Source organism: Phyllobates terribilis, unplaced genomic scaffold (genome assembly GCF_046119375.1).
Source record: "Phyllobates terribilis strain yellow unplaced genomic scaffold, ASM4611937v1 Scaffold_4786__1_contigs__length_57189, whole genome shotgun sequence".
Lineage (NCBI taxonomy): Eukaryota > Metazoa > Chordata > Amphibia > Anura > Dendrobatidae > Phyllobates > Phyllobates terribilis.
The window spans coordinates 1-57,190 of record NW_027367535.1 but is presented as its reverse complement, the minus strand read 5'-3'; the positions used below and the strand labels follow the sequence as shown (position 1 = coordinate 57,190).

The following is a 57,190-nucleotide window of genomic DNA, read 5'->3' as shown; positions in this document are numbered from 1 at the left end:
AGCAGTGAGCAAAGGGTCAGAGCAGAGCGAGCTGCCGGAGCAGTGAGCCAAAGGGTCAGAGCAGAGCGAGGCTCCCGGAGCAGTGAGCAAAGGGTCAGAGCAGAGCGAGGCTGCCGGAGCAGTGAGTAAAGGGTCAGAGCAGAGCGAGGCTGCCGGAGCAGTGAGCAAAGGGTCAGAGCAGAGCGAGACTGCCGGAGCAGTGAGCAAAGGGTCAGAGCAGAGCGAGGCTGCCGGAGCAGTGAGCAAAGGGTCAGAGCAGAGCGAGACTGCCGGAGCAGTGAGCAAAGGGTCAGAGCAGAGCGAGACTGCCGGAGCAGTGAGCAAAGGGTCAGAGCAGAGCGAGACTGCCGGAGCAGTGAGCAAAGGGTCAGAGTATTTTTTAGAGCGAGACTGCCGGAGCAGTGAGCAAAGGGTCAGAGCAGAGCGAGACTGCCGGAGCAGTGAGCAAAGGGTCAGAGCAGAGCGAGACTGCCGGAGCAGTGAGCAAAGGGTCAGAGCAGAGCGAGACTGCCGGAGCAGTGAGCAAAGGGTCAGAGCAGAGCGAGACCTGCCGGAGCAGTGAGTAAAGGGTCAGAGCAGAGCGAGACTGCCGGAGCAGTGAGCAAAGGGTCAGAGCAGAGCGAGACCTCCGGAGCAGTGAGCAAAGGGTCAGAGCAGAGCGAGACTGCCGGAGCAGTGAGCAAAGGGTCAGAGCAGAGCGAGACTGCCGGAGCAGTGAGCAAAGGGTCAGAGCAGAGCGAGACTTCCGGAGCAGTGAGCAAAGGGTCAGAGCAGAGCGAGACTGCCGGAGCAGTGAGCAAAGGGTCAGAGCAGAGCGAGACTGCCGGAGCAGTGAGCAAAGGGTCAGAGCAGAGCGAGACTGCCGGAGCAGTGAGCAAAGGGTCAGAGCAGAGCGAGACTGCCGGAGCAGTGAGCAAAGGGTCAGAGCAGAGCGAGACTGCCGGAGCAGTGAGCAAAGGGTCAGAGCAGAGCGAGACCGCCTGGAGCGGTGAGCAAAGGCAGAGCAGGCAAGAGCTGCCGGAGCGGTGAACAAGGCAGAGCAGGCAGAAACCGCCGGAGTGGCAAGCAAGGCAGGGCACAGGGGACAGGGCTCTGTCCACACGGAACCGACAGGGAGGGAAAGGCAGAAACGGATAACCACAGGGTACTTGCAGTGAAGTAGCGAGTGGACCGCAAACTCACAAACGGAAGTACAGTGACAACGAGCAGGAGTTAGGTACGAGTTCAGACTCTGCAGAAAAAGGGAAGATATGGGCATAGAGAGAGACAGGAAACAGGCTGGAAGATAGTTAGGGCAGAAACAGACACTGGGAAAAGACACAGACAACAGATCTAGGTATGCGGCCCCTAGAGGGCAGAAGGAACAGGCTAAGAGCGTGTTCACACGGGCCTGGAAATACAGCCTCCAGGAAAGGCAGAAAGACAGTTGGCTAGAGTACACAGACAGGACACAGTTCAGACACGGGAACTGATACCGCAAGGCAGGAAACATAGACAGGACCTGGCACATCAGTGACTAGAAGCCAACTGACAGAACAAGATGCTCAGGCAAGGATTGCAAGGAGGAGCTGGTTTAAATACCAGGTGACAGACAGCAATAGGCTGATGACACATTAGGGGTGTGTCTGCAGCAGCTACAAGAAACAGGAAGTTCGGCGGGCGTCGCCCTAAGCAGCCAGAGCAGAGCAGACAGTATGGAAAGAAGCCAGAGTGGCAGTCTGGACTGGAAATCAAGTGCGCGCTCTTGCACAGTGGGAGGTGGACCACTATGCAAGGACGCCGCCAGGTATGTTACACCAGGTTTGTTTACAGTCCCATCAAAATTTTTATCCTTTTAATATACATCAGAAGAATTAGTTCAGTAGAAAGGCAAAATGAGCAATTGTAGGTACAGTGTCATATAATATGATGATTGAAATAAATTAAAAGGGTAAAAATTTTGATGGAAAGAGTGCTTCTTTAAAGGGAATCTGTCACCTCATGTGACCTATCTAAACTATTAATATCGGCATACAGCTTATAGACTGCTGAGGAGAGTGATTCCTGTATGCCTCATATCAGATGCCTTGTTGTGGATAAATCATCTTTTATCACTTTATGTAAATGACCTATTCCAGACTCTGGGGAGGACACTGCCTGGAAGATAACTCTGCCTCCAGAGATTATTTTACATGAAGGGGGAGTTACCAGTGTGATGTGTGATGGCCGCTCTCTGCTCTCCTGATCTCACTGCAGAGTTGTGTGTGATTATACCTGACACATCTGCAGGTTCCTCTCAGCTTCCAGGTCACAGGCAGACAGGGCTGTAATATTGTTACAATACAACAGAGCTCAGAGAGAAGCAGAAAATGTGTTTTCAAGAAGTTCTACTGTCTGGTGTTAGTTACTTGTCTCACACTGGTAACTCCCCCTTCATGTAAAATAATCTCTAGAGGCAGTCTATAAACTGTATGCCCATATTAATAGTTTACATAGTTCAAATGTGGTGACATTTTAAGATTCTCTGATATTGAAAAACAAGGGAGTAAAATACTGTGTTTGCATGGATGACCTGTGCTGTCTGTTTCTTTCCATGGGAAAGCCAGGAGTCAGGGGTCAATAGACACTAGAAGACATCTCTACTGGCACTATATCAGTGGTGTGACTTAGCAGTCAAAATATACTAAATTATATGTGATTACAGTGTATAATAACCTCTAATTTTGACATATTATTTATTAGGGCCAGTACTTTTGGCAGCAGTAGGAGACACCTTCGAGGTCACATTTAAAAACAATGCGAGTCGCCCATATAGCATCCAAGCTCATGGGGTGAGCTATCAAAAAGCCATGGAAGGCGCTCTCTATAACACGGGCGACACTGCTGAAGGTGAATATAACATGCATAAGTATTGTTAGGAATCATTTCTGTGTCTCTTCCACTTTTCTTAGTTATGGTGAGCTTTGCCTAAAGTGAATAAAAAGCATGTAGATATTAATTTTCATTGATGAAATAACAATGATAGATATTGCAATTGTTTGACTATTTCACTGCTTTCACACTTATCTGGGTCACTGAAAAGCAGTGATTTCCAACTTAAAGGAAACATGTCAGCAGGATTATTGATGTTAAACTAAAGGTATGGGCAGTATATCGCTATTATACTGATTTAATACAAACCTTTAGGCCATGGCCCCACTATCAGTATTTGGTCAGTATTCGGTCAGTATTTTTTCTCAGGAGTAGGATCCAAAACCAGGAGTGGGTGATAAATGCAGAATTGGTGACTTGTTTCTATTATACCTTTTCTCGGATTGTTGCTCCTCACCTGGTTTTGTCTCCCACTCCTGAGAAAAAATACTGACCGAATACTGACCAAATACTGATAGTGGGGCCATGGCCTTAGTGTAAAAATCTGCAGCCTGGTTTTCCTTAAATTAGAATGAGAAATGTTGGTCTCCTCCATGCTTCGTGCTTTGGGGCGGGATTTGTGGGCAGGACTGTGGGTAGGGTTTTCAACTCAGGGGGCTCAGCCACGGCCCCGCCGCTGCCTCTGTTGCATTCATTTAAATTTAGGGCCAGTGCCGTGTTAGCTATGGGTGTCACTTTTGCAGGTGGTGGTCTTCATGAAAATGGCGCCGCTACATGTGCAGATCAACCTCCAGCAGTCTTCAGGAAAATGGCGCCGGAGGTGTCACATGCGCAGAATGAGATCTTGGCTCCATGACTTAAAGTGGTGGTCCAAAGTTCAAAGTAATTTTCATTCTAAAGCCCTATCTATTTATTGCCATAATCTAAACTATTTTCTAATATACTTGAATTAAAATGTCCCTACTGTTCCTTAACTACAGTATCTAACGGCCTTTTTTGCCTACTTCCTTCTTGATCATGCTTTGTTTGAGAATCCCAGTGCATGCTAGGATACTCAAATGAGGCATGGTCAGGGGGAAGAGACTGCGGTCACTGCTGCAGCCCCTGCTTTGAAATGAAGAGTCATCAGTGACACATGTTTCAGGGGCTGGGCTAGTCCCTGCATAATATGCACTGTGCGATGAGCACAATGACAGCACACTCTCTGCTGTTAGCTTAGGTCAGCAGTAATGAGTTCACAGGAGAGCGCATTGTCAGAATACCCGGCATGCAGAGACCAGCACCGCACCTGCAAGTGACATTACTGGTCTCTGCACGTCGTGTATTCTGGAAACCTGCTCTGTTGCCGGCTCATTATTGCTGATCTGAGCTGGTAAGAGAGCGTGTGCTGTCATTGTGCACATTACACAGTGCACACTGAGCAGGGACTAGCCTAGCTCCTGAAACAAATGTCACTGATGACGCTTCGTTTCAGAGAGGGAGCAGGGACTGCAGCAGTGACCGCAGCCTTTGGCCCCAGATAACGCTTCCTTTGAGTATCCCAATTTAGATTATGGCACTAAATAGATAGTGATTTAGAATGAAAATTACTTTGAACTTTGGACCACCCCTTTAATATATTATCTATTCTTTTAGTTCATACAAAAAAAAATATTTTTCTCTAAGTACAATTATTTGAAAGAGAAATGTAGAAGTAAAAGTCACTGACTTGTATTTTTATTTTTGCAGTTATTAACACTGCAGAGTCTCAGGCTTCCCATGTAGCCCCTGGAGATACATTCACTTATAGGTGGGAAGTACCCGAGAGTGTGGGGTCAACTATCCATGATCTAAACTGCTTACCATGGCTGTACTACTCATCGGTTGATATGGTCAGAGACACAAATTCGGGACTGGTGGGTCCTCTGCTGGTGTGTAAGAGTTTAATTGATGGCAAACAGGTTAGTACTGGTTTCTTTGACATTTTTACATATCATACTTTCATTATAGTGTTAACATTATAGTATATAACTTTATTGACTTTACAATGTGTGTGACTATGATCTGCTTTACAATAGAAGAAATCATAATTTATATATTCTACAAACACACCAGCACAATATAAAAAAATTAATTATTTTTCAGACTATGAATCAACAAGTATATTTCAATGGGGATATGCTCTGTTTGGTCATATAAGCTGGCTTGAGAGCCACTATAAGAAGCAGCTCTGGTGCACTTCTGATTTTCCTATGGTAACTGATTATCAGGGGTTAGGTAAGGTCAGATCAGACAGTGAAAGTTTAATTGAAGTATTACTAAATAAAGTTGGCATATAGTAGATCAAAATCAGTGGGATCTAGATACAAATTTCTGTGTAGAGCCTTTATATCCAGGGATGTCAAACTCAAACACACAGTAGGCCAAAATTAAAAACTTGAACATGAACTTTATTGAAAAAGTCGCTATAAGGGAGAAAAATAAAGTTATCGGAAAGTGCTGTACAATATATTTAAATATACATATATATATAATAAATAATAATGACAAAAAGGATAAATTCCAGTAAATGTGATGAAGACATGTAAAGTAGTAACATTAATCGCGACAGAGGAAATAAAGGGGTGAGGGAGAAAATGGGTTGGGGGACTGCCTAGGGTAGGGAGAACCCCAATACTGGAGGAGAAGTTAGGGTTGTGGGGATGGTAGATAGCAGTATATAGGGGAATGCAAAGGATGCAGTGACTCTCAAATAGAAGGAAATATAGGGACGTATAGAACATCAGAAGTACATAAACAGCACGGAAACAATAATGTTCGCAGAGTCAAGATGGTAGGGAGTGAACAAAAGGGGTAAGATCTCAATACAAAGGGAAAGGATAACAATGTACAAAAAAGAAACTGTAGAATACATGACCAAACAGAGCAATAAAATTAATCATGGCATTAGCGCAGCGGCTCCATGGCATACCTGCTCCCACCTTGTGGAGGAGATAGAGGGTAGCAGGCGCTATGAGATGTATGGAGAGCATAAGGGGAGCGCTCGCTGATGAAAGAAGAGGAGGGAACTTCCGGCTCAGGTGAATGCCGGTCGAGAAGTGCATAATAGCTGGGGACCACGTTCCTATGGGGCGTGTTGTAAACAGCCTTGTAGTAACCAAAGAGCATGCCGGACCAGAAACACGGGATTTGTAGTATTAGCCTGTGCTGTCTACCGGCAGGCCAGCTCTAGTAGACATTTGGTATCTTCTCACGGGCCAAATATAATTACATTGATTTGTGCTGTGGGCCTGAGTTTGACACCTATGCTCTACCACAATCAACATAAATGAGCACATGGTCGGAACATTGAGGGATGGTCCATGCAAAGTTACAGAGTGGAGTGACTAAGTGAACTGCATAAAAGTTGCTAACCCTCTGACTCAATAAAAGCAGAGTGCAATCCTTTTCTGACATTAACATCAGCACAAAAACTGCACTAGGAAAGTCATGGCTGAGTAATGGCATGCAAGCCTTACATCACCAAGCACAATGCTAAGTGTCAGATAGAGTGGTGTGAAGTACGATACCTCTGGACACTGGAGCAGTGGAAACGTGTTCTGTGCAGTGATGAATCACACTTCTCCATCGATCTGATGGATGCGTTTGGGTTTGGCAAATGTGAGGAGAACTTTACCTGCCTAATTTCTTTGTGCCAATTGTAAAGTTTGGTGGTGGAGGAGGGATAATGATGTCGAGTTAGTTTTCAGGGGTAGGCCAAGCCTTATAGTCCCATTTGGGTTTCTGATTTCTTCTAGCACCCCAGTACATTACTATTTTGTAAAATAATTTTAGATTTTGTTCAGATGTGATTGTAAAGAAGTCCATGTGATTGCAGAGAGGAGTGGCTCACAATTACTTCGTTATGCCTAATGTATTTGATGAAAATAAGAGCTGGTATCTGGAAGAGAACATTGAGCATTTCACAAGCAGCCCTCGTAGTGTGGACCAGGAAGATCCAGATTTTCAGGAATCTAATATGATGCACTGTGAGTGTTTACTAAGCGTTATTATTAACCTGCTTTATATCAACTCATTTTTCGGAAGATCTGATAAGAGAAGTGGACATTTTTTAGGTCTGAAGAGAAATTTATGTTTTTTTTCTATTTATAATTTTTAATATCTTACAACTGTCATAATAACATGCGAACTCTTTAAGGCTACTGTCACACTACGTTAGTGCCTCTTTTGCTGTCTCCGTCAGGGAGTTCTGTCTGAAGCCCAGAAAAACGAGATTCAGATGAATCCCCGATGGAGCCATTGAGTATATGAGGCAAACAGAGTCTAATGTCAGCAATATTTGACTTATATTCCACCAGTATCCATCTTTTATGCCGGATATAATGGTGTAGCAGACTGTGTTTTAGTGTCCGGCAAAAACTTTGGACTCTGCCTCATTATACTCAATTGTTTTTCCACATACCGTCTGGATACTGTTTTTCTTAGCTTTAGAAAAAAGACTCAGACGAAGACAGCAAAAAATGCATTAAGATACTGTGAAACTAGCCTCACAATAAAGCCACGGCCCCACTATCATTATTTGGTCAGTATTCGGTCAGTATTTTTTCTCAGGAGTGGAAGCCAAAACCAGGTGAGGAACAATCAGAGAAAAGGTATAATAGAAACAAGTCACCAATTCTGCATTTATCACCCACTCCTGGTTTTGGATCCCACTCCTGAGAAAAAATACTGACCTAATACTGACCAAATACTGATAGTGGGGTCATGGCCTTATATTTGTTCCAGTTCAAAAGTTAACACCTCACCCAAAATAACATCCATGATAAATGAATAAATGAGACTGCCGCACTAATAGATTGGATAGGAGCTGAAAATAAGGAAGAGGCGCACACAATATAGAAATTAGTATACGTAGCAATTCTCTGTATAGTAGGGAATGCACTTGGACAGTAAAATTATTCTTCCTATAGAGACAAATTATATATACACAAGAGGGTTAAAAGATATAGTGCTTCTCTATATAGTTGGAAGTCCGTATGAACAGTTAGATATACTGGAGCTACTAAACAGCCTTTGATATACCGCCAGGTAGTTCATAGTCTGTAAAATATTAATAAACGGTACTTTGTATAGAATATGAAATAAGGGGTTAATAGGCACCAGTCTTCACAGTATTGTTGCAGGCTGGTACTTTGTATAGACATGCAGTTAGTAGGGCAGTATCATTTATTCATGTATCATAGTTTTCCTCATTTATGGGCCATCACACAGCACAGGATCCGTGGATCTGCGCCAGCAGTTTATACTATCTTCTGCCCATCATCCCCTTGGGCACTCGTGTATTTTTTATACTTTATCTACTATCTTCCACCTCTAATGGTTATATTGTGCCTTGTGAATAGCAATCAATGGATACATGTATGGAAATCAGCCGGGGCTAGACATGTGTAAAGGAGACTCAATCCGTTGGCATATGCTGGGACTGGGCACAGAGGTCGACATGCATGGAATACACTTTACGGGAAATACCATTCGCCTCCATGATACCACAAGGGATGTTGCAAGCTTATTTCCACACATCTCATACTCAGTAATAATGACTCCGGACAATGAAGGTAAGTTACAAGGAATTATTGCATTAGTAAATCCATGGTATATGCTCCTCTGCTACAAATTGTAATTATATATTACAATTGATATTTTTTGATAATCTTGAAAATAATCATACCTGGAAATAATGCACTGGGAGGTCAAATGTCTAATAAGATAACAAGATTCCAAAAGGAAGATAATCACACAATCTATACATTGTATATTTCAGGTCTCATTCAGACAGCCATAATTTTTCACGCCTGCACAAAATGGTCCGAGTTTCACCAGTATTTGATCAGTATCAGTTTATACCATCAGTGTTTCATCTGTGATTTCCACGTGACTCACAACTTTCTGAATGAGGTCTTAGTTGACGTTTTTCTAAAGAAAGATGATATACAATAGATCAAAGTCAGCTATATCAGCCAACAAATTCCTGTATACAGCCACTTTATACATTGGCAGGGCTATGTTCACACAGGTTTTTCAGGAGATTTTTTTTTCCAGAATCCTCCTCAAAAAGTACCTCCAAAACACTTGAAAAACTATTCCTATTCATTATTTTGAAAAAAACATTTTTTGATATTAACATTAGGAGCTGATTGAGCTGTATTTTCCTGAAGAGGTTTTGTAAAATGCTTGGTGAAAAAAATGCATGCCATTTCTTTGAAATAACCTGAAATAAAATGTTTGCAAGCTACGCACTGTTAAAAAAGACTGCAAAGAATGCATCAGGAAAAACTCTTCAAAACTGCTTCAGGAAAATAAAAACTCTCCCCAGAAAGGAATGTTTCCTGACTCAATTTTTGCTTGAAAAACATGTTGGTTTTGAACACCTGAGTGGTGTGAGTCTGAGTGGTGACACCACCTTGAACTAATTTTACACTTTAGTTTTTTATTTCTTCGTACCCCAAAAAACCCAACCAATTTTCATCTTAGTAGTGGATAAGATTTTCATCCATTTTTTTGTCCTTGTGCCATAAGTTTTTCTCATATGATAAAAAAACTGATGAATAAGTCAGTGAAAATGGATAATACATTGATGCAACATAAATGGCATTTGTGTACTTTCCGAATTTTTTTTTTTTGCGCTGACCCGTTCACATGAATGGGCGAGTTTGGTCAACAAATAAGAACCATACTTGGACAAGTCTTTGTCAAATGAAAAGGCTCATAGACTAAAACAGGTCCATGCAACCTTTCGGGTTAGCTCACAGCACTCTTCAAAGGACAAAAGAGCAGATCAGGGCATTCTCCCGTATAAAGACGCAAGTTCCAAAATCCAAGGAACCCACTTGGATACAGCATGCGCAGGAAAATAGTAGATAGCGTCCAGCAGGTGATGAAGTTGAAAACGTGTTTACTCTGCTACACACGGGATGTGACGTTTCTACCTGTCAAGCTTGTGATATGTTGAAACGTTGCATCCGGTGTTTGGCAGAATAAAGATGTTTTGAACTTCATCACTTCCTGGACGCCGTCTACTATTTTCCTGAGCATAAAATAGGTGCATGTTCTATGTGCAAAAAAATGGAGGTCTAAGGTCTGCGTTGAAAAAAATGCAGTGTGAACTAGTCTAGCCCATTTTACAGTGTGCACTAGTCTCACTTTACAGACAAGATACTTGACAAGCAGTTTGCAGACGTCACCGGCAATTTGCAGACATAAGTGGCTGATAACTCCAATGGTCTTCTCAACCCGGCCTAATGTTGATTCTTCTAGAATATACGCCTATAGGCTACTCCGATGAGGTAGGAACTGAGGTCGACAATGCCATTTACCATGGATACAAATAATGTAGCTTATTTATTTTCCCATCATTTAAAGAGAACCCGTCAGCTGTTTCATGCTGCCCGAACCACAGGCCGCATGAATCGGAGACCGACTCTTTTTGCTCAGACATGTCACTCTGAAGTGCTGCGGTGTTTCAGAGAAGACAAACTATGAAAGGGTGACCGGAGACTATGAGACTAGGATGACTAGGCCAAAAGGCGCATCTGCAGTGGCTTTTTTCCTGCTCTGCTCCCCCTGATTTGAAAGGTCTCTACCTATACACATTCCGGGAAACAGGGTGGGGAGAAGCCACCCGGTACCTTCTTATTGGACTAGTCATCCAAGTCGCTTCGATCCCAGATAATATTTCATGGTATGTTTCCTATGTCACACTGCAGTATTTCAGAGTGAAATATACTTGGCTGCAATCAATCAGCCGCTCTCGGATTCATGCTGCCCCTGGTTCAAGCAGACAGTGTCAGCTGACTGGTTCCCTTAAGGACTCGTTTAGACGACCATATAATATGGATGTGCTCCACGGACCGCATGTGAAGAGTGCACGCACCTATTATAGCCAATGTGCCAGTGCACATGGCTGATTTTCCACATAGACCGACTATCTGTGTGGAAAGCAGCATGTTCTGATTTATGGACCAGACTAGGACACTTAAATGGCAGGCAGACATGGCACTCGTCCGATATGTGTAGAGAACTCAGAGCTGCACATCCGCAATTACTGGATACTGAGATTTAGAACAGCCGTCTGAACATGGCCTTAGGCCACAGCCCAACTATCAGTATTTAGTCAGTATTTTTCTCAGGACTGTGAGCCAAAACCAGGTGAGGAACAATCAGAGAAATGGTATAATAGAAACAAGTCACCAATTCTGCATTTATCACCCACTCCTGGTTTTGGCTCCCACTCCTGTGAATACTGACCAAATACTGATAGTGGGGTCATGGCCTTAATGTCACAATACACCTGCAAGAACTATACTTGTCTGTTTTTGTCTTCTCAGGTGTTTTTAATGTTGAGTGTATGACTACAGACCATTACACTGGAGGAATGAGACAGCGCTACAGGGTTCAGTCATGTGGCAAACAGGAGTCTTCAAAAGCCCTTTTCTATACACACACATATTACATTGCCGCAGAAGAGGTTGAATGGGACTATTCACCAAATCGGACCTGGGAACATGAGAGGCATGCGAACAATGAGGAGAGGTAATTGATTTCTACTTCCACAATCATGTTTTCTTTGCCAAACACCTAAATACTAGATAATAAAAAGCTACTGCATTAAAAGGAGCCTGTTTTGACCCATGAAGACAGCAGACAGTGCTCTACTGGGGATTGGAGAGCAGATGAAACATTTCTACATGCTTAGTCATGTAGGTTGTATGATTGATGACTCAAAGTTTCAATCCCTCCGACCCTGTGACCACAAATGCCCTGGTGCAACGTCCTTCATTCATTTTCAAATGCTCTCAACCCTTCTTCTCTGCCAGCTGTATCATCCAGAGATGGCTGCAACATCTAATTAGGAGACTGCTACAACCATCACTAATGATTAGAGGTGGAGAGATTAGGAGAGTGAATTAAAACTTTGACTCCTCAGTCATGCAGTCTACAGGACCATAGGACCATGCACATACAGTAGGCATGGTTCAACCTGAGGCGCACACAGAAATCATGAGGCCCCATAGCAAAAGTCCTAATTGGGCCCTCCCATCTCCAAAGCCATGGTATTCTTCAAGAGGTGCTACATTTAGTTTAAGGCCACGGCCCCATTATCAGTATTTGGTCAGTATCTTTTCTCAGGAGTGGGATCTGAAACCAGGAGTGGAACAATGATAGAAAAGGTATAATAGAAACAAGTCTCCAATTCAGCATTTATCACCCACTCCTGGTTTTGGCTCCCACGCCTGAGAAAAAATACTGACCGAATACAGACCAAATACTGATAGTGGGGCCATTGCCTAACTCCTTCACTCGAAGGCAATTTTTCAGTTTTTGCGCTTTTGCTTTTTTTCTCCATTTCATCCAAGAGCTATAATTAGTTTTGAATGACACCCTGCACTTTAGCATGTAATGTCCAGAAAAATAGGAAAATAATCCCAAGTTGGATGCAATGGCAAAAAAAATGCAATACTGCGATCGTTTTTAGGCATTCATCGTACGGCATTCATCGTACGGTAAAAATGACCTGGCCATAAGATTATTCACATTAGGCCACGTTCACATGTTCAGTATTTGGTCAGTATTTTACATCAGTATTTGTAACCAAAACCAGGAGAGGAACAATCAGAGGAAAAGTATTATAGAAACACGTCACCACTTCTGTATTTATCACCCACTCTGGGTTTTGGTTTACAAATACTGAGGTAAAATACTGAACATATGAACATAGCCTTAGTATGAATACAGCTGTATAAAACTTGAATAGTTTTTTTACATTTTATTAGTGATTAAAAAAAATTCTAAACTTTGTAAAAAAAAAAATTAAAAAAGGTAACTTTTTTATTTCTCTTCCAAAGAGCTGTATGAATGCTTCATTTTTGCGTGGCAAGCTGACATTTTTATATATACCATTTTGGAGTACATACATTGTTGTGTTCACTGTTTTTAGCATTTTTTTAGAGACTTGTGACCTTTAAATAGTTAACCAGCAACGATCGGAGCTAGCTCCGGTCACTGCTGTTGTAGACAGATGCCAGCTATGCTATGTAACACAAGCCGGTATCTGCCGCATGAGGCGTGAGTCCAGCTCTTGAGTCCACACCACACCTATGGACACAGCACTGATGTACACATACATCTTTGTGCGCCAAGGGGTTAAAGAGACCCTCGCAGTTCTAATGTCAGTGTTGGTTAATACTAGTATTGCCCATCAAGTAACAATTCTGGATCATCTTTTCTCAGAAACTCTATGTTGTGTCATTCCTCTATTATATAAATGTTAATATATAAATAGACAACTGGGTGTTACCAATCCCCTAGAAAAAAGGGGTGTGTCACTACTCATTGGACAAGGTCAGACTGTGCAGGGACACACCCTCAAGTGGTAAAATCTAGTTATTAATTTATTTATACATTTCAAGGAGGAATAACTGAGGAACAACACAAAACAGAGTTATAAGAAAATATATTCCAGAATTGCAAGGAGAGTGAATGGTCCTCTTTTATATTTTGTATAATTAAAAGTGTAACAAGTTACTAATATATTTTCTGTATCACTTTCTCATGCTTGTCGCCATTTCCATGTAAGCTGTATGGCTCGTTACAGTATCAGCACAGTCATCAAAGCCGTGTCTTGAAGCCGTACACCTGTGAAATCATCAGTTGAGCGGACCCATGGAAGTTCAGGTTCTGGTACCCAACCCAAACTTTATTCCAAAGTTTGGTTCAGGTACCAGACCTAAAACCAGATTCCGAACGTCATTGTAAACAATGAGGACACAAACTTTTGAACTGAAAAATTCTCTCTCACTCTCCCTCTCTCTCCTTCTCTCTCCCTCTCTTTCTCGCAACCTCTCTCTCTCTTTCTCTCTCACTCTCCTTCTCTCTCCCTCTCTCTCTCCTTCTCTCTCCCTCTCTTTCTCTTAACCTCTCTCTTTCTTTCTCTCTCACTCTCCCTCTCCTTCTCTCTCCTCCACCCGGACTTTCCCCAGAACTCCAAATATTGCACACAATGAAGTCCCATAGTGACTACAAGCAGAGATCTTGAAAATCTAGAGTGACTTCAAGCAAAAATTGAAAACTGCTAAAAATGTATCTAGAAAATATTTTAAAAATTGTATAACTTTATTATGTGATCTGTACCCCTTATTTCTTACAGCTGTAGTAGCTCCTTAGTATAACTATAAAGGGTTATATTTACTAAACCTGTCTAATGTGTAGGCATCATAAACCTGTGACAGATTTATCATAGTAGTTCATGCCAGGTGATAAATTTGGCAAGTCTTTAGTTGATTATGTCTAACTTTACACCTTCTTTTGGTTGGCCCAGTTTAAGGCAATATTGTTGAATTTTATTCATGACCCTTTCCGGCAAAGCAATGGCCTCTTCCTGCACTCTATCTAAGGGCTCCTTGAGACGTCCCGAGCGGGATAGCTTCATATATTTCTATGAGGCTGTCACGCTCGGAGTCAGGAGACGCGCGGCCAGTCCGTGCATTGCGATCTGAGATCGGACCAATGATCACATGGCATCTGTGAGCCCTAATACTCGTAATAAAGGTGACGTAAGCTTTTACACAAAATGAGGCCAAATGGTGCAAATTAGGCAAATACTCTGGAGCTTTTATCTTAGTAAATCTCTATGTATTTCGACATGTGTGGGAAATTGAAGGTTTGGGGGGCTCAGATCTCATAGTAAGGCCACGGCCCCACTATCAGTATTTGGTCAGTATTCGGTCAGTATTTTTTCTCAGGAGTGGGAGCCAAAATCAGGTGAGGAACAATCAGGGAAAAGGTATAATAGAAACAAGTCACCAATTCTGCATTTATCACCCACTCCTGGTTTTGGGTCCCACTCCTGAGAAAAAATACTGACCGAATACTGACCAAATACTGGTAGTGGGGCCGTGGCCTAAATGTTGAAAGCTAAAGATCCATCTATGTCTTTCACTAATAACCAAGGTGGTTGTTGGTGGCGTTCCCTTCACTTTCTCGGCTACATTTGACTTTGATTTGTTGGGCGTACGCAGTAACCAGTATATATCATCTAATCTCTTGGTTTCCCTAAAGCCCAGGCGATGTATTTTTAAATAAATCCAGAACTTCTATTGGTTCCAAGTACAAAAAAGCTGTATACCGGGAATACACAGACAAGACCTTTACGGTACAAAAGGAAAGAACAGGAGCCCAAGAGCATTTTGCTATCCTCGGTAAGTAATATGCCTTTGGTTTTAAAGTAGATCTTTATTGCTTCATTATTCGAGTGAGAATCTCTACACCTGTCATAATATAATAAAGTATGGATGAAATCTGGCAACAATATGATCCAGCAAACCAATACTGGTAATGAATCCTGGGTAACAATGAAAACACATCTCATTATATGGTTTAGCACGTTCTCCAAGTGACTTTTGTCTAATAGTAAATCAATACGGTCAGTTGGCTCAGATTGGTGGTACTGTATCAATAGGATGGGGACAAGGTGTGAGTCCGTATGATGTCAAGTCGCCCTGCTTACCTGCAATGCCTATTAATTAATTCTGAGTTAACAGACAGGATGCATCTGACCCTCATTTAGCAGCTACAAAACAGAGCCATGGAGGACCTAGTATATACTTGTGTTAGACAATCTGACCCTTGATTTCAGTGAGAGCTGTGTAACACTTGTTTCTCTTTATGGTGGTCTTGCAAGAAAACTGGACACTTTTTCCAAGTTCTTCCACAGATTACAACTCATTGCTGAAGGTCTCAACAGGAGAACACCCTATGATCAGCTTATAGTAGGGCAATTCCATACAGAGAAGTGCCAGAGCATAAAGAAGTGTGGAAGACACTTGAAAATCCTAGGATACATATTTTTAATATATAGACATTGACATGGTCATCACACTGTTTTTTAAGTGTAAGGCTGCATTCACACATCCATGTGTCGCGGTCCGTGATGCATTGACCATACGTGGTTCTCCTGACCGGAAATCAACAGGCTCACAACACGACTCACAGATGTATGAATCTGGTCTAAGCTGAATGCAACAAATAACCACTATTCTATAGTTTATTATACTATACTAACTAATAAAGTCTGTGGTCAAATACCAACAATATCTACGTCAATTTTTTTATTTAACAGGTCCACTAATAAAAGCAAATGTTGGTGATAGAATTAAAATAATATTCAAGAACAAGGCAAGTAGACCGTATTCAATATATGCACATGGTGTTAAACTGGAAAATAATGAAGTAAAGGCGACAGAACCTGGTAAGATTACTTGTCACAATGTGGGTATGAATGTGTATAATATAAACATTAATATATATATTAATTTGCCATGTGTGCAAAAAAGCAACGTTTAAGCTCCAAAGAGCCTTTGTCAAGCCAAAATACTGTCTTTTTGCACACATGGCAAATTAAACGTTTGTCAACTTTTTTTTATATTACTACTGTGCTACCTGCTGTTTTTGCATTTATTATTAGGATATTGGACTACAACCTGCAGGCTGGCACCTATCAACTGCATTTTGTCTTAGCCTTTGCTGCCTCATTGTTTATATATTATATACAGTGCATTGTGAAAGTATTTGACTCCCTTGAACTTTTCTACCTTTTGCCACATTTCTGGCTTCAAACATAAAGATATAAAATTCAAATTTTTTTGGGTCTAATCAACAACAAGTGGCACACAATCGTGAACTGGAACGAAATTTATTGGATATTTTAAACTTTTTTAACAAATTAAAAACTGAAAAGTGGGGCGTGCAATATTATTCGGCCCTCTTGAGTTAATACTTTGTAGCGCCACCTTTTGCTGCGATTACAGCTGCAAGTCGCTTGGGGTATGTCTATCTGTTTTGCACATCGAGAGGCTGAAAACCTTGCCCATTCTTCCTTGCAAAACAGCTCGAGCTCAGTGAGGTTGGATGGAGAGCATTTATCAACAGCAGTTTTCAGCTCTTTCCACAGATTCTCGATTGGATTCAGGTCTGGACTTTGACTTGGCCATTCTAACACCTGGATACGTTTATTTTTGAACCATTCCATTGTAGATTTTACTTTCTGTTTGGGATCATTGTCTTGTTGGAAGATAAATTTCCATCCCAGTCTCAGGTCTTTTGCAGACTCCAACAGGTTATCTTCCAGAATGGTCCTGTATTTGGCTCCATACATCTTACCATCAATTTTAACCATCTTCCCTGTCCCTGCTGAAGAAAAGCAGGCCCAAACCATGATGCTGCCACCACCATGTTTGACAGTGGGGATGGTGTTGAGCTGTGTTGCTTTTACGCCAAACATATCGTTTTGCAAAAAGTTTGATTTTGTTTTCATCTGACCAGAACACCTTATTCCACATGTTTGGTGTGTCTCCTAGGTGGCTTGTGGCAAACTTCAAACGAGACTTTTTATGGATATCTTTGAGAAATGGCTTTCTTCTTGCCACGCTTACATAAAGGCCAGATTTGTGCAGTGTACGACTGATTGTTGTCCTATGGACGGACTCTCTCACCTGAGCTGTAGATCTCTGCAGTTCATCCAAAGTGATCATGGGCCTTTTGGCTGCATCTCTGATCAGTCTTCTCCTTGTTCGAGATGAAAGTTTAGAGGCACGGCCGGGTCCTGGTATATTTGCAGTGATCTGATACTCCTTCCATTTCAATATGATCACTTGCCCAGTGCTCCTTGAGAAGTTTAAAACTTGGGAAATCTTTTTGTATCCAAATCTGGCTTTAAACTTCGCCACAACAGTATCTTGGACCAGCCTGGTGTGTTCCTTGGTCTTCATGATGCTCTCTGCACTTGAAACAGAACCCTGAGACTATCACAGAGCAGGTGCATTTATGCGGAGACTTGATCACACACAGGTGGATTCTATTTATCATTACCAGTCATTTTGGACAACATTGGATCATTCAGAGATCCTCACTGAACTTCTGGAGTGAGTTTGCTGCACTGAAAGTAAAGGGGCCGAATAATATTGCACGCCCCACTTTTCAGTTTTTAATTTGTTAAAAAAGTTTAAAATATCCAATAAATTTCGTTCCACTTCACGATTGTGCCCCCCTTGTTGTTGATTCTTCCCCCAAAAATTTGAATTTTATCTTTAGGTTTGAAGCCAGAAATGTGGCAAAAGGTAGAAAAGTTCAAGGGGGCCAAATACTTTCACAATGCACTGTATATACAGTACAGACCAAAAGTTTGGACACACCTTCTCATTTAAAGATTTTTCTGTATTTTCATGACTATGAAAATTGTACATTCACACTGAAGGCATCAAAACTATGAATTAACACATGTGGAATTATATACTTAACAAAAATGTGTGAAACAACTGAAAATATGTCTTATATTCTAGGTTCTTCAAAGTAGCCACCTTTTGCTTTGATGACTGCTTTGCACACTCTTGGCATTCTCTTAATGAGCTTCAAGAGGTAGTCACCGGATATGGTTTTCACTTCACAGGTGTGCCCTGTCAGGTTTAATAAGTGGGATTTCTTGCTTTATAAATGGGGTTGGGACCATCAGTTGTGTTGTGCAGAAGTCAGGTGGATACACAGCTGATAGTCCTACTGAATAGACTGTTAGCTGCTTTTTTCTTGCCATAATACAAATTCTAAGTAAAGAAAAACGAGTGGCCATCATTACTTTAAGAAATGAAGGTCAGTCAGTCCGAAAAATTGGGCAAACTTTGAAAGTGTCCCTAAGTGCAGTTGCAAAAACCATCAAGCATTACAAAGAAACTGGCTCACATGAGAACCGCCCCAGGAAAGGAAGACCAAGAGTCACCTCTGCTTCTGAGGATAAGTTTATCCGAGTCACCAGCCTCAGAAATCGCGGGTTAACAGCAGCTCAGATTAGAGACCAGGTCAATGCCACACAGAGTTCTAGCAGCAGACACATCTCTTCAACAACGGTTAAGAGGAGACTTTGTGCAGCAGGCCTTCATGGTAAAATAGCTGCTAGGAAACCACTGCTAAGGACAGGCAACAAGCAGAAGAGACTTGTTTGGGCAAACGAACACAAGGAATGGACATTAGACCAGTGGAAATCTGTGCTTTGGTCTGATGAGTCCAAATTTGAGATCTTTGGTTCCAACCACCGTGTCTTTGTGCGACGCAGAAAAGGTGAACGGATGGACTCTACATGCCTGGTTCCCACTGTGAAGCATGGAGGAGGAGGTGTGATGGTGTGGGAGAGCTTTGCTGGTGACACTGTTGGGGATTTATTCAAAATTGAAGGCATACTGAACCAGCATGGCTACCGCAGCATCTTGCACCGGCATGCTATTCCATCCGGTTTGCGTTTAGTTGGACCATCATTTATTTTTCAACAGGACAATGACCCCAAACACACCTCCAGGCTGTGTAAGGGCTATTTGACCAAGGAGGAGAGTGATTGGGTGCTACGCCAGATGACCTGGCCTCCACAGTCACCAGACCTGAACCCAATAGTGATGGTTTGGGGTGAGCTTGACCGCAGAGTGAAGGCAAAAGGGCCAACAAGTGCTAAGCATCTCTGGGAACTCCTTCAAGATTGTTGGAGGAGCATTTCCCGTGACTACCTCTTGAAGCTCATCAAGAGAATGCCAAGAGTGTGCAAAGCAGTCATCAAAGCAAAAGGTGGCTACTTTGAAGAACCTAGAATATAAGACATATTTTCAGTTGTTTCACACTTTTTTGTTAGGTATATAATTCCACATGTGTTAATTCATAGTTTTGATGCCTTCAGTGTGATTGTACAATTTTCATAGCCATGAAAATACAGAAAAATCTTTAAATGAGAAGGTGTGTCCAAACTTTTGGTCTGTACTGTATATTTATATGGAGAGAAACCAAAGACAAGAAAAATACCCTAATAACTGAAAGTAAATGTATAAATCGCACAGTGCAAAAATAATAATAAATAATAAAGGGTATTTAGTTAACATAATTTTGATCAAAATAATGTGAAAGCCATCCCGCCACTTCACGGCAACCCTTATGGGACAGTCCTAACTCTAATATTAAAAACCTTACCATTTGTCAAGTGACATACATATGGACAAGGGCAGAGAGACTGGATCCCTGGTGTAAGAATAAAGCCGAAGCAGAATGAGCGTCTCAGCCCAGACAAAGGGCGGCCACACCCTTTTATATGCACTAAAGCATACTGACTGCAAAGAAAAAACCTGAAGGTCTGAACTGAAACGTAAGTTGATGTGCATGCAAAATGTAAATGCATGTTCACACAAGGCCATTAAACAGAGAGAAACCAAAGACAAGAAAAATACCCAAATAACTGAAAGTAAATGTATAAATCGCACAGTGTAAAAATAATAATAAATAATAAAGGGTATTTAGTTAACATAATTTTGATCAAAATAATGTGAAAGCCATCCCGCAACTTCACGGCAACCCTTATGGGACAGTCCTAACTCTAATATTAAAAACCTTACCATTTGTCAAGTGACATACATATGGACAAGGGCAGAGAGACTGGATCCCTGGTGTAAGCATGTATATTTAAATGTATATGCACAATAAGGTCCAGAAATGACAGTGACACAAGTTTTAACTATTTACCAAAACATATTCAAGATACAGTTATATAATCAATGTGGGCTTAAAGTGCAAGCCTGCGATCCAGCCTGTCATGTGAATGTAGCAGAGCTGGAGCCGTCGTGGGAACCATGGAAAGGTAAGGATGATGTTACTTTATTATTTTACTTTTATTGCAGAAGACATTGGCTTCAGCTGGAATGGGAGTGATGGTAAGTAGGGTTTAATTTAGAACATTAAAAAATTGTGTGTTTATTTCAATTACAGGACTTTATTCTGGGTGTTTGTGTTTTTTTTTTTTTAACTTTGACTATGGGGTTAGTAATGAGGGTGTCTTATAGACGCCTCTCCATTACTAACCTGGGCTTGATGTCTGCTGGTATTATAAGCTGACATCAACCCCAGCCCTATTACCCCACTGCCACCGCTACAGGGCAGTGGGAAGAGCGAGGCTAAGTGCCAGAATTGGCGCATCCTATGGATGCACCATTTCTGGGGCGGCTGACGGCTGGTGTTTCTAGCCTGGGAGGGGGCCAATATTCATGGCACCCTTCCTGGGCTATTAATATCAGCCCCCAGCTGTCTGCCTTTGCTAGCTATTAAAATAGGGGGGACCCCACGTCATTTTTTTGGGGGGTCCCCCATTTTAATAGCTAGTAAAGGCTAGGTATTCAGCTGAGGGCTGATATTAGTAGCCTGGGAAGCTCCGTGGGTATTACCCCCTTCCCAGGCTTCAAACATCTGCCCCAGCCGTCTGCTTAACCTCTGCTAGAGCCTAAAATTACGGGGAACCCTACGTCAATTTTTTTTTTAATAAATCCTTTATTTTAACACTAAATGACAAGTACAGTAAGCAACACTATCAACACTATCACTGTACTTCTTATATATGTGACTGACATGTTTCTATCTATCTAATCTATGTGTGATGCTCTATTCTTTCTGTTATAAATTGTCGGGTACCGCTGCTGAATTGCCGGCCAGCCTTTTTAAAGAGACGGTGCATGAAAACATTATTATTTTTTTAAATAAATCCTTTACACCAAATGACAAGTACAGTAAGCAACACTGTCACTGTATTTCTTATATATGTGACTGACATGTTTCTATCTATCTAATCTATGTGTGATGCTCTATTCTTTCTGTTGTAAATTGTCGGGTACCGGTGTATGCTGCTGCTGAATTGCCGGCCAGCCTTTTTAAAGAGACGGTGCATGAAAACATTATTATTTTTTTTAATAAATCCTTTAACGCTAAATGACAAGTACAGTAAGCTGAGCGCTGCCATCCAGCTTGTCATCCTTCAGAGACACTGCAGAGCGCAGGCATTATGGGAACTTCCGATTCCGGTATTCGATATTCTAAAAGTATCGGAACTCAGTATCGGAACTCCGATACCGCGAATATCGGTCGATACCCGATATTTCAGTATCGGAATGCTCAACACTAGTTGTAATACATAATAAGTAGAAAATAGAAATAAATGTCCCCTTTTTGTCTCTGAAGAGATAACTAAGGGGTTATCCAGGACTATTTTATTTTTTTACTATGGACCTAAGAATTAACAGGCAGATAGTTGCTAATTACTTGCCCGTTCTGCACGCCGTCAATCTCTTGTAGCTCATGGTCATGGACTTCTCTTGCCAGCGATTCTGCAATAAGGTTATATATATACAGAGCAGCTGCTTCTCTTCCGCTCTGTTCTGTTAATGGGGTGTGACTGCCAATATCGTACTGATTGACAGCCAGCTCCCCACTGCTTAACTGCGGGAAGCTGGCTGTCAGTCAGCATGATGCCAGCAGTCACCCCCCCCCCCCCATCAACAGAGCAGCGCGGAAGAGGAAAAGCTGCTCTGTTGATGCGAAGCAGCAGAATCGCCGGCAGAAGCGGTCTGTGACTGTTCTGAGACGGCACTGGGTAGAACAGGCAGGTAATTAGCAACTACCTGCTGTTAGTTCTTAGGCCCATAGGAAAAAAAAATAAACTAGTTTGGGGCAAACTCTTTAATTAGTGCACATATACTGTAGTTACTGTATGTACCTATATTTCACATGTAAAAAGCCATGGAATGAATGGTGCTATAATAATAAATAATAATAATGGTGTATAAACTGTCTGAAATTTTCCAACAGGAAACATAGAAACATACGTATGGAACATTCCTGAAAGATCTGGCCCTTTAACGCAGGAAAACAATTGTTTGACTTGGGCTTATTACTCAGCAGTTGATCAAATCAAGGTAATATGTTTTGTAATTATTTTACTATATTTAAAGAAGCACTCCTCCCATCAAAATTTGTATCCTCTTAATATATTGCATTCATCATATTATATAGCACTGTGTACTTACAATTGCTCATTTTGTCCTTCTACCCAGCTAATTCTTCTATTTTCCATTAGGTCTATGACATCACAAAATTAAAAATTGACTAGCTGAATCCTTCTAAGCTTTATGTAGAAACAGGAGGTCAATTTTCCCTGTATAAGTCATCAGTCACTGCAAAAGTCCCTGGCAGGGGGAAGGAGGGAACAGCTGGGTCAGGAGTTTAAAAAGGGAACGATAAATGCTATAAATGCAGAGAAAAGAGACTTCCTGTTTCTACATAGAGCAGAGATAAGAGAAGAATTAACTGGGTAGAAAGACAAAATGAGCAATTGTAAGTACACAGTGCTTTATAATATGACTGCAATATATTAAAAGGATAAAAACGTTGATGGAAGTGCTTGTTTAACAAGGTTTAATCTGGTCTATTCCATGAAGATAACATACAGAGAACACAAAAACACCTAGGTCACATACACTCTCAAATTAATAGTACATAAACCACTGATATGAACATATGTTTCAAATAGCAGCTATCAATACCCACAAGTCTAAAGACGTAAGACAAAAAAAAATCAAATACACCAATAACATACACCTGAGACTAAGTCACATCTCCAGCACCATTGAATCAGTGGTAGTGTACATGAATTGTCCCAAAAGACATGGACAGTGATGCATTAAAACAAAGCACAAAACTAGGATACCTGTAGTGGTTTGTCACTACCAAAATAAGCAAAAGAATCAACAAGATGGCAGAATATACCTTTAACACCTGTTTGTTACCCAAAAGTTTGATGTGAAACTGCACTACTAGTCTAGTGATAGGGAACCAGGGAAAACATCCAGAAGGAATGAACCAGACACAATGGAAATAGATGCTTCGTCTTACTACGGTTATCAGCAGACTAACTCCATAATAACTCATGACGAAAATGTACAACACTGTTGACTGTTCCCACACCATGACATATAGGTGCTTCTCACAAAATTAGAATATCATCAAAAAGTTAATTTATTTCAGTTCTTCAATACAAAAAGTGAAACTCATATATTATAGAGTCATTACAAACAGAGTGATCTATTTCAAGTGTTTATTTCTGCTAATGTTGATGATTATGGCTTACAGCCAATGAAAACACAAAAGTCATTATCTCACTAAATTAAAATAATTAACAAAAAACACCTGCAAAGGCTTCCTAAGCATTTAAAAATGCCCCTTAGTCTGTTTCAGTAGGCTCCACAATCATGGGGAAGACTGCTGACTTGACAGATGTCCAAAAGGCAGGCATTGACACACTCCACAAGGTCCCAGAGTTCCAATTTTCATTTGGAAATCAAGGTCCCACAGTCTGGAGGAAGAGTGGAGAGGCACACAATCCAAGCTGCTTGAGGTCTAGTGTGAAGTTTCCACAATCAGTGATGGTTTGGGGAGCCATGTCATCTGCTGGTGTAGGTCCACTGTGTTTTATCGAGACCAAAGTCAGCACAGCCATCTACCAGGAAATTTTAGAGCTCTTCATGCTTCCCTCTGCCGACAAGCTTTTTGGAGATGGAAATTTCATTCTCCAGCAGGACTTGGCACCTGTCCACACTGCCAAAAGTACCAATACCTGGTTTAAAATCACTGTGTTTGATTGGCCAGCAAAATCGCCTGACCTTAACCCCATAGAGAATCTATGGGGTATTGCAAGAGAAAGATGAGAGACACCAGACCCAACAATGCAGACGAGATGAAGGCTGCTATCAAAGCAACCTGGGCTTCCATAACACCTCAGCAGTGCCACAGGCTGATCGCCTCCATGCCACACCACATTGATGCAGTAATTGATGCAAAAGGAGCCCCGACCAAGTATTGACAGCATTTACTGAACATACATTTCAGTAGGCCAACATTTCGGATTTTAAAATCCTTTTTCAAGCTGTTGTTATAAAGTATTCTAATTTACTGAAATAATGACTTTTGTGTTTTCATTGGCTGTAAGCCATAATCATCAACATAAACACTTGAAATATATCACTGTTTGTAATGACTATATAATGAGTTTCACTTTTTGTATTGAAGAACTGAAATAAAATAACTTTTTGATGATATCTAATTTTATGAGAAGCACCTGTACATTGTCATCATGGTGGTCTCACAGGTGCTACCAAAGCTCTACAACAGTGTTCCCCAACTCCAGTCTTCAAGAGCCACCAACAGGCCATGTTCTCAGGATTTCCTTAGTATTACACAGGTGGTGGAGTTATCCACTGTGGAGGTGATGCAATTATCACCTGAGCAATACTAAGAAAATCCTGAAAACATGGTCTGTTGGTGGCTCTTGAGGACTAGAGTTGGGGAACACTGGTCTACAAGATCAGCCACAGTGATCTGCTCCTGCTACAACTCACTGAATCCAGGATAACTTGTTGGTTTACATGCCTCGGCATCTAGCGTTACAGAGATAACTTGATCGCAGGGCACTAATGGGTTGATATGGCAGCCAAAGGTACAAAAAAGATCCCAAGCCTGTAATAAGTCTTGGTCTATGTGTCAATAAAGCTGCAGATAGGTTTGGCCCCAAGCAGCGCAAGAGAGTAACATTTTTAGAATTAAAGTTTCATTATCAAATAAGCCTCCCACAATATTTATAGATTATATGTCATTTATGTGTGTACGCTTGTCAATATCAGGGGGATGTTCTTATCATGTACCTTACTTTGAGATTCAAAGTCAGGGAGAAGCGGGATGGACATTTTTTTGGAATGACGGGAAAGGGGAGAGGAGTCTGGTTTCTTTCAATGTAGTTTGTATTGTGTGTACACTTAAAACTTAATACCGATTATTGATTTAAACCCCCCAAAATAAATCCCCCTTTATTATCAAATATGACACTTCATTTAAGATTATTCATTTACCCATATACTGCTACTCTACAGGTTTAAAGGGAACCTGACATCTGCACTAGCCCCTCTAAACCGCCATCATGACTGTATTGCACCCTTTTCCTACATTTTAATAAGCCCTTTTACGTTGCTTAGTAATTGCTAAATAAATGTAAAATTAACTTTAAACCCTGCACTCGCGCAAAGTAAATCAGTGAGTGACCAGTCTGGGGGGAGGGGAAATGATTTCCCCAAACTAATCCTCCCTCTCATTGTATGTGACATGATTTGCAAGAGCGGCGTCACCGCCGACTCCTTGCAAATCTCCTACAATCACAAGTCCTCCCTGGAAATGTGAAATGAAGTGGGGTATGTGCTCCCCAGCTTCATCAGCGCAGTGTGCATGCCCAGGGAGAAAGTAGTGACGCTAGACTCAGCCAGCCACGAGCTTCACAAAGAACCAGCGGTAACATCACTCTCGTAAAGCATGTCACTCACGCCCACCGGGGCTAGGTTACACAATGAGAGGGAGGAATAGTTAATCAACGACCCCCCCAACACAGATTACATAGCGCAAGTGCAGGGTATAAAATTAACTGTTCATTTATTTAGCAATAATAAAAATTCTTAGAATGGAATTATTACAGTATAGAATTAGATTATTCTTATTAGACTATAGGAAAAAGGTGCAATACAGTCATGGTGACGGTTTAGGGGCCAGGGCAGCTCTCAGGTTCTGTGCAGACTTGTGAATCCTCACAGTGTGCACGGTGCGTGCTGTCAGGATTTCCCAGTGGCAGGAGCGGGCAGTCATGTGACCGGAAGTATGGAATATGTATACTCCTGGCCATACTCCAAATAGACATGCGCGGCCTCGCTCAATACAAGTGAATTGAGTGAGGACGCGTGCGTCTAGTCAGAATGTGGCTGGAAGTATGCACATCACAGGCTTGCTGTCACATGACCGTCCGGTTTCGTAGATGGCACTGGAGAATCCTAACAGTGCACATGGGGCGCGATGTAATGAATCACATGTCTGCAGTCACACACAGTGATTGCAGACTTACTAGTGAAATCTGAACAACCCCTTTAAGAGGTTTTCCCACAAACAAAAGTTTATTTTAAAAATGGTCTGTGTCTGACTGTGTACGGAACATACCACATCTCCTGGGCAGGGGAGGAAGCAAAAGACAATACAGACATTACAGCAGGGGATCGCAGGGGATTCATTTTGTGAGATAAAATGTTTGACTGCCTGTTTTTAAACATTATTTTACCTCACAAAATGAATCCCTCTTTTGCATCCTCCCCTGCCCAGGAGATGTGGTATGTTCCGTACACGGTCAGACACAGACAATTTTTAAAATGAACTTTTGTTCGTGGGAAAACCCCTTTAATTTCTTTAGGGGGGACTAAAAAGTATGGAATAAAAACAATGTAAAATGCATTTAAAAGGAGTGAAATGTTACAAGGTAGTTCCGTAATCAGAGAGGCAGGCGGCGAGTATAAGAAGGGGCGATGTCTGCGGGAGGAGCATTATGGGAATTGTAGTCCTATACATGGTATTCCCACTCACAGCCAGCCTTGGCAGTATAAAGGCATAGGGACAGTTCAGAGCCGGGCAAGATAATGAAAACAAAAGAGAATTACTTTTGCAATTATATTCAGGCATATGCTGGTTGTTTTCTGTGTTTTTCACAGAGAACTACTTTACAGGGTTAAAGTCATTCTTAAAGTCATGTGAATGCTTTCTCTTTTTTACTAATAGACATGGAATAAAAACAATTGGCCCGTGGTGCCATGGACAAATGCAACTTGTCCTGCAAAAATAAGCGCCATGTTGGCAAAAAGAACAATTTTATGGCTCTTGCAGTGTTGGTTACTGTCATTTGTGAAAGTTTCCTAACTTTGCAAACTTTCCACAAATCCCTAAATGGCAAAGTTGACTTTTAATGGAACAAATGGGTTATTGATATATAAGAATATGCAATGTCCCGTGTGCTGCCTGGGGATCCTTGTGCTCCTTTAAGAACTCACAGACAATTTATTGGTCCATGTAGTTTCCAAGTCGTCATTCTTTTTAAAGGAGTCAGGACGACATTGATTCATTTCTCCATGTAGTGCACTGAGGTAACTGCCTTCTCTCTTAGGACACATACAGTGGATTGGTTGGGCCTCTTGTGATTTGCAAAAAACCCTTATTTCTATTGAGCTTACATAAGGAGACGATCTTGCGATTTTTTCTTCTTTTTCTGATATTTGATGAAAATAAATCCTGGTATCTAGAAGAAAACATTGAAACATATTCCCTGCATCCTGAAGAAGTGAAGAAAGACGATGAAGAGTTTATTGAAAGCAACTTGATGCATGGTACGTCTCCATCTCAAAGTTCTCGTGCCTCTTGAAATGTTTAACTAAAAGTTTAGAAAGGTAAAAAAGAACAAACTGAACGGGTGCCTGAATGTGAAAACACCCTGACAGTATGACGTCTGTACAGGAAATACACAAGAAACCTACACTGGTTGGGTATATAAAATACAGCAGTGTGGCTCCCCTTTAAATAAACTACAGCAATAAAGGGGGCATTAGAGTTACAAAAAAGGAAAATTACCTTTATTTAATACTGCACATCACAATTAGATAAAAATGTACACACAATGTAAAATGGAATATGCCTACGGTGAAAAAAAGAGGCAAAGCTGCGCCACAGTCTGTAATAGTAATGTACCTCTCCTAATTACTGGGTATAGAAATTACAGGACCTACATATAATACCTCCATCAGTAATATTTATGCACCACATCAATAGCTGCCTGACATTACACAGTGAAATATGTGTGGCCTACAGTGTCCATTTTAGGACATGATCAGATATCAAAGTCAAACATCAGAATAATGTCAGTTTGAGGCTAAATACCCTGTCTGAGAACTGACTTTGCTAAGTGACATTGATAAATGACATTGACATGTGACTTTGATAAGTGACTTTGACATGTGACTGATGCCTACAATGGTCAGTGGTATCTGGTAGCCTGATGATACCGACCAGATGATGATACCCCCCAATTGTGGAGCATCAGGAAGCACGTGGTACTCAAATATTGATGTGGTGCATATTTATTACTGAATGTATTTATATGCCCATTAAGTGTGTCATGATATTCTAATATACAATACTGTCTTTTTTTTATCCAAAACATTAGTGTTTAACTCAAATTTTTTCTTTAAAAGGGAATTTGTCACCAGGTTTTTGCTACTCCATCTGAAAGCAGAATGAAGTACGGGCGGATACCCTGAGTCCAACAATGTATCACTTACTGAGCTTCTTGCTGAAGTATTGATAAAATCCCTGTTCTTTCTGCTGCAGATCTCTCAGTACTCTGAAAGCTGAACTCAGAAAACCCCGCCTTCACCACTGATTGACAGCTTTCTATATATACTGTGCATAGGCAGAAAACTACCAATCAGTGATGGAGGCGGAGTAATACACCAATCATGAATATGGAGGACTACATGGAAGCAGGTTGACTAGTCCTCTAGTGATAATTTCCTGTTGCGGAAACTGAGATTTTACCAAAACTACAGCAAGTAGCTCAGTAAATGACACCGGCTGGAATCAGGGTCTCTGTCTCCACATTATGCAGCTCTCAGATTAGATAGAAAAATCTTGATAACAGATTTGCTTTAAATTATTTCAAATTTTTATTGAAATAAAATTTGTGTATTCCTTTTAATTCTTAAGGCTAAAAAAAAAGTCTACCTGACTGCTAATTATCCTGTTACCCATACAAAACAAGAATGCCTTACACAAAAGACATTTATTGAACATATATAATATATATCATACAAATGTAGACAAAAGATCATTGGTACATACTAATCCTGTTTATGAATATGTGCTTTGCTCAAGCCTCGGTGACGTCACTTGCTTTAATGCACATGGTCTGTGATCACTTGTATTTCAGCTATTAATGGTAAATTATATGCCAACTTACAAGGCCTTACTATGCACGTCGGGGACCATATAAACTGGCACCTCATTGGCCTGGGGAATGAAGTGGACATACACACAGTGCACTTTCACGCACACAGCTTTGAATATACGGTAATGATTTTAATAAACTTGTTTCTAATGAAGACAGGGCTCTGAATTACATGGAATAAACTATGCCTAAAAGTGATCTCCTGTCAGGGGTAGACTGAAGAGTTGAAAAACTTGAGACCTCTTACTAGAACTGACAAAACCTAAGAAAAACAAAGTGAGAAAATAGCCTGCAGTACGAAAATAAATAGCAATAGTGCATGGAAATAACATAGGGCACTTAATGTAATTTTGATTAAAAAAAAAACCCTAAAAATCATCACACCACGCCAAGGTGACCCTAATCCGGACAGTCTTTCTAGAACGGCCTGATTATTTTCTTCTCCATTGAGAGCTATAGATATACTAAGCATTTCACAACAGGTAGCCTGGCAAAGCCCTATCCAGTGTCCCTGTGAGGAATAATGTGACAGTCTCAGCCCAATAGAAGTACATCTTATTATTTAATTAATTGTATTTATCTATTTAGATACCCGAAAAAGTTTCATTAACTGCTCTTCACACATATACAGTATGCCTTTTTAATAGCATAAATAGTGTGCTTTAAGTCTTACAAGTGTTAGTAGATGTATTACATTGAATTTAGGAAAATGTTAAAAGGTTTGTTTTAGGAAGAAAACCTCTGTTATATGTCCTGTTGCATGTCATAAAGGGGGATTTCTCTGCTCGAGACCCCATCTATGAATCAGAACGACAAGCCTCCCATTCTGGTGGATTTTTGCCTTCATCTAACAAAACAGGTTAAATGCCTGGCTGGGCATGGATTTTCCTGCAAAATCAGCTGTTTGCCGGTAGCGAAACTCAGCCTGATCCCCCAAGGTCTGAATAGTATGATTATTTCTCTCCAATGAGAATGTTCCTTGAGGCTTCATTCAGACGCCCATTTTTCTCACATACGTATTTTGATAAGACTTTTATCAGATTATGGTCCGAGAGTCATCAATTTTTCTCATTTATGGAGGGGGAAAAAAAAAAAAGTTTCTCCACCTTCTCCTCTCTGACAGTCCATGAAAATTGGACCGCACTCAGATGGCATCCGAGTGCAGTCTGATTTTTTCCCAGATCCATAGACTTGCATTGCTGATTTTGATCTGACGTCTCCGCAACTTTCTGTGGACTGCTCAGTCTGCGAAAAATCACAGACTTGTTGATGGCCACATACCCTGGTATGAGTGCTATCTATGTCTAAAAGGTGATGTCAAACTCTCTCTCTCTGAAGACTCCTTATGCATTATCTTGTGTGACCTGTATATTATTGTGTATTTTATTCTCGTGTAGGTTGAAATTTACTGTATTCAGTGTTAATTGTAAGGCCAGCCCCATGGTTGGGGAGGAGTAAATGGGCACTAGGAGCTTAGTTCCTGTTGTATAGTCAGTTCAAGTTCAGCTTCAGAAAAATGAAGATAATCTCAGCAGCGTCAGCCATTTTGGGTGTGTGCAAGAAAAGCAGTCTCATGGAAGGTAGATCAATACCAAGTAACAGCAATGGAAGTTCTCCTCTATCATCCAAGTTGGGGCACCTAGTGAAAGACATTTAAAGCGAATCTTAGTGATTGCCGGACCTGGAGGTCTTTGTGAAGGAATACGGGGTCAGCCAGTCTGGGACACATCCATAAGGTATAGCACCTGGAAGAGCTCCCTTATATTGTCCACATAGTGTAGTACTGGGTGCAGTAGTCACAGCGAAACACATCGACCCGTGTGGCCCTGTACTGGGAAGATGGAGGTCCTCAGTTTAACCTGTTGTACTTCAGCAGTGATCTTCACAAGTTATGTGCAGCTATCCACAACCGATATGTTTGTGCCTTTGTCATGTACTGCAGATGAAGGATTCAAGTGTTTTACCTAGTACCTATTGTACATCGTTCCAAAATCAAGTAAACAAGTGTATTTTATTAATAATGTCTGGCTCATTCATGACAACAAAGGGCCCCAAGTTACGGCTGCCTGAGGAGGAGAGCAATTCAAACGGATGCGAACACACACCCCCAGGGACACCTGTATACAGGGTTTAGGGTCTCCAAAATACATGGAGTTCCCTTACCAGTGAAAAGCATGGCTAGCACTCGGATGCGAAGAACAGACATCTGAATGAAGCCTTTAGAGGCCAGAGTTTTGGCATAGATTACAGCGCCTGGCATCCATTATAATCTCGGGGACAGAACTCACCAACTATAGCGCTGGTCTGCCTACATGGAGCAGTGACTTTTTGGGCCCCATCATTCTCCAAGTCCTAGGTGCAACCACCATCTCTTTAGGCCTTATAGTTAAGTAGATGAGCTGAGGTGGGGTAAATTCATGTAGTTTTATGTTTGTCTCAGTGAGTGCACATTGATATGAAACAGAGCAAAGGTCTTAATGGACGATTTTGAGATTTATATCCCAATCTACGTTTACCTACATAAAATGAGAATATCAGCAGCCACTAACCCGTCACTTCTCTTCTTACTTTTAGATGGGTGATGATTATCACTCAGATGTTTTTGATCTTTTCCCTGGAAAGTTTCAGACGGTTGGTATGGTTGCAAAGGCCCCAGGAACGTGGTTGCTTCATTGTCACGTGGCTGACCATATACATGCAGGAATGGAGACTGTGTACACAGTATTGGAAAGTAAGTGATCAGCATTGCAGGCTAGTTTTGATAAAATCACTGTTTTATCAGCATGAGATTATCATTGTAACTAGTAAACCTGCTGCCATGTGGTCTTCGTTATTCATGAGCGCAGTATAACGACTCACCCACTACTGATTGTCAACTTTCTGCCTATGCCCAGTAAAGACAGAAAGCTGACAATCAGTGATATGGGTGGGTTTATACAGAGCTCAGCATTCAGATAAATAGTAGATATGCAGCAGATAAAACAGGGATTTTATAAAAACTACAGCAAGTAGCCCCTGCATTATGCTACTTTCAGATGGGGGTAGCAAAAACTTGTGACAGATTCGCTATAAAATATTCTGGTGCTGTCTAGCAAATGGAGGTCAAATGCATATGGCCACATTGCAAATTCACATTACGGTACACTTAGCCACTATGGGTCCATACGGTGTCTCCATGTGCATTTTAGTTACATAGCGGCACAGCTTATTACAATATTAATTTATGAAAAATAAGAATGGCTTAATCAGATACCATTCTGTAAGGGTGCTCAGCTAGAAGAAGGAAGAATACGACTCACAGGAGAACCATTCAACGGGCACATTGTTTGTCTGCAGCCCTGTAATATGGACCCGTACTGCCTTATTGTAAGGATCTGTGATCACACATTTGCTGTACAGATTTGGAATAAAATAATTAGTTTTTGCTTTGTGGGGATTTCAGTTGAATTATTTTTAAGAAAACCATGCAACTTTAGCAAGTATGTGATGTTATGGTTAATTTTGAGAGCTTATTGAATTTCCTGGGAGACAGAGATCCTGATCTAAGCCTGTTTGAAGAAGCACTCCTCCCATCAAAGTTTTTATCCTCTTAATATATTGCAATATGATGACTGCAATATAGTACGAGGATAAAAACTTTGATGGGAGGAGTGCTTCTTTAACCAGAGGCATTATCCACGCAAATAATATATTTCTATCTTGTGATTTTTGCCTAATTGAGTTGCATTTTTCTTATATTCCTGTACAGAAAAAGAAACTTTAATTCACAAGTTTATTAAACACCTTCCGGGGGTTACAAAGCAAGTAGAAGACGACTCAGCTTGAGCCAAATCTGAAGAACAATTGTTACATCTCCCATGAAATATTTGTACCAGAAAATAACCTATTCTACAAAATAAAGAATATTAGCAAAACACCTCACCAACATTAGAGAATTTTATTTATTTTTTTTTCTGGATATCCAGACCAAAAATCATGGATGGCCTCCAAATTTTTCAGACATTAACCACGCCCTTTTAAAAAACCATGATACATTCACTGTGAAGTTGTAGATATCGGCAATGCAGCTCCGGTGGTGATTTGAGTATAAGACATAATGTAACAGCGGAATAGTGACGCAGCTCTAGATGGGACTGGAGTATAGGACATAATGTAACACTGAATATTGACTGCAGCATAAAACATTATATCAATAGCAGAATAATGACTGTGGGCCCACTCCTTCCTCTTGTGGTCCTCCTGAGTCCCTGACCCATGTCCCACCATACTGTCACCTGCCAGTGATGCTCAAAAGATAAAGATTACGTAAACTTGCATCGATATAGTGAAAATACAATCGGGAAGATATCACAGGAAAGACTTCGTATGACATCCTGCCCCTCACCTGTCCAGCATTTAGCAGAAGCCCAATAAGGTGTCTAGGTCCTGTGTAACTGAGCAAAAAGTGGTGCTGTTATAGGGCACCTCGCCACGATTTGTGCATTACGGCCCCAATTCTTCAATACCAGCATCTTTCACCTGGTCTTGATGGCAGGGTATGCTGGAGTCAGACACTCCGAATCCATTAAGAGCACACGCCTCAATGAATTAGGCGCGCCTAAAAAGTGTTATGCGCCTCGCCACAGACCTTACTCCAGTCGAGTACTGAAGTAAGATTTGTGCCGTACAGAACACTGCTTGTAGTTATGAATGAGTGGGAGTTGCTATGACCCCGTCCTGCCCACTTTGTTGGAGCTAGGCGAAAATGGTGTAAGAACGCTAAGGCTGCGTGCCCAATATGCGTTTTTCAAGCATTTTTGCAGCGGAATTTCCGCAGCGAAAATGCTTAAAAAACGCTTGGTAATACGTGCCCCATGGTCCCCAATGACAATCCGCATGTGCTGTGCACATGCTGCGGAAATTTCCGCTGCGGATTATCATTGCGGAAAAATACGCAGCATGTCCATTAATTTTGCGGACACGCAGCGTAATTTCAGCCATTGACTTGCAATGAATTGCTTAATATCCGCATGAGTACATGTGCACACACGGATATTAAGCGATTCAATGTGCGGATGGTACCCGGGTCTGGAGAAGAGGAGACTCCCGGGTTCCCTTTACCTGTTAAAAAAAGAATTTAAAATAAAAAATGAAGATTATACTTACCTTCCGATGGCCCCCGGCCTCCTCAGCGATGGGTCCGGTGTGTTGGGCAGCTCGCGATGGTCTAAAAGGACCTTCTATGACATCATTTAGTCATGTGACAGGTCACACGACCGCGACCCGTATAAGAGACCGGACGCAGCGGAGAAAAGACCGGGGGCCATCGGAAGGCGAGTATAATCTTTCTTTTTTATTTTTTACCATTCTTATTCTTTTTTTTTTTTTTTTTTAACTATTACTTGATCACACTACTATAAATCCATGCCGGTTGCATGAATTTATATTGTGTAACCAAGTTGTCAAGCACTTTTCCAAGTGATGCTAAAATCGCTTGGAAAAGCGCTTGATAACCCGCATGCAGAAATGCATGTGAAGAACGCTTGACAAACGCTTCTACCTGGCAGGAAAAACGCATGCGGATTTTACATGCGTTTTTCCTGCCAGGTAGAAGCGGAAAAAATATGCAGCATTTCTGCATCGTGGGCACATAGCCTAAAAGTTGCAAAATTTAGGAGCAGATTTGAGTTGCGCCAACATTTTGAGCCTTTTCAAAAAATTTTACGCCAGATTTCTAATCTAAAAGCTTAGATAACTCAGGCCCTACGTGTCATTGTCCTGGCAATTTATGCGCACAACGCATGAATTAGTATGTTTTTCTCCAGAACATTGCAAATTACAGCGCATTTACATCATACTTTGCTACTTTTTTGCCACTCACGGCCACTTTTTAAAAAAGTGGACTGAGTATACAGGAGGCGGATGGGGCCATGTGCAGCCTAAGAAACTTACTATAGAAAGGTGGCAGGCATAAATCATAGCGCAACTCTACCTAGTACTTGGCCGGCGTAAGCTTAATTTTCTAGGGATTTTCAAGGGATTAACCAAATTACTAAAAAACACCTGAAATAAGATGCACGGATTTAAAAGCGGCAGTGTTACAGGGAACCAGTCAGCAGGTTTTAGACCGCAAACTAACGTCATTTATGGAGAGTCCCAGCAATGTTGTTATTGTCCATACCTTTGTTTTAGGAGCCTGTGCAACCGATTTATAGAAATCCATCAGCAAATTTTCATGCAAATGATCAACAAGTGCAGAAAGGTCCTGATGACCTTAGAGCCGGACTATCAATCTGCACATGCACCTGGGAATGATGGTGTTCGCAAAAGATCGCGGGCAGACGAGCAGGTCACAGGGAAGGGTGACGGAGGTCAGCGACAGAGGAATGGGGGAGAAAGGCCGGGGACCTGTAAGTGCAGGCGAAAACTGAAAATATGCCATTTTAGTACACAATACATAGTGCCCAGCTTGTGCTTCTGGAAACATGTGCCGCATAGATTGTTAAAATGGTTGTCCAGGACCTAACAAGTGACAACGTATTGCCCATACTATATGAAGATCCTATTTTCTTCTCTATTTTGGAACCTGGCTGTTCTATTGTATCAAAGAGAGCAACTGCAAGTGGAAATATTGTGTCTCAAAGTTATGTTTCATCCTGTAAAGAATCTGAGACATGGTCATGCAAGGTACTGTATAAATGCGGTAGTAACCGCTGTAGAACTTGTTACCAAAACATTCCATAATCATAATACATGTAACTACAATATTAAAGATGACACCATTTGCAATACTCAAGATGTTAATTATATTATTAGCTGCTCTCTTTGTCACAAGATGTATGTGGGTTGCACTTGACGCAAACTTAAAGTTCGTATATCTGAACATATTACGGATATTGGTGCTAGCCGCAATATATCACATGTATCAAATCACTTTATGGTTCACCACCATAGGAAATTTCTTCTCTGCAAGTGTATGAAATTGAGAGAGTCAAAAGATCTAATAGGGGAAGAGACCACAGGAGACTATTACTTACCAGGGAAGCGTTCTGGATTTATAATTTAGGTACACGTATCCCTGATGGTCTCAATATGCGTAGGGAAATTAGGTTTATTATAATTTATAAAAGGACATTTTTATGCTTGTTTTATTTGCCATTTGTGATTTCTTTTTTAATGTTTTTAACACATATACGTCTGCGTCTTTTCTTGCTTTGTTGAGGTAAATGCGTACGTTATTATATAGCAGACTCCTGCTGCTGATTTTGCCAGCTCTGCTAGCGAGCCAACGCGATCGTCTTGCCGTACATGTATGGCGGATGTCGTGAAGAGGTTAATATAATTTCCTCTAGGAACCATGACGTGGTCCCAAAATGTCAAGGTTAGAGTTTGGCAGCTTATTAAATGGACCAGTAGCTCAACACATGAACAGAGTTACCGTATTTTTCAGACTAGAAGACGCATTTTTTAACAAGAAAAACTCTTGTTAAAAATTGAGTGCATCTTATAGCCCGAATGCAGCGTCCTGTGATGGAGGAGAATGCCGACACTGCGTCCTCCCAGCTTACAGAGAGCGCTGCCGGGACTAAACGGAGGCTGCAAGAGAGGAAACAATTCTTTAAATATCCAAATTAGAGTTTTTTCCTTCTTTAGAGCTGTTAAAAGTGCATGTACAAAAAAAAAAACAAAAAAAATAAATAAAAATGTGCCTGTTCAGGAAGGAGGAAAATAGCCCAGCCCTGAACTAGTTAAAGAGCGGCTCGTGTTCTTATGTCAGAATTTCAAGATAATGCTGAAAACTGAAGTATGAAGGTCACTAATGATCATAAAGGGAGCGGTTTTGCCAGACACCAGTATATCCGATGCATTTTGCACATACACCTCTGAGATGTAATTGTCGCCATATTTTCAGAATAAACTTAATTTGCAGCCATTTTACCTTTTTGTATGGTTTATTGGACACAGCAGATTTTGGAGCGCCATCTATGTGACGTTAAGTTCACCCAAGAAACAAAAAAGTTTACGTTACAAGTTTTCTTTGGCTTTGACATAAAAGGTAAGGCAAGAAAAATGCTGCATTTCCATCGTCGGGCAGCAGGTTGAGGAAATCTTGAAGGTCAAGTTCTGTGGCGATAACATCTAAAGTTTCTAAAATGAGACAAACATAAAATGAATAAAGGATTCTGACATCTGGTACAATGTTATTTAGTGACCGCTCATTCCATGTAACTCATCTACATTGAAATATACCCGAGCCCTGATTCCAGAAGAGCAGACGTGGGTAAATCGCGGCCCATGGGTCACATCTGGGCCTTTGTCTTTTCCTGTCCGGCACGGCACAGACAAAAAGCTGAAGACCGTGGAATACTGCACCACCTAGCCCCCTTTCTCCCACACCGCCAGCATCTCAATTTACCAGAAAACTCAGGATGCAGATACCATTGAATACAATGGTCGAAGAGGAGCTCCATATGCCATCATTCAGCTTGTGCGTATGTGTCTCATTGCAGCAGGCGTGACAATATCACTAGTTTGTGCCTGCAGTGCGGATCCATACTCTACATACACCGGAGCAGCACATCGGAGAACGGGGTTAGGTATGCAGTTTTATTTTATGTCAGTACTTAGTAAAAACTGTGGGGGCCAGTGTGTGTGTGTGTGTGTGTGTGTGTGTGTGTGTGTGTGTGTGTGTGTGTGTGTGTGTGTGTGTGTGTGTGTGTGTGTGTGTGTGTGTGTGTGTGTGTGTATATATATATATATATATATATATATATATATATATATATATATATATATATATGTATATATATATGTGTGTGTGTGTGTGTGTGTGTGTGTGTGTGTGTTAGATGAAGGTACATTATACTTATTATTTATACTTAAAGTGAATCTGTCACCAGGTTTTTCCTTCTAACGTGAGAGCAGCTCAAGACAAAGATGCCAATTTCAGCGATGTGTCACTTACTGGGCTGCTTGCTGCAGTTTTGATAAAAATCACAGTTTAAATCAGCAGATTATCACTAGAGGACTAGTAAACCTGCTGTCATAGTCCTCCATATTCATGAGCTGTGTATAACCCCGCCCCCACCACTGATTGGCAGCTTTCTCTGTACACTGTGCATAGGCATAAAGCTGCCAGTCAGTGGTGAGGGCGGGGTTATATAGAGCTCAGCAGTCAGAAAACTGTTAGATCTGCAACACCAGCTCAACATTAGGTGATGGAAAATAATAATGAGCAGAATTAAACTTGGCCTGTTGTTTGGTTTGGCCTTCCACAAGAATTCGAGAAATTAGCTAAAACAATCTGTGGTATTAATTAGAACCAGTCATCAGAAAAGGTTTCCTTCAGTTTAGTAATTCTGAATAATAAAAATGCTATGGCAAGTAACAGAGTCAGTAAGTGTGCGAAGTAAAGAGACTCTTTAAAAAAAAGACTTCAAAATGTAGCCCCTTTTAGACTGAACAGAGGGCTATCAGAATGTAACATCATGTGCGGCATGTAACTTTTTCGTCCCCAATTTGTCACCTCAATGTGTGGCTCAGTTTATGATTTGCCGCACGGCATTTGTAAGTGCCATTCCTGCCCAATCATAAATTGTAGCTTAGAGCGCCAGAATCACATACAGACGACCTTACAGACTAATAACCTTTACCTTTTAAAGAGGAAATAAATACTTCATTAGTGTTTTCACTCTCACGAACCCTATTGCAGAGCTCAGGTAACAACTTGTTCCACCACAGAGCCTACAAATCAAAAACAGAGAAAATAATGATATTACAAAGATCAACAGGAAATCTAAAAATGAAAATCAAGTGAGAAAAATCAGTAAAAAAAACAAACAAACCAGTAATACCATGAAGATAAACGTGATAAAAAAACAAAAAAAAACCATTAATATAAATATTAAGTGGGAAACCTCTTTAAACATTGATAAAGCTGCAAGCCTTCATCCACGAGTATTTAGGAAACTGAGCTAGGTAATAGACAAATGTATCTTACTTTCTTAGTGGCTTGTGTAACAGAGGCAGTGCCACAGGATTTCATGGTGACTAATGTAACATATTTAGAAAGGGTGCAAAAGGTAGAGCCGTGTAAATATTTGAAGGTATTATACGAGTAACGGGATTTCTCAGAGCCCATGACGGCACTACGGAGAGAGGGGATCCGCCCTTCAAGGACAGGAAACCTACAGATAAAAGGGCGGTACCTCTCTCCCGCATCAGTTGTTTACAGAGCATGAGAGGACCACCAGGTTAGTAACACAAAATTTTACAATTTAAGACCTCGCTAGACACACCACGTGGCTGCAATAATTAACTAATAAGCGTGCGCACCCAAACGTGAAGGGAGGGAATGTACGGGTGCCGTCATGGGCTCTGAGAAATCCCGTTACCGGTAAGTAACTACGTCTTTCTCCTTCCCCCATGACGGCACCACGGAGAGAATTGCAGAGAAGTGACTCATTAGGGGGGGGACCACAGCTTCCAGAACCCTTCTCCTGAAAGTAAGGTCTGAAGAAGAGGTTAAGTCTAGCCGGTAGTGATTAAAGAAGGTAGAGGGGGAAGACCAGGTTGCCGCTCTATCGTAGCACCGGCCTTCTCCGCCCAGGAGGCTGCCACGGCTCTTGTTGAGTGGGCCTTCAGTTTCTCTGGGGCAGCTTCTCCACGTGAGGAGTAAGATAATGTGATGGCCTCCCTTATCTATCTGGCCAGCGTGCCCTTAGAAGCTTTCTTCCCCTTACGAGGACCCCGAAAGCAGACAAAGAGAACTATCCTGCCTACACTCTTGTGTTGCCTCTAGATACTGGATTAGGCACCTACTGACGTCTAGTGTATGCAGGACCCTCTCTTTCGTGTTCCTAGGGTTAGGGCAGAAAGAAGGGAGGGTGATTTCCTGGGACCTGTGAAATCTTGATGCCACTTTTGGTAGATAGGCAGGGTCAGTTTTCAGAATAACTCTATCCTCCAAGATTTGTGTGAAGGGGGGGGGGGCCTGCCGATAGGGCCTGAATATCACTAACCCTCCGTGCGGATGTGAGAGCTACCAAGAGTGCTGTTTTTAGAGACAGAGTTTTTAGGGACGCTTCTGACAGAGGTTCAAAAGGTGCCTCAGTTAGGGCTGAAAGGACCAAGTTCAAATCCCAGGGTGTAGTATTTCGGGATGGGATAGGGCAGGATCTAGCTGATGCCTTAATAAACCTAGATACCCATCTATCCCTGGCTAGTTCAAAGTTATAGAGTGCTCCCAGGGCCGCAACTTGAACTTTTAAAGGTACTTGTGGCCAGGCCCTGCTCCAAACCCCTCTGTAAAAATTACAGGATAGCTGTCAACGGAACCTCCCCACCCAACCTGAAACCTGGAAGGAATTTCTTCCAGGTTTTCCCGTATAGTTTGGTGGTGACTGGTTTTCTACTTTGAAGTAGTGTGGTGATCAAATTTGGGGAGAAACCTTTGTCTTTCAGAAGAGCCCTCTCAAATTCCAGGCTGTCAAGTGTAAGCTTGACACCTGAGGAAGGAGGACCGGACCCTGAGAAAGAAGGTCCGGGAGAACCCATGGATCGGAGATTGACAACCTCCTCAACAATGAAAACCATGCTCTCTTTGGCCAAAAGGGGGCTATTACGATTACCCTTGCTTCTTCTTCTCTGATTTTCCTCAGAACAGCTGGAATCAGAGCGGTCGGAGGAAAAGCGTAAGCTAGAGGGTAATTCCAAGGGATCATAAAGGCATCCACGGCTACCAGGTTCCCTTTGGGATCTAGGGAGCAAAAAGAGCATTTTTTTTGTTCCGATTGTTGGCAAACAGATCTATGGAGGGACGGCCCCACCTTTGTACAATCTGCCGAAAAAACGCCTGACTTAATTCCCACTCGCCCTGCTTCAACTGAGTCCGACTCAAAGTCTGCGGTGCGGTTTTCTACCCCTTTTATGCGTAGAGCGGATAGGGATTGCAAGTTCTCCTCGGCTAAGTGAAAGATGACCTCTGTCGTCTGCATTAGGGAATGGGACCGTGTACCTCCCTGGTGGTTCAGGTATGCCACTACTACTCGGTTGTCTGAGAAGACCCTCACGTGATGTCCTTGTAGTGTGTGCATGAACTCCCAGAGTGCCTGCTCTACTGCTAGGAGCTCCTTCATGTTTGAGGACATTAGTTTCAGGCGTTCTGTCCAGACCCCCTGAGCTACCAGGTTGTTGAGGTGGGCCCCCCAGCCCCCGGGGCTTGCATCTGTGGTCAGGACTTGTGGTGTCGGGATTGTCCAAGGAATCCCCCGGGCCAGATTATGTATGTTCCCCCACCACTCTAGGGAAAGTGTGGTTTTTACAGATAGACTTAACAGCCCTTCTAAACACCCTTTTAGTGCCTTTTCTGCCTCTAGGATTTCCCAGGGTCCTGGTATGTATTTGAGCCCATTGAACGGCCAGAAAGCACGCTGTCAGGGAACCTAGCAGGGACATGGCCTTCCGAAGTGACATAGACGGGTGGGATTTCGCCCGTGATAACAGGTTTAAGATTTTTTGAATTTTCCCTGAGGGGAGACGACACTCCTGAATTTTTGAATCCAGTATGATGCCTAGGTACGCCTGTATCTGGCATGGTTCTGTCTTGGACTTTTCCAGATTCAAAAGCCACCCTAAGCGAGTCAAGGAATCCATGACCTTTCCCAGATGGGATTTGCAGTCTAGGAAGGAGCTGCCCATTATCAGGAAGTCGTCTAGGTATGGGACGACCAGGGTGTTCTGCTCCCTTAGATGAGCCATCACCTCTGCAACCACTTTGGTGAAGACCCTTGGGGCTATGGCGATGCCGAATGGGAGGGCTGGTATATTGGTAGTGCTTGACCACTCCACCCATAGGAACAGCTACCCTGAGGAACTTCTGGTAGTCCTTGTGTATCGGGACGTGATAATAGGCATCTTTTAAGTCCAGGACGGCCATGAAACAACCAGGAAACAGCATTTTTATTGAAGATTTTATGGTTTCCATTTTGAAGGGTTCCACCTTCAACAGCTTGTTCAGTTTTTTCAGATTCACAGTCGTCCTGTATGTCCCATCTGTTTTTTTTTCTCAGGAATAGTGGAGAATAGAAGCCCATGCCTTCCTCCTCCCCCCCGGGACCTCCTGGAGGACTGCTTTCCCTACTAGTCCCCGGATTTCCTGCTCCAAGGCTAGTTGCTCCTCGTTTGAAGATCTTTCGGGGGTTATAATAAAGTTTCTCTGAGGGACTTTGAAGAACTGGAGTTTCAGGCCCGATTGAATTAGGGTCAGAATCCATGAGCTGTTGGATATTAGCACCCAGGCCGGGAGAAAACTTGATAGCCTTCCCCCAACCCGGGGCAAATCTTCATTGGGGGGCCTTTCTATTATCACTGGAGGGCTTGTTAAATAGGAATCCCTTGGTCTTCCTTCTCCCACCTAGCCTGCTCTTTAGGGGGGTTTCCTACGCATAAATCTTCTACTTCGAAAAGGCTTCCTGTAAGCAGCATTAGACGGGACAGGAAACCGTTTCTTATTATCCCCTGCTTTATCCAGGAGGTCATCAAGGGCAGGCCCAAATAGAAACTCGCCCTCACAGGGGATGGAGCACAATCTGGATTTAGTTTGTAGGTCCCCGGGCCAACATTTCAGCCAGAGGGCTCGTCTAGCCGCGTTGGCAAGCCCAGCCGCTCTAGAACTTAACCTGACGGAGTCCGCCGAGGCGTCTGCCAGGAAGGCCACTGCCCCTTTCATTATCGGGATGGCTTCAAGGATTGTGTCTCTGGATGTCTTCTGCCTCAGTTGTGATTCTAGCTGGTCCAACCAGACCATTAGGGATCTGGCCGTACACGTGGCAGCTATCGCCGGTTTTAACCCCACCCCAGCGGCTTCCCAGGTACCCTTTAAGAAGGTGTCTGCCTTTTTATCCATGGGGTCTTTCAAGACACCCATGTCTTCAAATGGAAGGGAGTATTTTTTTGAGGCTTTGGCAATAGCGACATCCAGTTTCGGTGCTTTCTCCCAAAAGGAGCATACGGGGTCCTGAAACGGGTACTTTCATTTAGGGGAAAGGAAGCCCTTCCTCTCCGGTCTTTTCCACTCTTTCATAATCAGCGAATGAACATGTTCATTGAGTGGAAAAGATCTCCTTTTTTTCTGTTCTAGGCCGCTAAACATCATGTCTTGTATGGATTTTTTGGGCCGGGGATCTGTTAGACTTATCAAGGCAATCTGTTTCCTCAACGGGAAAACAGCTCCGACCTCCTCTAACTGTAGACAAGGAAGAGGAGGAGGAAGAGGTAGAAGTGTCCGAATCCCCGTCATCCTCAGAACTACTAGACGTGGACTCGGGGGATATGTTTTTAGTTTTCTTTAATCTTTTGCCCTGAAAAGATTTAATAGTGCTTTCAACTTGCGACTTGATTAGATCTCTAAGATCAGAGGCAGATCTAGGGGTTCCCTCGAATATGGTCTGCTCAATGCAGGAGCTGCAGAGCCTCTTTTCCCAAGTAGTGGACAAGGCCTCAGTGCATAATGCACAAGTCCTATTTTTTGTTTTCCCTTTACTCTTTTTTCCCTACGGGAGACAAGAGAGAGAGAGCAAGGGCCCCTAGTTACAAATTGGACTTTCACGAAGTTTACTTACCAACCAGACGGAAGAGCAGGTATCGGTTCAGGAGGTGGAGCCATCTTTGTAGCCAAGGTTCTCCTGGAAGATGCCGAGGTGGAGTCCTTGCTGCGCTGCAACGATCTGCCAGAGCGCCCGCTTCCACTCCGGTTCTGGCCTTCCGGTCCCTTTTTCCGTTGGGTTGGCGGTGGTGGTGGCGACTGAGGATGTAGCTGATGCTCCTCAGGTAGGTCCTGGTCACTCATTGTTACAGTTTTTTTTTTTTTTTCTTCACACAGCGTGCCAGAGCCCAGAAGAGCAAATACTGGCGTGTGTTTTAAGGCACTGGAAGTGCCTCCCATAGTGCCTGTAGTGACCTGGCCACCCCCTTCCTCCCCCGCACCCGTGGGAGGACGCCCCTGCCTGCACAGACTGGATACCCAGTCATGCATTGCGGCGCCGCGTCATTCGGGGGCGCCCGCGCATGCGCGGTGAACCCGGAAGCTTAAATGCATGTTGCGGGGCCACGCGCGTTCTCACCTCCGCAACTAGGGGGGTCTAGCACAGTCCTGGCGGCCTCCTCTTCATCCAGACCCCCCTCCGCACACCCTAAATGCCCACTGACCTCAGCGGTGGCACTTCAGGACACCGCACCAGCCGAGGCAGGGGGACCCCCACTGCCTGGATCGGACTGGCCGGGCCTGGCATCCCACAGCGTCCATCTTCTGGCACCCCGCAGGTATGCCTCCTCCGGACTGTAGGGTCCCGTCAAGGACAGGAAACCAACTGATGCGGGAGAGAGGTACCGCCCTTTTATCTGTAGGTTTCCTGTCCTTGAAGGCGGATCCCCTCTCTCCGTGGTGCCGTCATGGGGGAAGGAGAAAAAAGAATGAATTAATATAGGATTCTTCCAATAGATTCAGTAAAAGAAGGTCGTGCCTGATCAACATGCTTTGGTTGTAACAAGGTGGTAAGTGCAAGTCTGGATGCTTGTCACCATGAACTAAAGTCAGAAGTGGGGACCACAGGGATCAAAGTTACGCCTAATTACTTTTAATCACTTGTGGAGTGGATTGAAAGTAAAAAGTCATCTTTTGCTGATGATACAACACTTGGTAGGATTCTTAAACTCAGCTAGATTGTACAATATTACAGAAATAACTGAATAAGCTGGCCGCATGGGCAAAAACATGGCAGTTGAAGTGTAATGTTGATAAATGTAGAGCACCTGATCCAGAGTAATTGTATTGCATTGTACACATTCAATGGAAATATACTAGCGATTACAGAACAAGACAGACTTCTATTCTGCTACCAGTAAGCTAAGCAGCAGTACTCAATGTCAAGCAGCAGCTTCAAAAGCAAACGATTTTTTTGTATGTACAACAAGATAAACTCTTGTAATGCCAATGTAATATTACCCCTCCAACTCCTCACATTGTAAAACGATATAGGAAAGCTGAAGTGGGTCTCTTATTTTTGATTCTGAAAAGTAAAAATGGCAGATTCTGGCTACATAGTGGCCTCAATAAATCAAAGCTTTTGCTTAATCTAATGAAACCCATCAGTTGAGTGTCATTGATTTACGTTCCATATACATGGATAGTGGTGTTAATAGCAAATAACAGAGCATCACAGTGGCTCAGTGGTTAGAACTGTTACTTTGCAGCACTGGGTTTCAAATCCCACCAAGGACAACATCTGCAAAGAGTCTGTATGTTCTCCCAGTGTTTGTGTGGGATTCCTCTCACACTCCAAACTCCTATTGATAGAGAATTTCAATTGTAAGCCCCAATGATGATGTCTGTAAAAGCACTGTGGAATTAATGGTGCTGTACAAGTAAAACAAGTAGAAAGAATATACGGTGTGTAATTTCAGTGAAGGTTCAGGTAATGACTGGTCAGGATTTTCATCTGATCCGTGCTCTTACCTGGCTTCCATCTTTTATCTCGTGGTGTGCATACAAGGTAACGGCTTCTGGACACCGATCTAGAAGTTTCTCTATGGACCCCTCGTAATTCAGGAGCCTTGTTGCACAAATTATGTGAATGCTCAGATATGAATTGTTGCTGTCGGGTATGGAGTCCAGAAATGGAAGAAACGACACAATATCCAGAGAAGGGCCACACAGGAGAGACTTCATGCAAATTAAGAGAAAATTGGAATAAAAAAAAACAAAAAAAAACAGGGTTTACATTATATTCTTACTCGGGGTATAGCTCCTTCAGTCCAAAATGTCAGTACTGGAAGTCCTAATAAGAGCTTCAATAGTGGAAGCAAGATGCAAGGATGAAAGGGTAGAAGAGAGAACGAAAGGAAAGACTCAGTCCACCCCCCAATGTCATCCCTATTAGTACAGTAGCAGTAGAATGGGATGAAGACTGGGGTGTCCTTCTCTTACAAAGAGATTAAGACAAACCTGTAATTTCACCAAGTCCCCACAGGCCGCACATGATGCAGGTTCTGAAGACATCATCTTGGTTATCCAAGGGCTGATCACTCCAAAATGGCTGCAGGAATTCCTCTAAAAAGACAGATTCCCTTATACAGAAGGCACATTGAAAGTGCAATAAAACCAGCGGCGGGCTAAAAGGGTATAGATGGCACGCATGGACGGATCGCGACACCTACCAGATCTTCTGGGCTCCGGAGAGACGCGACACATACATGCTGTGGTTGGCATATCCTGCACACATAGTGAGATGTCAGCTTGGACAGTACGTCTTGCAGTATGGATTCTGGAGGATACGATGACAGAAGGGCTTCCCAAAAATCTACAAGTGTTTGGGGGTCATCATCATCAACTGTCTTGTTACATAAAGACTAGAGAAAAATAAAAGAATGAAAATCTGTTTCCTATCCGTGGAAAAATGTTATCCTTACTCTGATAACGATGTAAATTCATTTTGCTACCAAGCTCTTAATTAGTGAATTATAAAGTTGGCTCCGGTCCATCCAGTGTCCTGCATGACTGCGTTCGGACTCTCAGAATCATAAGGCATCTTCACTGAGTCTGCGTCTGTACGCGCTCCTATGAAAGTCACACCGAGCCTCGGATGGGAATGAAGAAAGAAACGGACTTCTGCCGCATACATAAAGCGTTAGAGCGCTGTCATGCAGGATAACAGGAGGATGGGAAGAAGCAAAATAATTCACTAGTAGAGTACTAGGTAAGAAAGCTACTACTTATATCATCATATATATTACTATATTATTAGCAGAGGAATCAATAACATCTTTTCTGCAAGTCCGACTTTAAAGATGACATGTCACCACCAAGTCAAAAGTGACCAGTTTGTGCTCATTTTATTCTCGCTGCTTCCGAGTATTCCATTATTTATTTTTTTTCATTTTATAAATCTGCCATATGCTTCCAGGGATATGCGCCGCAGCTGTTCAGAGTAATACAAATCTGGCTGCAATCGTGCAGATATCTGTTTCTTTTTCTGATTCTAACTACCTGTGCTTGAATCTGAAGACCGAATCCCTTTAAAAATTTTTAGTAAGACACAAAATCGGATTAAAGTTTTAAAGTCCATTAGGGAGGCCATAAAAATTGAAGAAGTTTGTAAAAGTGCAAAAAAAAGAAAAAAGAAAAAAAAAAGTTATAGCTCTTGGAAGAAAAAAATGAAAATACAAAAAAGAAAATTGGTCATGGAGGTAAGGGGTTAAGGGTAGTCAATGACATTCAAGCGTGATAACAGTCAAAAGTATGATAATAAGCACAATATAATAAGGATGTACAAAAAACTGTATATGTGAGACATTTGCTCCCATAGATGTCAGGATGTGAGGCTGATAACTGGGAACAAATAGTTTCAGCCTGCAAGATCACTAAAAATTAATCAAGCATAGAACCTTTAAGAAGGGCTTCACTTCTTTCAGCATAATTTTACTGTTTTCATGAAAAGCCACCAGAATCGCTACAAGTAGTCCAGGTAGTGTCTCTCGTAAATGAAGCGCCATTTCAGTGGGTATGATCTCTCTTTCTTTACGTCTTATAATAAGTCTTGGTTCATCCAGGAAACCGTACAAAAGCTGCATCTGAAAGCAGAAGAATCATAAATTGTACATGTACATCTCTAGGGCAATGGATAAAGAGATTGTCCACTACACTAACACATTACTGTTTTTGCCATAAATGCCCAAAGATAATACCCCTAAAGGCCTCCATACACCTTTACTGCCCATGTTCATGATGTTTTGTACCTTTCTGCCTCACTTCCTCTGTCCTAGCACCAGCTCTGCTGTCACAGCCATAACTAGCTCTGCAGAATCATCTGCTCCTTTCTGACTACAACTTCCATCATTCCTTGTGCTGGGCTGCAAGCCAGCAGTGAGCACAGACCTGTAACTCCGCCTAAACCCTGTCACTCCTCCCCCAGAGTCACGAACAGCATCAGCACATTCTCCTGAACTGGATACTGTTACAGGGTCTAAAAGAAATGTGCAAAGTACCATAACAGCAGCTCTGGCAAGAAAGACTGTAGCCTACTCCACCTCACTGACTGATGTAAGAGAGGATGGGGCTAGTGGGATGAGAGATATGAATGTATTCAGATAATAGAGGGAATACAACAGTGTGTATATACACTACACACAGTATAGAGCAGTGTGTGCGCATAAATATACAACCTGTTATGTACATACAGATAGAGAAAGCGGTGTCTGCTATATATCTTACTCCCAGAAGAAGAAATTGCGCCAAAATACGTGAAAGGGCTTTGCACCACGCACTGCAGGAGGTAATATTTTTTTGCCATTATAATCACTTGCCATAGATTCGTCGTCATTATACTCCCGTGTCCTTTGAGGGCATGCTTTATTCCCTGGCGTCTCCTTTACTATACTGTAAAGCAGATAGCATATTTTTTGCATTATTTATTAACCCCTTCACCCCCCAGGTTGTTTTCAATTTCCTGACAAGGCCAATTTTTTCAGTAAATTTAAGCCAACATTTTTTGCGTTTGCGAAAATATCTGAATTTTTATGTGAAAATTTGGACAATCAAATTTTCAATTTGTATATCCTTAAACTAGTCAGTCATGCTGTACAAAATAATTAATAAACATTCCCACATATCTACTTTACATCACCATCATTTTTTTTTTTTTTTTTTTTTTAGGGATCACATCACATTTGATATGACTTTGAGGGACCTATGTGACAGAAAATACCCAAAAGTGACCCATTTTAAAACTTGCACCCTCAAAGAGCTCAAAACCACATTCATTCAAGAAGTTTATTCACCCTTTATGCACTTCACAAAAATTAAAGCAATGTGGAAGGAAAAAATTAACATTTTAATTTGTCCCACAAAAATTTTAATTTAGCCTAAAATTTTGCATTTTTACAAGAAAAACAGGAGAAAATGGACCGTACAATTTGTTGTGCAATTTCTCCTAAGTACGCTGATACCTCATATGTGGAGGAAAAGTACTGTTTGGGAAGGCTTGAAAGGGAAGGAGCACCGTTTGACTTCTGGAATGCAAAATTTGCTGGAATGGATACACTACCGTTCAAAAGTTTGGGGTCATTTAGAAATTTCATTATTTTTTAAAGAAAAGCACATATTTTTTTCAATGAAGCTAACATTAAATGAATCAGATATACACTCTATACATTGTTAATGTGGTAAATGACTATTCCAGCTACAAACGTCTTGTTTTTATTGCAATATCTACATAGGTGTATAGAGGCCCATTTCCAACAACCACCACTCCAGTGTTTTAATGGTACATTGTGTTTGCTAACTGTGTAAGAAGGCTAATGGATGTTTAGAAAACCCTAGAAAACCCTTGCACAAGTATGTTAGCCCAGCTGAAAACGGTTTGGCTGATTTTAGAAGCTATAAAATTGACCTTCCTTTGAGCTAGTTGAGAATCTGGAGCATTACATTTGTTTGTTCTAGTAAACTCTCAAAATGGCCAGAAAAAAAGAACTTTCATGTGAAACTCGACAGTCTGTTCTTGTTCTTAGAAATGAAGGCTATTCCATGCGAGAAGTTGCCAAGAAACTGAAGATTTCCTACAACGGTGTGTACTACTCCCTTCAGAGGAGAGCACAAACAGGCTCTAACCAGAGTAGAAAGAGAAGTGGGAGGCCCCGCTGCACAACTGAGCAACAAGACAAGTACATTAGAGTCTCTAGTTTGAGAAATCGACTCCTCACAGCTCCTCAACTGGCAGCTTCATTAAATAGTACACGCAAAACGCCAGTGTCAACATCTACAGTGAAGAGGCGACTCCGGGATGCTGGCCTTCAGGGCAAAGTGGCAAAGAAAAAGTCATACCTGAGACTGGCTAATAAAAGGAAAAGATTAATATGGGCAAAAGAACACAGACATTGGACAGAGGAAGAGTGGAAAAAAGTTGGATGTACAGACTAATCAAAGTTTGAGGTGTTTGGATCACACAGAAGAACATTTGTGAGACGCAAAACAACGGAAAAGATGCTGGAAGAGTGCCTGACGCCATCTGTCAAGCATGGTGGAGGTAATGTGATGGTCTGGGGTTGCTTTGTGCTGGTAAAGTGGGAGATTTGTACAAGGTAAATGGGATTTTGAAGAAGGAAGGCTATCACTCCATTTTGCAGCGCCATGCCATACCCTGTGGACAGCGCTTGATTGGAGCCAATTTCATCCTACAACAGGACAATGACCCAAAGCACACCTTCAAATTATGCATGAACGATTTAGGGAAGAAGCAGGCAGCTGGTATTCTATCTGTAATGGAGTGGCCAGCGCAGTCACCAGATCTCAACCCCATTGAGCTGTTGTGGGAGCAGCTTGACCGTATGGTATGCAAAAAGTGCCCATCAAGCCAATCCAACTTGTGGGAGGGGCTTCAGGAAGCATGGGGGGAAATTTCTCAAGATTACCTCAGCAAATTAACAGCTACAATGCCAAAGGTCTGCAATGGGAGCATTCTTTGAAAAAAGCAAAGTTTGAAGGAGAAAATTATCCTTTCTAATAAAAATCATTATTTCTAACCTTGTCAATGTCTGGACTATATTTTCTAATCATTTTGCAACTCATTCAATAAATAAAAGTGTGAGTTTTCATGGAAAACACAAAATTGTCTGGGTGACATCAAACTTCTGAATGGTAGTGTAGCTGATGCCATGTTCTGTTTGGAGAGCCCCTGATGTGCCTAAACAGTGGAAGACTCCGACAAGTGACCCCATTTTACAAACTACACCCCTCAGAGAACTTCTCTAGAGATGTGGGGAGCACCTTGAACCCACAGGTACTTCACAGAACTGTATAACGTTGATGGTAATTTTCCACTTTCCAATGTAATACAATTCTGTGAAATCGCTTGAGAGTTAAAAACGCTCACTACACCGTTGGAGGAATTCCTCGAGGGGTTTAGTTTTCAAAATAGGGTCACTTGTGTGGGGGGGGGGGGGGTTGCACTGTTTAGTCACATCAGGGGCTCTGCAAACACGGCATGGCATCTGCTCTCGATTCCAGCCCAGCCAATTTTGCGAAAAAATCAAATGGCGCTACTTTCCTTCCGAGCCCTGCCATGCGCCAAAACAGTAGTTTTACACCACATGTGGGGTATTGGTGTACTCAGAACTAAATGGACTGCACAATTTGTTGTGCAATTTCTCCTGTTACCCTTGTGCAAATACAAAATTTGGGGCTAAATCAACATTTTAGTGGGAAAAAGTAAAATTTTCATTTTTTTCCTTCCACATTGCATTAATTCCTGAATTAATAACCTAAAGGGTTAATAAACTTCTTGAATGTGGTTTTGAGGACTTTGATGGGTGCAGTTTTTAAAATGAAGTCACTTTTGGGTATTTTCTGTCATATAGGCCCCTCAAAGTCACTTCAAATATGATGTGGTCCTTAAAAAAAAAAAGGAGATTTTTGTGTACTCACCGTAAAATCCCTTTCTCTTAGCCTCTTATTGGGGGACACAGGACCATGGGTTATGCTGCTTGTCCACTAGGAGGCGACACTATGCTTATCTGAAAGACAAAGCATTGCTCCTCCTCTGCAGTATACACCCCCGGGAGGCGATAGCCTACACCAGTTTTGTGCAAAAGCAGTAGGAGAAGTTAACATACATAACATAATTATGCCTATAACAAAGGCAACAATGTTGGAACTCAAAGGAAAACCAATATGAGAACTCAACTTAAAAGGCCCTAAGGGGCAACAGGGTGAGTGCTGTGTCCCCCAATTAGAGGCTAAGAGAAAGAGATTTTACGGTGAGTACACAAAAATCTCCTTTACTCTGTCGCCTCATTGGGGGACACAGGACCATGGAACGTCCCAAAGCAGTCCCTGGGTGGGAAGCAATGGACGAAATCGTGCGGACGGTTCCCTAGGATTGGGATACCGCCGCCTGTAGCAAGCGTCTGCCCAGGCTCGCATCTGCTGAGGACTGGGTATTAACACTGTAATGCTTGGTAAATGTGTGCAGGCTGGTCCAGGTGGCCGCCTTGCACACTTGCTGAGCCGAGGCCTGATGACGAATGGCCCAGGAGGCCCCTACAGCACGTGTAGAATGGGCCTTGATACCTGCCGGAAGGGGAAAATTTTTGAGGCGGTAAGCCTCTTGTATGGTGGACTTGATCCACCTGGCGAGGGTAGCCTTAGAAGCTGGTAGACCCTTGCGACCCCCTTCCAGAAGGAGAAAAAGCGAATCTGATTTTCTGAAGGGGGCAGTCCTAGACACATAGATACGCAGTGCCCTAACGAGGTCAAGCGTATGCAAAGCCTTTTCCACTCTATGAACCGGAGCCGGACAGAGGGATGGTAAGGAAATCTCTTTGTTTAGATGGCAGGTTGAGACAACCTTTGGGAGAAAGAAAGGAACTGTACGAAGGACTACTTTATCCTGAAAAAAAATTTAGGAACGGTTGTCTGCATGAGAGTGCCGTGCGTTCAGACACTCTTCGTAGTGACGTGATCGCTACAAGGAAAACCACCTTCTGAGATAGAAGGCGGAGTGGAATTTCTTTGAGTGGTTCAAAGGGGGCTTCCTGTAGTGCTGTGAGTACCAGGTTAAAGGTCCCACATTTCTAATGGTCGTTTGTAGGGTCGTGAAACACCCTGCAGAAAAGTTCTGACTTGCGGCCTGTGGGCAATGCTCTTCTGAAACAGAACCGATAGCGCTGACACCTGACTTTTAAGGGAGGCCAGGGATAGTCTGGCTTCCAGTCCTGACTGGAGAAAACCGAGTACCCTAGGTAATGAATAGGGTAGTGGAGCCTGGTGGTGAGATTCGCACCAGGTAAAGAAGGCCTTCCAAGTACGGTAGTAGATCTTGGCAGAGTTTGGTTTTCTCGCTCTGATCATGGTTGAAGTGACTTCTGGCGAAAAACCTGCTTGTGTTAACACCCAGGTTTCAATGGCCACGCCGTCAAACTGAGTGCCTGTAAGTTCTGGTGGTAAAACGGACCTTGTGACAGAAGATCCGGGCGGTCGGGAAGACGCCAGGGAATGTCTGCGATGAGGCATACTATGTCGGCGTACCATGTACGTCTGGGCCAGTCTGGAGCGATTAGGATGGTTGGTACACCTTCCTGTTTGATCTTTCTCAGCACTCTGGGAATCAGAGGGAGAGGCGGAAAAACATACAAGAGTTGGAAATGAGTCCAATCCTGAACCAGGGCGTCCGCCGCCAGAGATCGGTGATCTCGTGATCTGGCCATGAAGTTGGGGACCTTGGCATTGAAGTGAGATGCCATTCGATCCACATCTGGAGTGCCCCAACAGTGGCAGATTTGCTGGAAGACTTCGGGATGGAGAGCCCATTCTCCCGAGTGTATTTCTTGTCGGCTGAGGAAGTCTGCTTCCCAGTTGTCTACACCTGGAATGTGAACTGCCGATATGACAGTTTGTTTTTTCTGCCCAGTGGAGAATGTGTGAGACTTCTCGCATTGCTCGAGCGCTGCGGGTCCCCCCTTGGTGATTGACATATGCCACGGCTGTGGCATTGTCTGACTGGATTCTGATGTGGGAGGCCGCCAGCAGATGCTGGAATGCTCTCAGGGCCAGGAGGATGGCTCGAATCTCCAGGATGTTGATGGGCAAGGTTGCTTCCGCTGTAGACCATTTGCCCTGTGCTCTGTGGTGTAGGTATACTGCACCCCAACCCGTCAGACTTGCGTCGGTGGTCAGTATCCTCCATTGAGCCGGGAGGAAGGATGTTCCTGTCGTTAGAGAGGACCAGATGAGCCACCAGTGGAGAGATTTCTTGGCTGACGAGTTCAGTTGGAATGACCTGTCGAGGGAAGAAGGATTTTTGTCCCAAGACTGGAGAATGTTCAATTGGAGAGGTCTGAGGTGAAGCTGGGCAAATGGAACTGCTTCTATTGACGCCACCATTCTGCCAAGGACTCCCATCACGAATCGGAGCGATAGGGAGGATCTGCTGAGAAGGGTGTGAACTCCTGAGCGTAGAGGATGCACCTTGTCTTTGGGGAGAAATATCAGGCCTCTGGAAGTATTGAATCTCATCCCTAGGAATGTCAGGGATTGGGTTGGTGCTGGAGACGACTTTTGTAAGTTGACTAACCAACCTAGGCGGTTCAGAGTGTCGATCGTGATTGAGACACTGAGCTCGCAGTCCTTGAAGTTGGGAGCCTTGACGAGAAGATAGTCTAGGTAAGGGATGACCACTATACCTCTGGAGTGTAGGACCTGCATAGTGGTTGCCATGACTTTGGTGAACACTCTGGGAGCCGTGGCGAGACCGAACGGGAGAGCCACGAATTGATAGTGGTCCTGAATGATTGCGAATCTGAGGAATGTCTGATGAGCAGGCGCAATCGGTATGTGCAAGTACGCATCTTGAATGTCTATGGAGGCGAGAAATTCTCCTTCCTCCATGGATGCTATGATGGAGCGAAGTGACTCCATTCGAAAATGACGTACTCTTACGTACTTTTTGAGATGTTTGAGATCTAGGACAGGCCTTGCTCCGCCTCCTTTCTTGGGAACTACAAAAAGATTGGAGTAGAACCCGTGAAAGCGCTCTGCTGTTGGAACAGGTATTATGACTTGCGCTTGGAGTAGCGAGGAGACCGCCTTGTGAAAAGCTTGTGCTTTTTCTTGCGGTTTGGGGGGAGCAGAGGTGACGAATCTGTATGGGGGAATGGAGGTGAATTCTATCTTGTATCCTGAGGATACTAGCTCTCTGACCCATCTGTCTTTTGTAATAGGCAGCCAGTGTTGGTAAAATAGTGAAAGGCGGCCGCCTACTGGGGGGGATTTGTTTAGGGTCGGAGAGTCAAGATGAGGCGAAATTCTTTGATTTCCCTCTGTGAGATCTTGGTTGGCCTTTCTTTGACCGCCAGGAGTTGTCCGACTTTTGAGTCGACCTGGAGTCTTCCTTGCGTGGGAAGCGGTTGTTCTGTGCTGGACGAGAGACGGACCAGCCGGAAGAGTTCCGAAAGGACCGGAACCTAGATTGGTTACGTTTAGTAAAGGAGCGTTTGGGTTTCAATTGGGGAAGAGAAGTACTCTTACCCCCTGTGGCGTTGGATATCATTGTATCCAATTTTTCGCCAAACAGTCTACCTCTGAAGTATGGGAGCTGTGTGAGCGACTTTTTTGAGGTTGCATCGGCTTTCCATTCACGTAACCATAGTATGCGTCTAAATGTGACGGCATGCAATAGTGCTACCGCTGCACATCTTGTTGAATCAAGGATCGCCCGCATTAAGAAATCTGCCACAACTGCTATTTGAACAGCTTTTTGAGACAATTCAGGAGCAGAAGCTTGAAGGCTAGTTTGTATATCATTAGCCCAAGCAATTATGGCTCTAGATGCCCACACCGAAGCAAACTGGGGAGCTAGGGAAGCTTCTATGATTTCGTAATTTGAGCGTGCCAAACTTTCCACCTGCCGATCTGCTGTATCCCTGAGGGTTGAGCTGTCTGGCAGAGAAAGAAGCGTCTGTGCTGCCAGCCTGGATACTGGAGGGTCCACTGCTGGGGTATCTGTCCATTCTTTGAAAGTTTCCGGAGGAAAGGGGTACCTGGCTCCCATTAGCTTGCGTGTGGCGAGCTTTTTGTCAGGATGTAGAAACTGATTGGTCAGAATAGATTTGAATTCTGAGTGATCTGGGAAGAACTTAGGCAGTTTTGGTGGTCCCTCAAATGAAATTGATTCATTAGGTACATCCGGGGTCGGGTCAGAAACGTTTAGAACTCGATGAATGGAAGAGATTATGTCCTCTAATAGTGCGGCATTATTAATTGGAGAAGACGATTCGTCGGCCTCCTTATCTGAGCTGGAGTCACAAATGCCTTCAGACTCCTGTGTATCACTGATATGTCTGCTAGGTGAGTCAGGCTGGGGTATTTCTCTTGAGTGGATATATTCCCTGTCCCTGGTAGGGGACTGTCTAGAAGATCTGGGACTACGGTCTCTATCCCTGGATCTGGAGGACCGTGCACTGTGTGATGAGGCAGGGGAGCGTAATCTGTGGGTACGCTTGCGTCCTGACTCTGATCTGGAGGAGCCTGGTTCAGAGTGTGGATGTGTCATAGAAGAGATGACTTTGCATAGCCTGAAGAAGTTTGTCGGCCATGTTATCCATGGACTGTGACATAGATTGAGACATAGATTGTGACAATTGAGTGACCCATTCTGGCATGGCAGCGGTGGTAGGGGTTGCTTGGGACTCTGGCACAGTAGCCTGCATGCAATCCTTACAATACGGATACGTATTACCGCTGGGGAGAGCGATGCTACAGGCTGTACAGAAAGCGTAAAAGCTGTCCTGCCTGGTTTTCTTAGACTTTGAGCCCGGCATATTGCACCTGTATGTGGTTATGCCGAGGGGCTGTCTGTGCAGAGGAGGATGCAGCATATGCAGTTTCACAGCTGAGAGTCTCAGGCTGTGCACTTACCCCACCTCTAGTGTGCCCCTGTGCGCGCGCAAATCCCCTGGTCCTGTGCCTCCCCGGAGCGCTGGCTGGCCTGTGTCCAGGGTGCAGCAAGATGGCCACCGTCAGAGTGAGGAGAAGGGGGGGGGGGCGGAGCGCTGAAAGGGCGCGTGTATCCATGGAAATGCGCGCCC

At 42.8% G+C, this 57,190-nt stretch overlaps 2 protein-coding genes across 3 annotated transcripts; one reads left to right on the top strand and one right to left on the bottom strand.

The window, feature by feature from the left end:
• Positions 1-2,721: 2,721 nt before the first annotated feature.
• Positions 2,722-33,474, top strand: LOC141249583 (ceruloplasmin-like; the record flags this gene model as incomplete). Its single annotated transcript, XM_073669692.1, has 12 exons — positions 2,722-2,868; positions 4,579-4,790; positions 6,707-6,857; positions 8,232-8,444; positions 11,214-11,418; positions 14,944-15,083; positions 16,004-16,132; positions 22,537-22,643; positions 27,746-27,965; positions 29,561-29,700; positions 32,153-32,309; positions 33,327-33,474. Coding segments are annotated over 12 exons (1,898 nt in total), but the record flags the coding sequence as incomplete, so codon positions are not given.
• A 4,016-nt stretch (positions 33,475-37,490) lies between these two features.
• On the bottom strand, positions 37,491-48,205 carry LOC141249584 (BLOC-2 complex member HPS3-like). Of its 2 annotated transcripts, XM_073669693.1 has the most exons (6): positions 47,999-48,204; positions 46,772-46,963; positions 46,560-46,664; positions 46,071-46,277; positions 39,211-39,301; positions 37,491-37,705 (listed from the first exon to the last, which is right to left on the bottom strand). In XM_073669693.1, exons 1-6 carry the CDS (start codon positions 48,182-48,184, stop codon positions 37,578-37,580), a joined length of 909 nt encoding a protein of 302 aa, XP_073525794.1. In that variant the 5' UTR covers positions 48,185-48,204; the 3' UTR covers positions 37,491-37,577. The 2 variants fall into 2 exon arrangements, with proteins under 2 accessions (XP_073525794.1, XP_073525795.1); XM_073669694.1 differs by lacking the exon at positions 46,071-46,277 and having other exon boundaries at positions 47,999-48,205.
• Positions 48,206-57,190: the final 8,985 nt, after the last annotated feature.

Bases quoted from the DNA above. Each gene is read 5' to 3' on its own strand.
- LOC141249584 (XM_073669693.1), bottom strand. From the start codon at position 48,184: ATGCAGCTTTTGTACGGTTTCCTGGATGAACCAAGACTTATTATAAGA. The intron at 39,302-46,070 runs GTAAGAGCACGG...TTTGATTTGTAG, and splicing joins AGATAAAAGATGGAAGCCAG to GCTCTGTGGTGGAACAAGTT. The intron at 37,706-39,210 runs GTAAAGGTTATT...GTCTCATTTTAG, and splicing joins ATTTATTTCCTCTTTAAAAG to AAACTTTAGATGTTATCGCC.